At 40.1% G+C, this 72,089-nt stretch overlaps 1 long non-coding RNA gene across 1 annotated transcript; it reads right to left on the bottom strand.

Moving 5' to 3' along the window:
- Positions 1–28,134: 28,134 nt before the first annotated feature.
- On the bottom strand, positions 28,135–59,292 carry LOC103277970 (uncharacterized). Its single transcript, XR_505797.3, has 3 exons — positions 59,053–59,292; positions 38,510–38,594; positions 28,135–28,847 (listed from the first exon to the last, which is right to left on the bottom strand). It is a non-coding gene; the product is annotated as an uncharacterized LOC103277970 (long non-coding RNA).
- Between the last annotated feature and the right edge of the window lie 12,797 nt (positions 59,293–72,089).

Here is a 72,089-nt window from a genome sequence, read left to right as displayed (position 1 = left end):
TTGTCTTGCCTGGATTAAGTTGCAATTTGTTCACTCTCATCCTTACTAATGACAGGCTTTGGTGTAGACGAAGACAACCCCATTGGATTGAGGTGGAAAGGAATAATAGGGCTAGGTGTCATTTGTATAAATTGCACCCAGATTTCCAAACTCCAGACAACTTCTGGTACTGGTTTCATGTGTATGTTATACAGGACAGGTAACAAAACAGAAATCCGAGGGACCCACAGGCCAATGATCAAACGGAAGCTGCCTAGCACTACCTTCTAGGTCAGTGGTTCTCAACCTGTGGGTCCCCAGATGACTTGGCCTACCACTCCCAGAAATCCCAGTCATTTTACCAGCTGTTAGGATTTCTGGGAGTTGAAGGCCAAAACATCTGGGTTGAGAACTACTGTTTTAGGTGGAACAGGGAGAAGGGCTATAGGAAGAAATGGAACCAGTGTAAAGCACTGCCTCCAAGTTCCATCCCAGCCAGGCCCATAAAGGTATCATAGCTTCTGAGAGATCCAGTAGAACCAACAGGGACACATATCCCTGATTCAGTTACTGGCATCAAGGTAACCAAAGCTATCTCTGCCTCATAGAAGGCCTGTTGATCTCATCCAAAAACTCCTGGAACTGGATAATCAGCATGCTCTCTGGAACTTTGCTGAAAAATGGAATACTTTTTTTTTGGAAATAAATAAACAAATAAAAACCCCTGGGCAAAAATGATCGCAGACAGGTCCACGTTTCTACTGAAAGGGCACAACTCTGACAGAGGCCAGGCTTCAGGATATACTTTGTTTTTTAAAAACTAGAAACCCAGGATGTTCATATTACAGAATAATGCAAAATATATACACTTTAAATTAAAGAATTTTGAGCCAGGGATTTGTTTTTTATGCTGGAGACGAATGGGGCTCCCTGTCTTTCCAAACAATAATCAACAATTGACAACCACAAGTTTTTTTTAATTGCAGCAATGTCATTTTAGGCTGGCAGCAAGTATGGAAGGAGAGGAGTTTTGTTATTGCTATTTTTGAAAAACTGGAAAGTTAGAAATTCTTGCCAATCTGCAGTAAATAACTGAAAAATCTACAGTAGATCCAGATCTACTTTCTGCCCACCCACGAAACAGTCAAACATCACTGATCTAACCACAAAAATACTCTGAGATGATACAGGGCAGCTCTCAGCGCTTGGAAACATTAGTTTTTTGTATAACACCTCCCAGAATTTCCCAGCAAGAATGAGCAATAGCCATATTGGCTTGGGGATTGTAGGATGTATGGTCCAAAAATAACGTGTTTATGTTCCAGTAATTTCCAACTGTGGTGAAATTAATCATAGGATATGCCTGGATGCAGCTGATGTCCATCTGCATTGCCTGTGCCCTACTGCATTTGTAGTATCAGTACATAGTAAATGAAATTGTTTAATGCACTTTTTTCATCTGTGCTTATTTCCTCATTATTAATTCTAGCAAGCTACAATGTTGATGCCCACATATGATGGCGAATCAGTTCTCACTAATCTTGACTTGATGTTCCGGGTGACAAGATACTCTTTTGTGTGTATGTGTGTGTGTGTGTGTGTGTGTGTTTTTTAAACATGAAACTGATGAAATTAGATGAACTGTTTACAGTTATGTCATTGGCAGCAAAGGGAGGATAGCAATACCATGGGACTTCAATTAAAAGGAATCATCTTATTGAGGTGGAAAAATGTGAAAGATAATCAAAGAGAAGAGGACATGTTGACAAGCTCCAAATGAAGATAAAATACCTTCGAGGGAGTAAATTTAAACAGTGATCAGCGCTTCAAGGCAGAAGTCAATAGTGGAACTCTTAAGATAGATGGGGCAGGCCAACTTGGTGCGTACCCAAAGAGTTGGTCTGGCAAATCAAGATTTGGAGTATGAATGTTAGAATAATGAACAGCCTACATTTATTTTATTTCATTTTTGGAGCTTATTTAATTTATATTTTGCCTTTCTCCTGGTAAAGGACAAGGTTGTTTACAAAAAACTCAGCTAAACGCATGTATCCCATTGAAAGACCCTTCTGCTACAATGACAGCAGAACCAAATACCTCATGTGTGAGATATTCATAATGTTACCTAAGTACTTTTAAACTTAGATTCGACGTAAAGAAAAATCTTTAGTCAGTTTGAACTTATTTGCATGCAAAAACTCATAGGTTGACCCAGATGTGCAAATACCACTGAGACAATCACAATTTGGTTTTTGATACCCAAACGTGTCCTCTCATAGTTATCATTGCATATCCTGGCATGGACATGAGATGGACATAGGACTGTACCACCGATAAATAGCCAGTGAGATTGTCCTATTATCTGAGAACTGTAAAGAGAAAACAACGAACACAAGATTCCTGGGATTAGTTTTATTTAATTAGTGCTTCTTTGTAGAATTTTGTATCCCAGTAACTGGTTTTCAACAGCATTTGTCAATCTATACCAAGGAAAACAGAGGATGTTTTCTAAACACTGCGCCAAATTCTGCACTTAGAGATGCCTGAATGTTGACAAGGGGAAGAAAAAAGCATTAGCATAATCGAAAGCAGATAATTTTGCTGCTGAGCTTTGAGACAACAGTTTTGAAGTCTCCGTTTCCAGAAAAAAATATGTTTAAAGTTAACACTGAGTTCATGTTTAATTTGAACATGGCGTGCCCTGAGCACCCAATGGTGAATGCATTAGCTAGCTATAACCAGTCCTATCAATTGCAGAGGGGGGGGGGGGAAGAGAAGGAAAGCAGCACAGTGTGTTCTTGTCTGGTGGGAGATTTAGGTTGGCTACTGACACACTAGAAATGTTTATAAAGTAAACAGAATGTGGATGTTGGCCATTTTAATTAAATTTTGCAAGGTTTGTGCACCAAAAATCACATGCTCTCTGAACCCGTCTCCTTCAGTGAAGTGTGCACAACAATGGAAATGAGAAAGCATAAAATAAATGCTCTCTTCATTTGGTTGACCGGTTCCTAAAAGATATGTTGAAATACCCATGACATCTTTAGCTGTAGATGCCTCTTAATAACAGACCCTACCACTCTGAGGTGCTAAAGTTAAGAAAAAAAATTCCTAAATGAAGTGAGCAGCTACATGAAGCAGAGAAAGTGGCTCACCACTTTCTTGGAATATTTCTGCTACACCTAAAGTAACATTATTTTTGCATATAAGTATAATATTTAACCCTTTACTGAAACAAACAGCTAATATTACACAGGTTCACAGTCCACTTGTTGCAGCACGATGCACTGGAATCAAACTCAAGGGGGAAATAATCTTGCTTGAAGCACCCCTAAAAGGTACAGAGGCCTGGCTCCTGAACTGCCCTTATTCAAACATAAAGATACTTTTTATTCAGGAAGGGATTTTTCTCAAACAGAGGCTTTTGTTGCTGGCAGTAGAAGGGTCATTTTTAATAACTTGCCCCTATATCTGCAGTCTCATCCCACCATACTTTCCAACCCTTTTGACTTGACAGGGACATTCCCAGTTTATTTGTTTATTTATTTATTTGCCTTATTTATATCCCGCCGTTCTCACCCCAAAGGGGACTCAAAGCGGTGTTGCTCCACTTTTTCAGATGTTTTAAAAATGCCCCAGGTTCTCTCTGGCAGATGAAAATAGTGCTGTTCCACATGATTTTCAATATCTGAAATGGCACTGCTTTAAATCTGTATTTAAAGATTTTTTTTGACTGTTTTGAAAGTATTTTAATGTGTTTTAGAACGTTTTTATCTTTGCATTGTTTTAATTGTTTTTATTTGTTCATTGCCTTGGAATGCTGATAATAGAGAAATATTGCCAATGCATGAATGAATACAGATGATATTTATCCTGCTCTCCCTCTAGTTTCCCCCCCACCTCCAGATCATACAGGTAATGCAGTGGGGTGTTTCCACAACCACATATGCTGTTAATGTCTTTCCCCCCCATCTTTCAATTTTTTCACATTAGCACTGTCTTTTATAAGACAGTTTAATCCAAAATGTTGTTCATGGTCAAATGTTTAGAAACATCTAAGTGACTTGGGTTATGAGAGGTTTCACTTGATTTCTCAATAGTTTGGGACCATGTCTAAGGGGGTGTTGTCTCCCTATAATCTTTGAAGAAGAGAGCCTTCTTAAATTCTCTACACAACTGATACTATCTGGAAAGAATAAGATTGACCTATATCTTGCATCTCCCTGTCACCGTAATACCATCTTTTGAGCAAAAATGTGCTTTGTTTTAGGAGGCAAGGGTTAAGTCAGCAGAGCAACGAGTCTTCAGCATCTGTTTTGTTTTAATTTTTCAAGCCATGTTTTAACTGGATATATGTTCTGTTCATGTTGATGTCTCCCCACCCTTACCTTTATTGACCATAATGCTTTCTGGCACTCAGAATGGACTTTTAATTTGAACTTCTTCATGACTTGAAGCACCTGCTGTGACACCAAATGAAATCTTGATGTCAAGTGCCAAGAGAGAAGTCAACAAAAGAAGGGGAAAAAACTACTGGCAGTGGGCTAGGAAGTACAATGGGACGATGTGTACTCAACGTTTAACCATAAGTTTAATGGGGTGAGTCTTCCAATCATGAGTATATTGATGATGGCTTGCAAATTGTGCATATTTTAGCAAAACAGAACTGGCCTATTCCGCTCTCTGAAACTGAAGACTCTGTTTATCATACTACTGATATTTTTTGTAGAAAGTGATAGAAAAACAAAGGTGATAGAAAGTACTCAAGTCATTTGACTGTTTTTCTTTCCTAATGGCCAACATGTGTTTAGAATATTGTATTTCCATGTTTTAGTATTTTGAAATATTAGGACTTTGTTGCAACAGCTCCACTCACTGTCAGCCCATTTCCATGTACAATTCCAAATGGTGGTTATCAGCTATATAACTCAGGTTCAGGCTATTTCAAGCAGCCAGCTCACTCTGTCCAATGGTAGAACCAGAGCTGAAGGATGTCATAAAATGCTGTAAAGCGAATAAACTGGATATCCAATGAAGCCTACTTATAAGACCCTCCAAATGTTATGGTGGCTTGATATTTGCTTTTGGATGTGTGTATGTATTTCCTTTCCATCTAAATCCAAGGAAGCTGTCTTGCTCCAATGCCTGTCATCAGTAATTAATTGGATGGGGGCAAACAAACTGAAACTTAATACAGATCAGACAGAGGTACTTCTGGTCAGACAGAAGGCAGATCAGGAAATAGGGATCCAGCCTGAAGACACAAATCCACTGTTTGGGGGTATTCCTGGATTCAGCATTGCACCTGGAGACCCAGGTATCTGTGGTGGCCAGGAGGGCCTTTGCACATTTGAAACTTGTGCTTCAACTGCACCTGTTCATTGAGACGCTGCAGCTGGCCAAGGTGGTACATGCTTTAGCTACATCCCATTTCGGTTATTGTAATGCATTCTACATGGAGCTGCTTTTGAAGAGTATTTGGAAACTTCAGGTGGTCCAAAGAACTGTGTTCAAATTGCTAACTGAGGCTGTCTACAGGGACGGACAACCCCCTCACACAATTCATAGTGCTGATTATGTCCTTTAAAGCACTATATAGCTCAGGTCTAGACTGTCTGGATGACTGCATCTCCCTGTATGAACCTGCCTTGGCCCTGAGTTCCTCAGGATAGGCCCTTATCTCACCACCTCATCATACTTACCAAAACAAGTGCTCTACGACTCTTTGAGCCATCTTCAGGGGTGGAGCCCCACGCCAGCCATCACACAATGTTGTGTGACTTTTGGTGGAGGCCCCGCTCACAACTGGGGTGGAAGTATTCTTGGATGCTTTAACCCAAACATGAGAGCCTTTATGTGTTCTGCCCGTTTGGGGGACTCTCTCCCCATGTGTTGGGGGAAGCCTCGCTGCACCTACTATTTCACCACACTTGCTGGTGAGATGGCATGAAGGGGCTTCTTGTGTGATAAGGTCATATGTCCCACCTCCATTGCAAACTCGGTTGGTGGGAATAAGGGAGGGGGGGGGCTCTGTCTCAGTGGCTGTCCCTCAGCTCTGGATCTCCCTGCCCAGAAAAGCCAGAATGGCCCCCTCTCTGTTGTTCTTTTTGTGGCAGGCTAAAATCTTTTTATTCAGTTAGGCTTTTAAGGAAAGAGGTTTTTAAGATTGAGTCAGGGGGAGCTGTCGTTTTTGCTATGAATAGGGGTTTTAAGCATTTTAACTGCTTATTATTCATACTGTCCTTGTTTAATTCAGTATTAATGTTTGTATATTTTTAGGTTTTAATTGTATTGTTTTGAGTTTATTGTGAGCCATTTTGGGTCTCTTTTGTTTTAGAAAGAACAAGCAGAATACAAATAATTATAATAATAACAATAACCAAAAAAGTTTGAAACCATGTAATAGTTTGGAACGGTTCTCTCAATCAGACCAATAAAAATATTTCTTTGGCGGACCTACAGTTATTCATTTGCTTTCTCACAAATAATTCTTTCCAGGTCTTTATTTTAAAGGACATATTCTCAAATATCTACAATACAATTATTTGTTGATGCTCCCCACTGCATTCGCTTTCCTTTAGTAACGTGGGATATTTTTGCCTTAAAATAATATCCTTCAGTCTTAATCAAATAATAAACACTGGCAAGCTTCACTAAAAAAGGAGAAAAAGACTAATAAACAATGTGATAAAATACCTTAAAAGTATATTTATTCAAAGTAAGATGACAGGAATGTCAACATTTACTTATTTCATATCAAGAAATGGGCAGGAGGCCTATTTTTCAAACCATTTCTTCTAAGTAACTTGATGTTTGATAAGATTATCTATTACTGGTGGATTTTGGTTGACTCTGTCTAGTATGCCCGAGGAATTAGTCATCTTGTGATTTAAAGATAATAGACACAGAGAAAAGATTGTATCTTTGACTTAGAACAGCCTGTGTTGTTTTTCAAGAATGTGTCCAGCTTATTTTGATAAGCTCATGAAATTACCCATTGATAAATTCCTTTCTTAAACATACTATTTGTTGTTATTCTGATTTCAAAATATTCCATACATGTAAGAGAAATATAAGACAATTTAAGTGGAAACACCAAAGGTTATAAATTATAAACCTTATAAACATTATAAACTGGCTGCCCACATGGAGAAAGGTGGAATATAAAGTTAATAATAATAATAAATAATAATAAAAATATTATGAAAATATTCACAAATATTATGTGAGAATTCTATCAAATATTTGTACCAATATTTAATCCAACCCTGTTACATTGGCTTTTGCAGGAATCATGGCTTCTTAAGATCCTCAAGATACATAAATAGTAGGGCACTGAACAATGTTTCATTCAGCTAGATGTACTGCTGCTGTTACTATAACTATCACAAAAACTACTACTACCTGCAACAAGACCAATCTTCAGGTAAGTCTATAAGACTGAGATATCTTTAAAGGAGAAAAATTGTCTGGTGGGGAATTAATTTTAATTTCATATTACTTTAAATATTTAATGGACACAGCCTTGGGCTCTTTGTATAATTGGCCAGATATAAATGTGATAAACAAGTTAATTAAATGCAGCCGTGGAGTGTCTTGACAGGATATCTACCTGGGAGTCAGTCTTGCTATGACCAGCAAAAAAAGTGTTTCTGCAAAGTATATGCATATTAAATTAACAAAAATATCTCCGTTTAACACATTGTTTTATGGACTTTCCATATTCACTCGAACTTCAGAATGCAAAGAAATTTGCAGCATTCAAGGGTCATGCCCTTGACAGATTCATGTTTAGACAATATGGATTAGGAGGCTATGACCTTCCAGGACCATCTCTTGGTTCTCCCTGCTGGTCCCCATGCGACATCAGGGAAGCTGAATAAGGTCTAGGAGACTATAGTCTACCAGGATGATTTTCTAGACCCTACCTGTCCATCCTCTGTGTAACACTGAGAGGAGGCAAGCTAGAAGGGATCGAGAAGCTATAGTTTCCTATGTATTCTTCTGCCTTCCCCAGTCTCTCCCCAAGTGACATCAGCAGGGTGGAGGAAAGATGGATGAGGTTCATGGAGCATATCACTTTCATAGAATCATAGAATAGTAGAGTTGGAAGAGACCTCATGGGCCATCCAGTCCAACCCCCTGCCAAGAAGCAGGAAATCGCATTCAAAGCACCCCCGACAGATGGCCATCCAGCCTCTGCTTTTACTGTTGTATTCTGATAAATAGTTTATGATGATGCAGATATCGTTGTTGCATGCTGGCAATCAGAACATATCCCAAATTGAAGATTCTGGGCTGTGCCTCTGCCCTCCTAGTTTCAAGAGTTGACAGGTGAATAAGTGAATAAACAGGAAAGGGGCTTTAGGTGGATCCTCATCATTGTAGTTTTCAAACACTCCCAAAGTCTCCTTCTCAGCATTTAAATATTTCCATCCCTAACATATATTGTGGCAATAGGGAGCATTTACAGTTTCCCATCCTTGGGAAACAGCAATAGTAACACACCAGAGTTTTCTCCATAAACAGGTATGTACCTGTGGCATATGGAAAAATTAATGCAAACTCTTAAGCCTCATATTGTGTGATGTTAACATGTCACCTGTAGGCAGTTCTATGCTGTTAAAAGAGTCAGTTTTGTAAGTACTGTATTGTGGTTTTGACATTTTGTTCTATACTAACCTGACAGGTTGGATGCGATAAGTTAAGTTTAAGAATCAGTTTCAGATTTGTAAAAGAAGAAACAATATGAAACCAACTATTTCTCCCAACATAAGATGAACATAGTCCTTGTCCTACTTTCATTTCTCTACAATCATATCATGTAGCTTAAATTGGGAGTTGGTGATCTTTCCAGATCCACATACTGAACTTTGTGGCTGAATGGGGGTTTTAAACCAAGTTATCCCCCAGTCAAAATCCATGGCTCTTGCAATTATCCCACTTAGGCTGGCCTTGTTTTCCCGTTGGACTGAATGTAGCCAGGAGATAAATACATCCTCCATGAACATTGTGGTTCTGGTTCAAGGGAAACAGATTATCACATGTACTACTTTCCAGGAGGTACTATTTCTATGTAGTAAACTCTCCCCTGCCCCAAATTTACCTTCAATTAAATTGCCCCAAACAAGTTGTCTGATAGTGATCACCTTCCAATAGTAGCCAATTTATGTTCAAAACTTTTTTATAAGTTTCTAATTTAGTTTTGCTATCTCTTTTCAATATGGATTCTACTAATTGTATTTAATTTTGCTGCAGAGTAGAAAGGAAAATCAAATTAATTGTTTGATTGTGAATTGTATACTGAGATAATTATGATACTGTAGAGGGGACTAAACCCTCCTCCTTTGCCATACTGTACCCTCTTGGCCACTTCTTCCCAATGGTTGATGCTTTGTCTTTCAGAGAAGCACACACTGAATCTTTTATTAGGAATAGGAATACGGCACACACAAATACAATGCAGGCAACTGTTTTGACTCTATTCTGTGGCTTGCAACATAACACTCGCCTTTTATTATTTTATCTTGAATAGTCAAGGGGTGACTAAATGGTTGCAGGTGGTGATGAAAATAAAACCCATCCATCATTATTTATTAGGCATGAAAAAGATACACAATAATGTAATTTAATCTCAGAGCAGACAATTATTTCCACATATTGATAATACAATGTGAAAACTGTCATGAATCCTAATATGACGTTCGCTTTTATTGGTGGACCACTAGTAGCTATGCAAATAATGAAATTGTATCAAAAGGAGGGGAAAGGCAATTATTTGCATATACCAATATTATCAGTGTGAGGGGGGTTCCTCATTGTTACACACTTTTGGAAAAAAAATGTAATAATCAGAGTTTATGCATTACTTTTCTGATGCCAGAAAAATGTCACAGTAGATTTTTCACTTCCTAAAGATTTCATTAATTCCTCTGCCATTAAAATACTTTAAAAACTTTTGATAAAGGGGAAAGTTGTGTCTACTGAACTGTATGTCTGCATTGATAATTTTGTAATTGTTCTAAAACCATTAAACATGACGAAAAGATAGTGGCCCACTTTGCTAGTTGGCAAAGTCTGTCTAGTGTCAATGAATGTATTTAAATGGCACACACATATTCCTAGAGCCTAACATTCACCCACAACATTTTCAGCACATGGGGAGGTTTCAAAGGGGCATCAAGCCATGCAAAAATAGCTATTTACATTCATTAAAAATAAAGAGGATTTTTGGGGGTGGGGGTGGCCAGGGATGCTGCTTATTTAAATGTTTTGTATTCAACCCTTTCATCCATCCAGACTCTTCAGTCAGCATGGGGGGTTCTAGGAATTGTGGTCCAAAAATGCGGTGTCCATTAAGCTCATTATACATAAATCTTTATAACTGTGAACTTCTTTACCCCATTGTAGTGAACTGGAGAATCCTTACAGGCAAATGATTTTCCAATAGTATCTATTTTGACCATGATATAATCAGAGCACATTACATTTGCCCTATATACTCATGTAAAAGTCAAGCTGATTTGCCTTATTCATGAGTGAATGATAAAAGTACTGCAACTTTTATCAAAAAAGAAACCAACCCTTTCTCTGAGTAGATTGGTGAAAGACAAGATCTTAATCTGTTCTGGGATAATCTAAAAGAAGCAAATCGGTGAATTAGCGTGGCAGCATGGAAAATTGGCGGGGTATCAGGGCAATCCCAGTGCCCTGCACACCACCTCACTGACAGCAATGCTTCCCCATCACACCACATGTCTTCCACCTGCATTAGCCTTGTTGTTCCTAGTGGAACATGGGGAGGCTGCCATGTTGCTGGTGCAGAGTTGTAGGATGCTTTCACCCCAGTTGAGCTATGGAGCCTCGCTGGAAGTGAGCTTGTATCTTCAGATGGGCAGCATGGGGCTCTGTGGTTCAACTGGGGCGAAAGCATCATAGGAAGCAGACATTTCTTTATATGATTAGGTCCTTGGGGAAAAGGCCAGCTGAAGTGACTGGCTCCTCTCCTGTCCTGTTTTGTCTTTCAAGAACAGCCTTAAGACACTTGGTAGATAAATGAAAACTGCTTTACTTCAGCAAAACATAAAGTGCAGCACACTCAGTGGAATAATGCAAAAGGAAGCAAGGAAGTTTTAGGGCAAATGCAGTTCTTAGTCTCTGATACAGTCCCAAATCAAATAGCAGTCTTACTTCAGACAAAGAAACAGCAATAAATCCAGATGCAGACTCGGAGCAGGCACACGGGGAACAAAGGCATTAGAGTCAGTTTGTTACCAGCAAGAGCTGGCTGCACCTGCTTCTGCTTTATAGCTCTGAGTCCCCTCACAGCTGCTAGGGCAGTTCCTAATTACTCAGCTGCATTTCTGGCAGCTATTCTAGCTGAACGATGTCTCTGTTCTGTTTCCTTTTGCCTCTCCTAAAAAGTGGGAACTTGCAAAGTCTCCTCCTGAGATTCCAACTCACCCTCAGATTCATGAACACTTTCCTGCTCCCCTTCCTCTTCTGAAGAAGAGGAATCCCTAACATCTCCCTTCTCAGCAGAATGACCCTCGTCTTATCCATGGTTCATATCAAAATCTGTATTTGTGACCCCACAACATATCCTCAACTTATACATGAGGTCGACTTATACATAAGAATACAATCATTTTGAAAAGAGCAAGGCTTTTAACCCAAAGATTTTTCAATGGGACTGGTCCTGTGGGGTTTATGAGAAAGTCCTTGAGGATGTATTTTTTACTTACTGTATATACTTGAGCATAAGCCGAGTTTTTCAGCCCCTTTTAAAGGCTGAAACCCACCCCCTAGCTTATATTCGAGCTTTCCTTTCTCTTCCCCTCTCTTGCACAACTTACTTTCTCTACCCCCTTCTCTTGCGACTTCCTTTCTCTACCCCCCTTGCACAACTTCTTTTCTCTTGCCCCCCCCTCTCGTGTGTGCCTTCCTTTCTCTTCCCCCCTCTCGTTCCTGAGGGGAGAAGGAAGAAAGGAAAAGAGAGGGAGGGAAGGAATGAGAAAAGGGAGGAAGGGAAGAAGGAGGTGGTAGGGAAATTAGGAGAAAAGGAAATATGGGAAAGAAAGGGAATGGTAGAGAAGGAAAGAAAGGAAAAAAGAAGGAGGGAAAGAAAGAATAGTGGCTTGCTGTGCCTTCCTCTCCCCAGTCCTTCTCACTTCCTCCCTTCCCACCTGTTGTTGTTGTTGTTGTTGTTGTTACATTTATTATTTTACTCTATATATTATTATTATTACATTTATTATTTTACTCTGTAATTATTATTGTTATTACATTCATTATTTTTACATTATTATTATTATTATTATTATTATTATTATTATTATTACATTTATTATTTTATTCTATTTGTGATTATTGGAAGGATACATAACATTTACATTGAAGAAGGTTAGAATAATGATTTCATCAGAGCTGGACAGTCTCATCTTAAATTACAGTTTTATGTAAATATTCAAAAACATTTAACCTACTGATGCCTCAATTAATGTAATTTTATTGCATCTTTTTTAATATTTATTTTTGAAATTTACCCATAGCTGCTGCATTTCTCACCCTCAGCTTATACCCGAGTCAATAAGTTTTCCCAGATTTTTGTGGTAAAATAAGATGCCTTGGCTTATATTCGGGTCGTCTTATACTTGAGTATATATGGTAGACGAAAAAGAAACCTGGCTACCTTATTGAGTGTGCAGATTAAAATACATTGAGCGATAATAAGAGCAACTTGAGAAGCCAGGAGTAAACTTCTATTTTTAGCATCTCCTTAATAAAAATAAATCTGAGTGATGAGGTTTAAGATTTTCATGGTTGTTTGAAATAGAAGTAATCCCTGAGGAAAATATCATTTATTTGAGTTGCTCATTTGTTCATTCTACCCTTCTGCTATTTCCTGAAGTGAGTACAGCAGCTACTTTTATAGTCTGCAATCCTTTGCCATTTTAAACTTTATTTAGAAGGTACTATTTTTTGTCACCTTTACATCCTGCATCCCCCCAAAAAAACTCATGGTTGTATATGTGGTTCCTTTCACCTTTATATTAACAACATTCCTATATGATAGGTCATTATTCCAGACAGTGGCTGTCCTATGGCTTGGTGGGGACCTAATGAGAAGGACAGATGCTATCTTCTGATATAAAAAAATCTTAACAAGTACTAAAGAATATCATATAAAAATTTCTCTGCCTAAGTGTGCATTGCTGTTTGTGAGAAAAAACCTGATTAGAGAAAGCAAATCTATCCCTTGGGTTGCCATGAGTATTCGGGCTGTATGGCCATGTTCTGTCCTGATGTTTCACCTGCATTTGTGGCTGTCATCTTCAGAGATCTGTTGGAAATAAGGTCAGTGGAGTGTATATATATCTGAAATGTCCAGGGTGGGAGAAAGAAACCTGGTCTGTTTGAAGCAAGTGTGAATGTTGCCATTAGTAAGCTTGATTAGCATTGAGTAGCCTTGCAGCTGCAAGGTCAATCAGTGGGGGTATTTGCATAGAAGTAGCCTGGCTGTTATTTGCCTGGAGGCATCATTTGTTTAAATGGCTCTTGATTGTTTGCTGTCTGGAATCCCCCTGTTTCTGTGTGCTGTTCTTTATTTACTGTCTTGATTCTTGTGTTTTTTTTTTAATGCTGGTAATCAGATTTTGTTCATTTTCATGGTTTCCTCCTTTCTGTTGAAATTGTCCACATGCTTGTGGATTTCAGCGGCTTCTCTGTGTAGTCTGACGACATGGTGGTTGTTATCAAATATGCTGTGTCCAGGTTGGTTCATCAAGTGCTCTGCTATAGCTGACTTCTCTGGTTGTATTAGTCTGCAGTGCCTTTCATGTTCTTTGATTCATGTTTAGCTGCAGCGTTTGGTGGTCCCTATGTTAAGCTGCATGGTATATGGTAGACTCCTGCAGTGGATGGAGGATCCACCTTATCCTTTGCTGAATGTAGCATTTGTTGGATTTTCTTAGTGGGTCTGTAGAATTTTTGTAGGTTGTGCTTCTTCATTAGCTTCCCTGTGTGGTCAGTGATTCTCATGATGTATGGAAATAATACTTTTCCTATGGACGACATGGTTTTTAACAGTGAATGTGATGTTTTTAAATGTTTTAATATGCATTGAATTAAATGTTTTTAACTGTATATTGTTTTAAGGCATTGAATAGTTTCCTATATGTGAAGCCGCCTTGAGTCCCTTTCGGGGTAAGGCGGGATATAAATAGGGTAAATAAATAAATGAATTCCTCGAGATAGATCTTTGTTTCTGCTCTTGTGGCTTGTTCTTGGTCTTGCAGCTGTTTTGATATCTGTAGTGGAGTCTCCATTGGTTTGTGGATGACTAGAGGCCCTTCCACACAGCTGAATAAAATTGCACATTTTCTGCTTTGAACTGGAATATATGACAGTGTGGACTCAGATACCCCATTTCAAAGCAGATATTGTGGGATTTTCAGCCTTGATATTCTGGGCTATATGACTATCTGTAAGGGCCCTAGGACATCTAGAAATTGTCGTTTTCCTTTATTTTATTTTCCCATGGTAAATTGCATTTTTGGATGGATGTTGTTGATGTGGTCCAGGAACTTGTTTAGTTCTTCTCCATGGCTCCAAATGGTGAAGGTGCCATCTGCATATCTGAAGCATATGGTGGTCTTTTTTGTTGCAGTTTCCAGGGCTTGTTTCTCAACTTGTTCCATGTAGAAATTTGCTATGACCAGGTTAAGCCCCCCCCCCCCCCCCCGTGGCTACTTCATCTTTCTGTTCATAGAATTCATTCTCTCACTGGAAGTAGCTTTCACTGAGGCTATGATGTCTTCTGGGAAATTCTGGTTGATGAGTGCAATGGTGTCTGCTATAGGGTCCTTGATAAATAGAGACACCACATTGAAGCTGATTATTGAAGCTGATCAGTCATTGGTGCTGAGTTTGGGATTGCTGATTTTTTTCTATGACATGGGCTGAGTCCTTGATGAAGTGTATAGTGAGCCCAATATAGGTTTGTAACAACTATCCCTTGTTAAAATAGCTTCACTGTCTTCTGGTTGGTCTTTAGTGTTATACACCATTATTTTTCCTTGTTGAAAAATGGGTTCCCCGAGACTCAAGACACCTAGTTCAGAAGAATACTGGAGAGATAAGAATTGTACACAGATTTTGCCCAGTATTTGAACATTACTGTCTTCTATGCCTAAAGTCACAGCTAGGGCATATTCCTTGTTTGGATCACAAACCTCAGAATATCCCTGTACCCACCATGATTAGGGGCTATACTTGCTGGAAATACTGGTAGCTACAGTCCAAAAAATAATTACTTTACTGATTTTGGTCTCCACAGTTACTTAAAATTGGGAAATTATATTTTATCTGCTTTACCTATGAATACATTCTAATATCAAAATAAAGCACCCTTGCCCAATAGGGTATTTTCCAAAAGGCTTTAGATCACAACTCCTATCAGCTCCTGGATACAATGGTAATGTAGAATGTCTAGTTGGCACCACATTAGGAAAGTCTGATATGAAAAAATGTTTTACAACAAAATTCAGATTTTACCTCAAACTTCCTCCCTTATGTTCTAAGATGTTTAATCCTATTCCAGTAAAATGGCATCATTGTTATGAGAGTGACTAACCATCCTCAGTTCTTAAACCTACCCAAATTATTTTATAAACAATGTGCTTGTTCAACAAAATCATAGACTAAAATGCCCTTGTTCTTTCTTTGATGAGGGAAGCAGATCTCATTTCCAGTATTCGGTGACTAAAATAGAAATAGTTATAATAACCCAATAGTTCCCCCGCACTCTGACTGCATTCTGAAAGAATCTCAAAAGGCTTGAAATCTCAAAATGCCACCAATGGCACAATTTTTTTGTGTGTTTTTCATATAGGTGGCCCATTTTCATTAGTGGGAACCAAATACGAAAATGAGATGACATAAATGAAACTTCACAAAAGCAGAATACTAACTACTACTACTACTACTACTACTCTGGCACAAGCCAATAAAGGTGGCCCTAGTGATGATCGACACACTGAGTGCAGTGTCTAAAGACCTTGGCCTGCATTTGAAAACAATTCATGTTGACAAAATTACCATCTGTCAGCTGCAAAAGGCCACCCTACTTGGATCTGCACGCGTTATTAGACAATATATCACATAGTCCTAGACACTGGAAAGAGTGATGTTGTTTGCTGTGTACGAATATTGTTGTGCATATAATAATAATAATAATAATAATAATAATAATAATAATAATAATAATAGAGTCTCGCTTATCCAACCTTCTCTTATCCAACATTCTGGATTATCCAATGCGGATCTACAGCTGTTTCTCTAGCCAGCAAGGACTGAACTTTTTACAGATTTAACTTCTGACAATGTTGTTACTGTGAGTTCATTTTATGCAATTTTATCTTTATTTGTAGGCAATTTGTTGTTATCCAATGTTTTGTAGTCAATATTTTCAATACATTGCTATGTTTTGGTGCTGAATTCGTAAATACAGTAATTACTACATCACGTTACTGTGTATTGAACTACTTTTTCTGTTGATTTATTGTAAAACATGATGTTTTGGTGCTTAATTTGTAAAATCATAACGTAATTTGACGTTGAAAAGGCTTTTCCTTAATCCCTCCTTATTATCCAACATTTTTGCTTATCCAACATTCTGCTGTCCCGTTTATGTTGGATAAGTGAAACTCTACTGTAACAATAATAATGGTGTTGGAACTTTTTACTACTGAACAGTAGCAAAAGTGTAACCTTTTCAAGTTCAGGCAACCGCAGTTTTGTAGAGGCTTCATTGTCATGGAACCCAGTTACAGGGCTTTGGTAATTCAGCCCTGTAACTGGGAGTCATAACATAAACAATCCCAGGAGCACCTGGCAGAAGAAGATAGAATATGCCTGGGAACTTGGGGCCGAAAGTATAAACAATTATAATTGGTCTAGTGTGTGAAAATGGTAGTAATGTGATATTGGGGGTGGGACTTGATGATGATATTTACGTGTGGTGTTACGTAGCATCAAAAGTTATAAAAATAGTTGTATGTAAACATTGGGTCATTCCTGACTTTTCCAAAGTCATGTGTTCTTCAATAAAGATTGGATTTGAGAGCAGCCATCTCTGATCTGCGTTCAGACTGATCCTTTGAAGTGAGCAGGACAATTAAGTCAGGAATCCAGTTCTCACCCTCCTGCAAATTTGCAGTGAAGTGATAATGAGCAGGGAAGGAGATCAAAGCCATGACGGAGCAAAGGGGCCTCCGCTGGGAGCTCTGCCGTTGGCAGAAGAGACATTGCAAGCCATAGCTTCCTCTACGGGGTACCCCAAGCCGGACGGCGTGACCCAGAGGATTCCCAGAGGGGGAAGAGGCGTTCCGGCGGCGGCAGAAACCAGTTGGGGATCTGGAGGAAGCATGCCGGAGACCGTGGCCCTGCGGTTATCCATCCTGGAAACTCACTTATCCAGGCTGTCGGATACCGTGGGGAGAATAGTGCCAATATTGGAAGAGAATCTCCAAAAAGAGCACATCCGATATGGCGCCGAGAGAGAGCCAAGCAAAGGAGGCGATTGGAGCCAGAGGGGACAGCGAGCTTCAACGCAGAGTCCCGCGGCGGCAAGGGACGAGGGAGACGAGGAATACTGGCAGGAGCTGGAGTTCCGAGACAGAATGGCGCGCGAAGTGGAGCGCCAGCGAGCTCTGGGAACTCTGAGGCCGCCATCTCCAACAGAGCTCCCAACCCCCCGAATGGGCGTCGGGGTGGAAAGGCCACTGGGGCCAGGGATCGGGTCCAGTGGATTTGCAGACGAAGGCGGAGAGGAGCGGGGGATCCAGGAAGAGGAGGAGGATGTGCCGTACGACGAGGAAAGGCGAGATGAGGGGGCTACAGCGAGGCCAGTATGCGGATGGGCGGAAGGGCCGACAGCGGCGGCAGACTTTCGGGAGCCGCGCAGAATGACCACCGGAGTGGGGCGCGGCGTGTTCCAAGGAGCCGCCCGAGGAAACCTGATGCAACCCTTCCCCATGCCTCCCAGACAGCATCAACGGGCCGCAGAATGGATGCCAAGAAGAGAAGATCTCAAACTGGAATACGGAGGGGAATCAGATGAACTGAACTTTTTTCTAATTAGCATCAGAGGATACATGGAAGACAATGCACACACATTCCCCTCCGAAGCAAGCAGGGTTCGAGCCATCGGCAACACACTAAAGCGAGGAGCAGCCAGCTGGTACGTACAACTCCATGCCAGACACGACCCATGCCTGAGGTCAGTGCCCCGCTTCCTCGCCGCACTGGAAAACCGATTCAGAGACCGGCTAGAGCAATTGAGGGCTCGAGACCAGCTGAAAGGAATAAAGCAGAGGGACAAAACAGTGCCCGAGTACGCAGAGGAATTCCTACACCTCGCGGAAAGGGTACCAGAGTGGTCTGAAGTGACCAAAGTGGAGTTATTTAAAGAGGGACTACGCCCCGAGATTTTCAGCTGGGCAGCGCACAGAGATGACCCCGAAACGCTCCAGGGATGGATTCAACTAGCGGGGCGCGTTGAATCCACCCTGGCCCAAGTAAAGCGCTTCAGGAGCAGCGGCGGCCAGCAAAGACCGGTGGCGAGAGGTCGAGGAGAAACGAGGAAGCAGGAAAGACCTGGAGGGAGGCCGGGGATTCCCTCCAGAGGAGACGACAACAAACCTAAACCGGGATGCTTTGTATGTGGGAAGACGGGCCATCGAGCAGCAGAATGCTGGGCACGGAAGGGGGAGCCGCCAAAACCCTCAAAGCCCAAGCCAGCAACCGGGAGGCGTGCGGAGGAGGAGGTGCAAGCCCCAGAATCTTCAGAAAAATTGGTGAGTCGGGACAAACGCATGATAGTAGTGCCAATCTGCCTCTCGGGGCTAGAGAATCGGGCCACCTGCAAGGCATTTGTGGATTGTGGTTGTTCCAGGAATATTATAACTCCAGAGTTAGCAGGAGCGTTGAAATGCCAGCAGATGGCGCTTGACTCCCCAATTGCATTTTCGCAGCTAGACGGATCAGTTGCTACTGGGGAAGTATCTACAAAGGAAATACGGGAGGTCCCATGTAAAATAGGCAAATGGGAAGGAAGAATATCCTTTGTGATAGCCCCTATTGCCACATACCACGTAATATTAGGGATACCATGGCTCGAACAGGCAAATCCCGAAGTAGATTGGAGAGGAAAGAGCCTAGCATTTAAAGAACAGCAGACGCAATGGGAGATAAGCAAGATTGCAGAAGAGGAGGACGAGGGAGATGAAGAAGGTGAAATAGACCCACTGCTATTGCCACCTGAATACAGAGGCTTTGTGGATGTGTTCAATCAGAAAGAGGCAAGTAAATTACCTCCCAAAAGGAATATAGAAGTAGAAATTGAAATAACCCCCGGAGCAAACTTACCAAAACCAAAAGTGTATCCCATGTCTGTGCAGGAGAAGGAGGAATTGAGGAAATACATTGATAAAAACCTGGCGCGGGGCTTCATTAAGCCATCCAATTCTCCTCTCGGGGCCCCAGTGTTATTCAGGAGAAAGAAAGACAACTCCCTAAGATTGTGCATTGATTATCGAAATTTGAATGCAATTACTAAGGACAATAAATACCCTATGCCCTTAGTAAAGGATTTAATTACCGTATTGAAAAAAGGGAGCATATTTACTAAACTTGATTTAATTGAAGCATATCATAAATTAAGGATCAAACCGGAAGATACTTGGAAAACTGCATTTTCCTGCGCATTCGGCCATTTTGAATATAAAATTTTACCTTTCGGTTTAAAAAATGGAGGCGGGTGCTTTATGCAGCTTATAAATGAAATACTGCACCCATTGTTGTACAGAGGGGTATTCATATTTCTTGATGATATCTTGATTGTGACTGAAGATAAGGAAAAGCACGTGAAATTGGTCCGGGAAGTTTTGCAGAGACTAAGAGAAGCAAAGCTGTACGCAAAACTGTCCAAATGTGAATTTAATAAAACTCAAATTGACTTTCTGGGGTATCGGATATCTCCAGAAGGGTTAGCTATGGATCCAGCTAAAGTATCAGATGTAAAAGAATGGGGAGTGCCTCAAACGAGGAGGCAATTGCAATCGTTTCTGGGGTTTGCAAATTTTTATAGATCCTTCATAAAAGGCTTCGCGCAAATAACTGCACCCCTTACTGAACTTTTAAAAACAAAAGGGAAAGGAGAGACAGCAAAAGTAAAAGCTCCTGGCGCCAAACTAAGTTGGACGCCAGAATGCCAAAAGGCATTTGAAACCCTAAAAGAATGCTTCACAGAAGGACCCATTCTAAAACACCCCGATGTAAGGAGCCCTTTCATAATCCATTGCGATGCCTCAGACTGTGCGTATGGGGCAGTACTATTGCAAAAGGATCAAAATGGGAACTTAAAACCCTGTGGATATTTGTCCCGGAAGTTCAGCGAAACTGAAAAATGTTGGCCGATATGGGAAAAAGAGGCACTAGCCATATTAAAAGCCTTAGAATGCTGGCGACACTTTCTCGAAGGAAGCGGAATCCCATTTGAAATTTGGTCTGACCATAAGAACCTCCAGTATTTAAAGTCCCCTCGAAAATTGTCCCCCAAACAGATTAGATGGGCACAATACTTCAGCAGGTTCGATTTCCAATTAAAGTTTTTTCAGGGGAAGCAGAATGTCTTGGCAGATGCTCTTTCACGCATGCCTCAACACGAAGGAATACCCACAGCAAAAGAGGGAACAATATTCTCTGACAAACAATGGGGTTTAGCTGTCAGAACAAGAGCACAAACCCAAAAGGAGAACACTGCTATGGTTGAACTCGACGGAAAAGATAATTGGGGAAACGAGCTGAAACAGTCTTATGAAGGAGACCAGTGGATCGCATCCAATGCAGAACAGGGGGAGCAGAAGGGGGGATTTTGGTTTGTGAACAAGAAACTGTATATCCCAGCAACATTAAGGATCAAGATTTTGCATCGTTTTCACAACAACCAGAGCGCTGGTCATACAGGAATTACAAAAACAACAAAAGCAATAGCAAAACATTGCTGGTGGCCAGGGATGAGGAAGGACATAAAAAATTATGTTGTTCAATGTGATGATTGTGCCAGAAATAAATCGAGAGGAGGGAAGCCAATGGGATTATTACAAACAGTAGCAGAACCTACCAGACCTTGGGAATGTGTAGCTATGGACTTTGTGGGGGAACTACCGGTTAGCAAAGGACATCGTTATATTTGGACAGTATTGGACCTGTTTTCTAAACAGGCCCACTTCATAGCACTGACGAAACTACCATCAGCCGAGAAACTAGCTGAATTGTACATAAACCACATTTACAAACTGCATGGATGTCCCAGTAGAGTGGTCAGTGACAGAGGAGTACAATTCACAGCAAAATTTTGGGAAAAATTCCTGGAAATGCTAGGAGCAGAAAGGAGTTTAAGTTCTGCTTTTCACCCCATGACAAATGGGGCGGTAGAACGTACTCAGCAGACACTTGGGCAGTTCCTTCGAATGTACTCTAACATGAGACAAAATGACTGGTCTCGGTGGTTGGCTTTTGCAGAACTAGCTTTTAATTCGACTATACATTCAGCAACAAATAAAACCCCCTTTGAAGTAGTTTACGGGTATGAACTACAGCCTCTGCCCCAGCTGCCGAGATGGACAGAGAATGAGGGAACAGAGGCAGGGAAATGGAAAGCGCAAATGATGGAATGCTGGAGTCAAGTGACTGCATCCTTAAAAGAAGCACATAAAAAGTATAAAGTATTCGCAGACAGAAAGAGGGTGGAAGGTGATAAATTGGAGAAAGGAGATTTAGTGTGGCTAAGTACCCAAAACATCAAACTGGGGCTACCTTCGAAAAAATTGGGCCCTAAATATATTGGACCATTTAGAATACAGGGTGTTATCAACGAGGTGACTTTCCAGTTGGCATTGCCAAAAAGCTTAGGGAAAATACACCCTGTATTCCATCGTAGCTTACTGAAAAAATACATGGGTACTTTGGACAAAATGGACACATAGAATTATTGTTTTGTTTCAGGCTTGTGATGAAAGAAGAACCGAAGAGGAGGACGAAGAAAAGGAGGGCACCATGTCATGGAACCCAGTTACAGGGCTTTGGTAATTCAGCCCTGTAACTGGGAGTCATAACATAAACAATCCCAGGAGCACCTGGCAGAAGAAGATAGAATATGCCTGGGAACTTGGGGCCGAAAGTATAAACAATTATAATTGGTCTAGTGTGTGAAAATGGTAGTAATGTGATATTGGGGGTGGGACTTGATGATGATATTTACGTGTGGTGTTACGTAGCATCAAAAGTTATAAAAATAGTTGTATGTAAACATTGGGTCATTCCTGACTTTTCCAAAGTCATGTGTTCTTCAATAAAGATTGGATTTGAGAGCAGCCATCTCTGATCTGCGTTCAGACTGATCCTTTGAAGTGAGCAGGACACTTCATTATGGCATGGCAAACTCTGACCAATGGTCAGGAAGAAAAGTAATACTGGAAATGTGTTATTTTTTAAAGACAACTCTAGCGATATTGTCGAAGAATAGGCTAAGAACACATTTAGTAGTACTTAACAAAACCCACACATTCACACTTAAAGATGATCCAGTTTTTCAGGTAAAAGTGATCATAGAGGCTGGTCCTGGAAAAGTTCTTCATTTCTCTGGAAAACAAGAGGTTTCCAGAGGGAGTCCTTGCAAACAAAAGGGGAATTGGTGAGGGTTGCATAGAATGAAACAGTTCAGTTATGCTGAAACATAATGGCTTGGTTCTGCCTTTGGCCTTGCCTGTTTTTTGCAAGTTAAGTGGAACTCCATAAAAGGAAGCTATTATACATTTTTATTGCAATTTTCCCCTCTCTCCCATCCCACAGAATGAACGATCATTTTCCTCATGATGGGCAAAAAAGTCAGAAAAACACGGGTGATCACATTTTCACATGGAAGAAAGAGAGAAATAATCTCAAGCCCCATCTATACTGTCTTATTAAGCAGTTGGAAATGTATTGTATGGTCAGCATAGACTCATATAATGCAGATTGAACTGCAGTCAACTGGATTATGAGTCTGCACTGCCATATTATTCAATTCAATGCAGTGAATCTGCATTCTGAAACTGCATCATATGGCAGTGTAGATGGGGCCTGTGTCTACACTGCCATATAATCTAGTTGAATCTGCATTACAATGGCAGTGTAGATGGGGGTCTCAGACTTAAGGGTGTATTTGCACTGTAGAATTAATGCAGTTTGATACCACTTTAGCTGCTATGGCTCAATGCTATGGAATTATAGGAGTTATAGCTTGTTGAGGCACGAGGCACTCGTTAGCAGAGAAAGCCCAATGTGTTTTTATTGTTGCTTTTATTGTTGTTTTTATTGTTTTTATTGTTATTTTAAAGGCAAGTGTATTGTTTTAATCTATTTTTGTAAACCGCTCCGAGCTAAACTTGGATTAGCGGTATATAAATTAAACGAATGAATAAATAAATAAATAAAATAAGATCCTCTAAAACTACAACTGCCATGTTTCCATCACATTGAGCCATGGTAGTTAAAAGTGGTATTAACTGCATCAATTCCACAGTGTACATGCATTCTTTGTGACTTGAGACTTCAGTACAGCAGTGTACAGAAAAAGCGATTTGCAGAACTATTGTATAGAATGACTGAGCTGGCTTAATGTGGCTTGAAAGACAATATAAAGGAAGGCCTGCTTTTTCAATGGTGCTTAAACTAGCTTTGTGGAGCACATGCTCTTTCCTTTCCTGCCTTGTAACTTTTCCATCATTTAGCTGCATCATTTACACCACAGGTGGGAAAAACAGCCCTAAGACCACATGTGCTCTTCGAACTCATCTCTAGTGGCCTAATTTCAAAAACCCTCTCCAGGGATGATGGATTGTTAAGATTGCTGAGTTAGCCCAAATTGCTAAACTAATGGCAGTTTTAAAAGGACAAACTAACTGAAAGTTTTTTGAAAGGTTGGAAACCATTCGTTGACTTTTTGAGCAATAAGAACTCTAATGCTGTATTAATCTGAGGCTATGGTTACTGTAGTAGGAGTATTTCATCGGATCTGCATGGCTGGAATAAGATATTTTTCTTTTTGATCTTTTCCCTTTCTTACATAGAGGTGTGATGGCATGTCAGAGCCCTTTTGTGTCCTAGGCTCCATCTACACTGCCATATAATGCAGATCAATGTAGCTTAAGTGCATTATATGAGTGTACACTGATATTAAGTAGTTTAAAACTGCAATATATGACAGTGTAGATGGGACACTAAGCAGTTAGTGTTCAGTGTTTTGGTTTAGTACTTTAGTACATATCTGTGGGACCAGTACCAGTAGTTTCACTTACCTGCGTCAGACTAAAAAATGTCCTCTCTAGGAATTTTCTTGGTTTTTGTTGTGATTCTATGATATGCTTTTGTTAGAACTTTCCATAAAGTTACACTGAAAGATACCTCTCTAGCAATTTCCTAGGACTTCTAGGGCAACTCTGTGGTAATGTCTGGAATTAATTCACTTCAGTAGGCTTCACTTTTATCTATGGTTTCCAAGTTTCCAAGGTAAGTTCAAGAATGTAACTTCCCATGGATATGTGGGTCATATTGTGATTTAGATTAGTCTGATCCCATATTCTCTATATTTTCTTTTTTCTTCTTTCCTGAATGTTTATTACTCTGTGAACTAGATTGCTTGTGTTAAATAATTAAATAAGTGCTCTCCAAGTGATCCGTTCTGGTGGGATGTGCACAACTGATTTCTCCGTTTCCCAGTAAACTGCTAAGTGAATTGCAAAAGAGAGAAGGGGCTGGCAAAGAGAGGAAAATGGAAGGTGGGATGCCAGTGAGGAAAGGGGATGCTTTTTGACTTTGTCTTTTGCTGCCAGTGGTTTCAGCCCTGGTCACTGGAGATTACTCTGAAACATAACCCCTGTGGGAACATGTTCTTTGATAGCACGAGGGCACATCCCACCTGAAATGCAGAGTGTTTGTTTGTTTATTTCTGTAACACAAGTCATCTAGTTCACAATCAGTGATAAGCTACCCCAGCTCCAGTGGATTGCTATGTCCATTTGACATAGCTCTAGCAGTGTAAGAAGTGTTCCTTAGGGAGGTCCACCGATATGTATTCAAGTAAGTCAAGATGGCAGATAATAAAATAATTTGAAACAATCATTTAAAACAGGCTAAATTAAAGCATTTGACAAATTAAGATGAGACAGTTTAAAACTGGTTAAAATAATTTAAGGCAATTTAAAAGCATGTATCTATGATCATTTGATGAAATCTGTTAGGCTCTAAAACCTTCAGTAAAATGCTATGTTTGAGTAACACGTGTTACTTAAATGACATTCTTGCCATTGTGACAAAATGTGTGAGTGTTTAACAAATAAAAATAAAATCATGGCTCGTTTGTACAATGAGAATTTCTGATGAATTGTGGATGAAAGTGCTGTACCTTTAGTGGTTGGAAGATTGTGGTAGTTCCTTTTGAAATTGTACCCTACAGGCACTAATTAAATACATCTTTCAGATTTCACTTAATAGATCAGCTATCTTGGAAGAAAATTTTACTGCAGCATATCTTGAAGAAGATAATACCCTGATATGAACTGAATGTGATATTGGTGATTCCTGCTCAACTGGGAAGTTCATAGTCCAAACTGGGGAAGAAAGAAGCACCACATCCTGTAGTGTAGAGGTAAGGACACCAATCTCCAGTTCACAGGCCACTGGTGCCTCTTCATCACATGGGATTATGTAAAGTGTTTGGAATAGTTGGGTTTCCCTTAAGCTTTGCAAAGCCCTGTTAGGATATTTAATGGATGATTTCCCTACCCACATCACACCCTTCGCCTTCTCCACTTTCTTTAAGATTTATCTGTTTGATTTGCCATCATATGGTAAAGACTTGTTATCTCCTGCACTGTCCCTCCCTATTTTCTTCTTTTTAAAAACCTTTTGTCTTTGTAATATCGGGAGTTCAATTTACAGCCCAAAAAACTCACAACAACATATATAGAGAGGTTATTATTGCATTGCAGAATTGAGAACAGGAGAGAGGGAGGAAATGAAGCTTTAACTCTTATGTCTCTCTCTGCTAGCCTTTGGATAGACAAAATAAAAACCTGACAGCACAGGTTTTCAGAGAGACAATTGAGAAAATAGTAGGTAAGAATTCAAAAGTACTTTTATTAGAAGGGAGATAACACAGAAAGAGGGGGGAATATTGAAATAGGAAGTTTAGAGACAAGCACAGGATTTGCATGCTTTGCTATATTTTTTCCTGAATGTTTTGAATATCTTGAATGTTTGCTATACCTTCTCAGTCCCAAAACAGTAATGGTGGAAGAAATGAACCAGTACTGCCCATCTTGGATCCTCCCTCCGCAGTGATGTCATTGTTATGTTTACAAATGGGTGAGGTGTATTCCCATCAAATGTTAAATTGGGCATTTTTACATATCTCAATGCAGGGAATTGAAGAATAAGTCACTTGCCAACCGGTCTAGGAATCATTAAGAAAACCCACACTTTAGAAATGGCAAGATTCCTCTACCCCACATTTGATGCGTCATGTGAAGGACAACATTGGTTGCAGTTTAACTATGTAGAAACACTGATTTTATTGCATGTGATAAAGTCTCTAGCAAATGCTAGATATTTCAAGGGAGTATGAAATGAGCATCACTGGAGGAATGACTTTGTGGTGTAGGCTTGGGCAGAGCAGACTGTTCCCAGGCCATACCACTTTTGTATGTATCCTCTCCTGTTTCTCTATTAATATGTGAATTGTGTTTTTAAACACCTGCATGGAAACTAATGTACCAATCTGTTTTAGAAAAATAAACACTTTCCTTAAAAAAAGCCCATTTATCAGATCGGTTTGTAGATATCCCCCCCCCCCTAAAATGCTCACTGTAAAATACATTTTGGTATATGTGTGTGTATTTTCCAAATTATGCAAGTGCCTTTGCTGCCATTGGCAAAGGTGGCGAGTAATGGCTAGGAGTTCTCCAGAGTTCCATGGCTGCCACTATGTTGATCAAAAAATGGCCACCTAACAGGGATGAACTAGGTTTGACTCGACTGGCCAGCCTGGTCTGCCGCAGTGGGATGGAGACTGGCTGTGAAGCTGGCCCCTCATTAAGTACCCCATGTAGATAATTTCTGGGACCAGAAGACTAGTCATGGTTCCTCTTGGCAAGGAGGCAGTTGTGGTTTAGCAACCAAGATCCAGTACTGTATTATTTCTTTTCCTATAAAATTAAGGCCGAATTCTAAAGATACAAGAGGGTTTCCATTAACATTCCTGGTAGCACCAGTGATAGTATTAGTGGTACCTTTCCACTGATTGGCATGGTGGTGGTCTTGAAGAATTTAGCGGCATTAAGGGAATGCTATTAAAGTTGAATTAATTTTGCATGTAATTTAGTTTCAGGCCATTTCATAGGAGCTACACAGCAAATCCTCATCTGCCTTGACCTTTTGCACACCAAAAAGTCCATGATCACTTTTTAAAACACTAAACAGGACAAACAAACCAGCCCAGCTGGGATTACAGCCATGAAACTTTCATTGAGTATATAGCTTAGCCCTTAAAATCTAAATTTGTTAGAATGCATCCAGAATTGACTACATAATAAGCAGAAAACTCACTCCATTACTATTTCACTGGTTTCGAGACAAAATAACAACAATAATAATGGCAAACATTGGACTCGAGTTCTGTTATTATTAAAAGCATGTGCTGGGTGGCAACACTGCACTGCTTGAAGTATTTGATACTGTTGATCTCTTTAACCTTTTACAAAGCAGCTTTTCACCATTAATAGAAAAGTTTGTATTAGCTTTCATTTTTATGATGGCTTGTTTTGAAAATGCTGAGGCAAAACACAGGAATTGTGTAATTGTTTCCATAAAAGATGAGGAATTTTAAGCAACATCATAGGTAGAGATATTTTTTCCTTTTCTCTTATTCCTTTCTGGGGAGAAATTCTATTAAAATTAAATTCAGTTTAATTATAGCTCCTCAGCAGTGAGTATGTGATTTCTGATTACATCCCTGATGGATGTGCCAGCAGCCACTAAGGTAAAAGAAGATCTTCCCATTTTATTCTGGTTTTATTCTCATTTTCCTTGAAGAGAATACTCCCTCATTTTGAAGTAACTCTCTACTGTCTGCATAAACTTTCACTTGTGCTTAGCGTTGCCAGGTCTCAAGGCATTGACTGAATTCTATCTTTTTTTGTTAGCATCTTTATTAAATAATGTAACACATATAGAAGAGGAATAAACACTACATATTAGAATCTACATATAAAAGAGAAAGGAAAAACCTATAGATATAATAAAATAAGAAGGAACACTTACACAAAATACATAAAATCCCCTATAAACTATCTACTATGAACTATCAAATAATCCCCGCCCAAAAGAAAAGATATTAAAAGTATACTTCCCACATTCCAAGCCAATGACATAAAGTAATATCACTTGCTTCTTCTATTCTATTTTTAAAAAGTTAAACTTCCACCTAATAACTATGTAAGAAAAAAATTAATATTTTAAACCCACAAGTGTTCTTTTCTCCTTCTCTCATCTTCATAAATGTCAAAAAAGGTTCTCAGCCTTTTAAAAAAATTATCCAAAGACTTCTCTCTGATCAAAGCAGGCAATTTGTCCATTTCTGCCATTTCAAAGAACTTCAGTATCCAATCTTCCATTGATAGTATCTCCAGGCATCGGGTGAATTCTCAGGGAATGGCTGTGCTACTCTGGATCTCCCAGCAGGGAAACACATCTCACGACAAGTGGCACTGAAGAAGAAGAAATAAAAAAAGGTTTTGTATGTGGGGTGGATTGAAAGTCTGACAACTTTCACTACTCATTATCAACCAGAAAACCTTACTCTTTGGCTTAGCACAGAGTTGTCTCTGTGTGCTTTACAGTCTGCCTTGTACATTCGATGGGGGTAGGAGCACAGAACCCCTATGAAAGAGAAAGAAACTCAAAGGAAATTCTTATTTTTAACTTCAGATAATATCTCTCCAGGAATCTCTAGGGGACTCCATCATATTAGCCAGGTGAAGTGTCCCACTTTGCCGGGCTTCGCCGCTGAAATGAGGGGCAGTTGGGGCAAATATGTCCCGCACATCCCTCCCTCGTTAGGGGCCTCCACAGGAAGTCATTCTACATTGTGTGATGGGCAGCATGCCAATCCATCTTCCAGATGGAGTTGAAGTGTTGTTCAACGCTTCCAGAAGTAAGTATGATGAGGTCATAGGTTTTTCAGCCTGATTCTCTGTTCCCCTTGTGCTGGAAGCAAACCATAGAATTACATTGGAAGGATGCTCTCTCTAGAAATCTTGAGTTCCTTCAGCATGGCTGTAGAAAGCTGACTATAGAGTCACACTAGATGATTTACAGGTTCTTACAAATCTTAAACCAAATCTGAGAATAATCAAATCTGCAAAAATTAAAACTGCAAATGTGGAGGGATGACTGTACTTGCAAAATCAGTGCACCCAAAAGACAAAAGAATGGGACCTAGGAAATAGGTAGTAATGACTCATGAGGCTTCTTGTACGATCTCTAATGACAGCAGCACAGCATCGGTGGTGGATGTCCAAAGCACTAGAGGTGAGATTCTGCAGAAGCATGGGGTCTGAAAAAAACACTCCATGTGCCAGCTGTGCTGTAGGTAAGACCACATAGGCAGTAAGACTTGACAGGAATGATTGCAGGTAGCAACTGCAGGTGCCATACACATTTTGCCACATGCATTGAAAAATGGTTACTCTATTATTCAAATGGGTATATTTTACCCAGATTCTGGCCACATTTACCCAGATTGCCCTTGAGTCCCCGTGATACAGAAGCATTTCTAGTTACCTGCCAATCCTTGCCTTGTTTCACCCCATCTGCAACACCACAAGGCCCCATTGCTTCTTTCTGGTAATGAGATGCTACTGACCTGGCAACCCTACCAATGCCACATGATTATTTAAAGTGTTTTCCACTTTAAAGAAGCAGATTGCTCCTGAAATCCTGCAAGGCCAAATATATCATAAGAGTTCTGCATGTGGGATTCTGTTATGCTTCCTGGTAGCAATCTCAGGACTAACCATATTAACCTGTGTTAAAGAGAGGCTTCAGTAGGCTTCAGAAACCATTACCATTTTCTTCCTGCTGGTTGAGATGAATTGGAGGGATGGTGAACTGGAAACAGAGATGAAGAACATTCTCTGCCAGATCAGCTGGGGTCTACTGAAAGTCTCAGATCCCAGCAGACGATGTCATTGCTTACAGGGACAGAAAGAGATGCATTTCCAGTTTCTCCACCAACCATCAAATGGTTATTGGGGGAGGAGCTATTGCAGCACAACAGTAAGTCTGGGGGAAAATTTGTTCCAAAGGGTGGACAAGAACAGCAACTTCCACAGTGCCCCCCTGCCCCCCACCCCCACCCCTATGTTGCACACATCATTAACAGGATTCCATAGTCTATATTTGTTATCTGTTTAGATGGATTGTGTGGGACCATAATGTAGTGCTTCTTGGGACATCAGATTTGAGGGATTGGTAATTATTTCCCCCCAGTATTCCAGGAACCAGTGTTATATATGTGTTTATTGTACATAGATTTTTCTTTCTTTCCTGAAAACATGTCAGGGACTAGAAGTCAATGACTCAGGGACTGGTGCTGGTCAAGGGACCATGATTTGGTATAACACTGGTTTGGTATCTGTCTCTCTAATTTGAACAATCAACAAAAGAGGGTGGGGGAATGAATTTTTGCAACCCTTTATAAAGCTGTTATGAGTAGAGCCTAGTAAAGTATTGTGGTTATGGTGATTCTAACAGTGTTTGCCTGGTGGTAAGTATAACTTTTTTCCATGTAATGATATTGATTGGAAAATGTATTGCACAAGACAACAACTCTGTCGGATTGACCCACAAGCTTTTACAACAGAGGTACCCAACGTTTGGGCCTCCAGGTGTTTTGGACTTTAGCTCCCACACTTCCTAACAGCTGGTAAGCTGGCAGGGATTTCTGGGAGTTGAAGTCCAAAACACCTGGAGGCCCAAAGGTTGGACATCACTGTTTTACAGTAAAAAGTTTTGAAATGTAGCTTTCTCAGTGCTGTAGAAACAGTTCTTGTCAAGAGTCAGACGCCAGTTAACATACAAAACAAAGTTTATTCCGAAGATAAGCCAAAAAATAACATAAACACAGGAAATATCCTTGAAACACTTCACTTTTCAGTGTTTCGAGAGTAGATTGAACAATAATAACTCAAAAACGAGCCATGCTAATTTCCCATGCTGGCATTCAATAAAAAACTAAATAACGCTTCAATTCAGCTTTGGGAAACAAATAGTTAATTGCTGGAAAATAAACAAACTAGAAAAGCAGTAAAGCTGCTTCCACAGTGCAGATAAGCCGAGAGCCTCAAAGGGATGATGAATAGCCGTCGTCAGAAGAATCAAAGGTCAGGTCGGGAGGCAGCAGAAATTCCGAAAGACAAACCAATAGTCAGAAGCCAGGAGTAGCCGTCAGTCAGAGGGTGTAGACAGAAGCCAGGTCAAATTCAATCCAAAGTCCGAAGAGGGTGCAGTCATCCAAAACAGGTCCACGATAAGACACAGCAAGAGCCAAGCTAGATGATATCAGCAGATTCAAATCATAGTCCAAGTTCAGTCTTCATGGAAACACAGAGATCCCAATGGCGCCTCAGCAACACCTTGCCACACGCAAAGTGCAGTGGCCAAACATTCCCATTTTATTCCCCTTCCTCCTGGGTGACCAAACACTCACACCCAAACACCAGGTGTCCCAAATCTACTCAGAGTCTGAACTCCACACAGCTAGAGCTCGTGGATCTGGAGTACCTAGCAATTCGTTGGAGTCCCAATCATCCTGCCCACACTTAGCCCCATGAACACTTAAAGAACCATCCTCCCTCCTCCAAGCATCCCAATTGGGATCAGCTCCTGCAGAAACCCCAGGTTCAGAAGTATCCATAAGCCCCAAATCCCCAGACATCTCCGGTGGCTGTGCCCATTCAGTGCCTGCTTCCCCAGCCACCACCTGTTCCTCAGCATCCATCTCCCCATCTGAATCTTCCTCAGAAGATCCCCCATATAGCTCTCTAAGTCACTTCCTGCGCAACTCCTCCAGTGAACCCTTATCACGAGGGTTTTTTCTTCCTCTTCGAATTCCATCACCATCAACCATAATCCCCGAAGGCGCAGTCGCAACACTATCCCTCCCCGCAAAGGCCCCACCCACTGGAATTAATGTGGGATCCGAGACCTCTGTAATTACTGAGGGCCTGTTACATGATGTGTCCAGTTTCAGTAAAGACCGGTGAAACACCGGATGAACCTTCAGCGTGGAAAGCAATCGCAATCGAAACGCCACAGGAGAGACCTTAGTAACAATGGGGAACGGACCTAAGTACCGAGCCCCAAATTTCCCCGCATGCGTCCTGATATGCTTAGCAGACAACCACACCATGTCCCCTTCTTTCAATTCCACTCCAGACTGACGATGTTTGTCAGCTTGTGACTTTTGCGTTGCTTTAGCTTCCACCAGAAGCTTCCTCGCAACGTCTTGCAAGGCCTTGAGTTCACTGGAACGATACACTGGATCCGGCGACACAGTATTTTGCGCAGGCGCTACTACTCCACGTGGATGGCAACCATACATGATTTCAAAAGGCGAGTATTGGCTAGCGCTATGTGTCGCCGCGTTATACGCAAACTCTGCCACCGGTACCCATTGAACCCAATCCCCAGCTTGCTGCAAACAAAAACAGCGCAGATACTGTTCTAACAGACCGTTCACCCGTTCAGACTGCCCATCAGTCTGCGGATGGAATGCAGTAGAGACGTTCAGTTTAGTTCCAAGCTGCGCATGGAACTGTTTCCAAAATTGTGAAACAAACTGCGGCGCTCTGTCCGAAACAATAACCTCTGGAGCCCCGTGCAGACGGAAAATATGGCGCACAAATAATTTGGCCAACGTTGTAACCGCCGGTACTTTAGAGCATGGGATAAAATGAGCCATCTTGGAAAACAAATCAACCACCACCCAAATACAAGTGTAGCCACCCACCCTAGGCAAATCAGTAATGAAGTCCATGGAAATAATCTGCCAGGGCTTTTTAGGGACTGGCAGAGGCGATAATAGACCACAGGGCCTACCAACTGGATGTTTACACTGTAGACAAATAGCACAACTATCGCAGTATTTTAAAATATCCTGCCTCATCTTGGGCCACCAATAATGACGAGTAATGGCTTGCACAGTCTTAAACCTGCCAAAATGTCCCGCAGTTGGCTCATCATGATATGCTTGTATGATTTCCAAGCGTAGTTTACCAGGCGGCACGAAAATCTGCCCATTACATGATAACACCCCGTCCACATCCTGTAAATTAGGCAGTATAGTTCTCATATCCTGAGAGAGCAATATCAACTGCTCCTGTGTCCACCTATCCTCTTTTTGAGAAGACAACACCCGTTCATGAAGATCCTGCCTGTCCTGTACCACATTTAACACTGAAACAGGTAAAATGGTTTGTTCAAGAAGGATTTCAGCAGTTTTGAACTCAGGCTTCCTAGATAAAGCATCAGCCCTCAAGTTCTGCTTCCCCTCTACAAATTGTACCCTGAAGTCGAACCTGGAAAAGAACAATGCCCACCTAATTTGTCTCTGATTCAGTTTCCTTGCAGTTTGCAAATGTTCCAAGTTTTTATGGTCAGATAGGACCACTATCTGATGTTTTGCCCCCTCCAGCCAATGCCTCCAAACTTCGAAGGCCACCTTGATCGCTAGCAACTCTTTCTCCCAAATCGTATAATTTTGTTCAAACGCAGTGAGTTGTCTAGAATAGAAACCACAAGGTCTTAATCTACCAGACGGGTCCTTCTGCGAGAGTACAGCTCCCAGAGCATAATTAGAAGCATCTGCCTCAACAATGAATGGTTGGTTCACATTTGAATGTACTAAAATGTTCCCATTCTGAAAACTACATTTCAGTTGTTCAAAAGCCTTCTTGGCCTCCATAGTCCATTCGAACGGACGCTTCTTTTGCAAGAGTTGGGTTAACGGCACTGTCAATTGTGCAAAGTGCGGAATAAACTCCCTATAGTAGTTGGCAAAACCCAAAAACCTTTGTACATCCTTCTTGGATGTTAATTCTTGCCAGGTATTGACAGCGTCCACTTTTCTCGGGTCCATTTTCAGTTCCCTTCCAGATATAACATGTCCCAAAAACTCCACCTCAGACACATGGAAAACACACTTGGAGGCCTTAGCAAATAACGCATTTGCCCTGAGCCTGGACAACACTTGACGCACATGTTCCCCATGTTCGCAAGCGTCTTTCGAAAAAATCAATATATCATCCAAGTAAATCACCACAAATTTGTCTAAAAGGTCCCGGAACACATCATTAATAAATCTTTGAAATACCGCTGGGGCATTACAGAGCCCAAACGGCATTACTAAACTTTCGTAAGCGCCGAAACAGGTGTTAAACGCTGTCTTCCATTCGTCCCCTTCCTTTATACGCACCAAATTATAAGCCCCACGCAGATCTAACTTCGTAAAGATGGAAGCTCCCTGAACCCGAGACAACAACTCAGGGATTAGAGGCAAAGGGTACCTGTCCCGAACAGTGTACTTGTTTAGCACACGGTAGTCGCACACCAGTCTCAAGTCGCCTGTCTTTTTTGCCACAAAAAAGACTGGAGCGGCCATAGGCGAATTAGAAGGTCTAATGAAACCCTTCTGCAAGTTCTCATCTAAGTATTCTCTTAAAGCCTGTCTTTCAGGTACAGTAAGCGCATACAACCTGCCTGCAGGCAACTTAGCACCTTCCACCAATTTGATCGCACAATCATAAGGCCTATGTGGTGGTAATTTATCCGCTTCCTTTTGGCAGAACACATCCCAGAAGTCCTGATAACAAGATGGAACTCCCTCCATATCCCCACCATTTAGTGTTAAACACACCGGCGGGTCCAAACTGATAGTTCTGCGTACCCAATCCACCCGAGGATTGACCTGTGCCAACCAGTCCATGCCTAAAATGACATCATATCTAGGTAGTGCAGTGACATCAAAAGTTAACATCCCCTTCTGCCCTTGCACTTGCCAGGTTACACCCGCTGTTTCTTGATACACCATCCCGGAATGTAACAACCTTCCATCAACACCCTCCACCCAAGCTGTGACTTTCTTCTTCACAATTGGAATTTTATTCTTCTCCGCAAAGCTTTGGTCTACATACGAAACTGTAGCCCCTGAATCCAAAAATGCCTGGGTACTAACTGGTCTCTGACCCATTAGACACAATTGTATGGCCACAAACACATGCTTATTCCCCCTAGGCAATTGCATCATAGGCCCTAATGCGCTGGATTCATGGCGCATTAGGGCTGCCCTTTTCCCGGCAGCTGAGATGGTTTTAGAGTGCAACCATGAGCAAAATGCCCCCCATTTCCACAGTACAAACACAACCTTAATCGTCTGCGTCTGTCTTTCTCCTCTTGAGACAATTTGCGTTGCATCCCAAGCTGCATGGGTTCTTCCCCAGAGTTCACAGAGGCACTAGCATGATACTCCACTACTGGAGTCCCACGAGTCTTCTTTCTGAACTCCATTCGAGCCTCTATCCTACAAACTTTGGTTACCAGCTCATCCCAATTTTGAGCTGGTTCCACACGAGACAGCTCATCCTGTAAACATTCATTCAACCCAGCAGTAAAAATCAACATAAAAGCATGTTCTCCCCAGTCCAGTTGATGCTTAAGCAAATTAAACTTATTCAAATAATCAATTAAAGACCCTTTACCCTGCTTTAACCGATATAAAGCCCAACCTGCATTTTCCTTTTGTAAAGGATCTCCAAACGTCTCATTAAGAGCTGCCTTAAAGTCCACCAAATTATTCTTAATTGGGCTATTGCCCCTAATTACATTGACTGCCCAACGCCCCGCTGGCCCAGTTAATAAACTTAAAGTAACTGCAACTTTGTTAGTGTCTGTAGGAAACGAAAGATCAGATATTTGCAAAAAATATAAGTCCACTTGAGCCAAAAAGTTGGTAGTTTTTCTCTTGTCCCGTCAAAACGTTCAGGCACAATGACCTGTCCTTTAATCTGCTGTGCCCTCTTTAAGGCTACCAATTCCAATTCCAAAGCGGCCAGCCTGTCGTCCAGCCCAGCCATGTTGACTTGGCTCTCTCTGTTGTTGTTCTTTTGGCGTGTGGCAATCTGTCAAGAGTCAGACGCCAGTTAACATACAAAACAAAGTTTATTCCGAAGATAAGCCAAAAAATAACATAAACACAGGAAATATCCTTGAAACACTTCACTTTTCAGTGTTTCGAGAGTAGATTGAACAATAATAACTCAAAAACGAGCCACGCTAATTTTCCATGCTGGCATTCAATAAAAAACTAAATAACGCTTCAATTCAGCTTTGGGAAACAAATAGAGTTAATTGCTGGAAAATAAACAAACTAGAAAAGCAGTAAAGCTGCTTCCACAGTGCAGATAAGCCGAGAGCCTCAAAGGGATGATGAATAGCCATCGTCAGAAGAATCCAAGGTCAGGTCGGGAGGCAGCAGAAATTCCGAAAGACAAACCAATAGTCAGAAGCCGGGAGTAGCCGTCAGTCAGAGGGTGTAGACAGAAGCCAAGTCAAATTCAATCCAAAGTCCGAAGAGGGTGCAGTCATCCAAAACAGGTCCACGATAAGACACAGCGAGAGCCAAGCTAGATGATATCAGCAGATTCAAATCATAGTCCAAGTTCAGTCTTCATGGAAACACAGAGATCCCAATGGCGCCTCAGCAACACCTTGCCACACGCAAAGTGCAGTGGCCAAACATTCCCATTTTATTCCCCTTCCTCCTGGGTGACCAAACACTCACACCCAAACACCAGGTGTCCCAAATCTACTCAGAGTCTGAACTCCACACAGCTAGAGCTCGTGGATCTGGAGTACCTAGCAATTCGTCGGAGTCCCAATCATCCTGCCCACACTTAGCCCCATGAACACTTAAAGAACCATCCTCCCTCCTCCAAGCATCCCAATTGGGATCAGCTCCTGCAGAAACCCCAGGTTCAGAAGTATCCATAAGCCCCAAATCCCCAGACATCTCCGGTGGCTGTGCCCATTCAGTGCCTGCTTCCCCAGCCACCACCTGTTCCTCAGCATCCATCTCCCCATCTGAATCTTCCTCAGAAGATCCCCCATATAGCTCTCTAAGTCGCTTCCTGCGCAACTCCTCCAGTGAACCCTTATCACGAGGGTTTTTTCTTCCTCTTCGAATTCCATCACCATCAACCATAATCCCCGAAGGCGCAGTCACAACAGTTCTTAAGTGATGTTTTGTACAGTTCTGTTAGATATTGCATGTATTTTATGTTTTCTTTTTTAAATTTATTTTTATTTAAACAAATTAATACAAAACCTATATATAAACATACAAACAAGAAAACTAATTAACAAACAAATTAATGAAATACTTTTTCTAGAATCAAACAAAACACTACTACTACATTCTAAGCGTCAAAAAACATTAACTACATACAATCTACATAATCTAATCCAAGGGTTTTAAATTTTCTGTTTGATGGTTATAGTTTCTCAATATTTTACATCCATTAAATGAAAAGGAACTATTGATACAGCCTTTCTTCACATAATAACACTCTTCTAGTCCAAAAAACCAGTGATGGAGACCTGGCCCCATCTTTGCTGGAGGAACACAATAATGGGCCCCAGCCTTTCTTAAAGTTGGTTAGAGATCTCTCCTTGATTAACATAGTAAGTTTATCAATTTCTGTAAGTTCACTTGTTTTTAAAAGCAAATTGTCTTGTGTATTTGATGTTTTCTTGATTATACTTTAAAAAAAAAACTAATTTCATATAATAGGATACTCTTGGAGCTATTTGTAGAGATGAACAAATCCCCCCTTCCCCCAGTACAAATTATTTCAGATTTAAATATCCACAGCATAAGATCAGTTCACTAATGCTAAGATTTTAGCACAGCTGGTTTTGCAGTTTTCTGCAGATGGAAGAGTGGTTAGTTTGACTGTTAATCCTTTACTGATGCTAAGCAAACTTTATTTAATTTGTTTACCTTTAATACTATTCTGGTTTTCTTTTTTTATCTTTTAATCTTGACATATTTGTATCAACACATTTTTGTTTGTTTATCATTTCCTCATAAGGATGGATTGGAGAGTCTATGTTTTGGTTGGAATAAGTTTGTTTATTTTTAAGGGCAGGTCCCTTATCTGAATTAAAAGGTCAGAAACAAATGCATGAGCGGTGGATTTTATACAGGGTAGAAATTAGTTTCCCACAGCTAACAATCTTCTCCATAACTCTTAATAAAGGGATATTCTGTAGTAATGACAACATAAGAAATGTTCACAAATGGATTTCTTACTTTCAGAATGGAGAAAGAAGCTCTCATCTCTCTTCTTTCCATGCCAATTTCCCACTTTCTCAATTTCAAGAGCAGAAGAAGATCTCTGGAAGAAACGACATAGTGAAACAAAGAGTTATCTGCCAAGTGGTTAGGCAGGTATCTCTGGGAAGCCCACAAAAAGGACATAACACTACTCCTTGGCTAGAATTTGAGGGAGACCTACTGCCTCGCAATCTGGAGATAACATAATCAATAGTAGTCCTAAAAGATGTACTGACCTTCTACTCTCTCTACCATGGCACACTTCTAACTTTTTAAAAATGCCTAGGTGGGAAAATAGCGGTGGCAGCCAAGGGTAACTGGTACCCTGAGGCAAAGCTTTCCCGCCTGTAGAACAATCCTCAGTGCATCCAGGCATTATACCCATAAATGTGACCCCAAAACCTGCCCTCAACTTATACATGAGGTTGACTTGTACACAGATATATATGGAACATGAAAGCAATCCAAGGAGTGTACCTATGAGGTAACTCCTATTATATTTATGTATCACTAACGGTCTTCCGTGACCATCTATGGAATCAGAGTGGGTGTTAATGACGAGATTTGAGTACTTTCTGTGCCCCTGCAATGAATACTCATTTAAGCATATCATTCCAGCACAGAATATATCCTGGCAGGATATTTCCCCCCTTAATTAAAGTTACGTGAGTTATGAAATACTTTCCTTTATATAAAGCTCTTATTCCTGTGGAGAAATTTCTATTTGTTTTTATCTCATTTGAGCTTCAAGGTTAATCTTGGTTTAAGAATTTTGCTTGCTGTGATGGCAAATGCATTGTTCTCCAGTCTGATCTGTGTGTGTGAGTGTGTGTGTATGTGTGTATTCATATGTGTGTATCTCCCTGTGTCATGCTGTGCCCAAAGCTACTAGCTGAGGATATCCTCTCTATGATACTCAGCCCTACAGATATTATGAAAATTGTGACTCAATAAATCGACAGAGAAGAGGGCTTTCCTCCTCCTCTCTCCTCTCTCAAAGGAGGACATTAATTTCCCTTTTCAGAAGCAAGAGAGGACCATAGATTCACAAATGGAGGCTTCAGAATAATGGTTTATTTTACAGCAAATAAGAATTGGATGTTTGATTTTTGCCTTGTGATCTTTCACAAAGATAAGCCCTAGTATTTTAGCCATGTGTGGGATATGTATCAGTTATAACGTCTCTCACTCTTTACGAGATCTCTCTCAAACTGGGCCTCTAGTGCGTATGTCTTGCTTATGAGGTAGGAGAATATCATAAACCAAAAGTCCAGCATGACAAAAAGAACTAATTGGCTTATTTAACTTGAAAGGAACTAGAAATATAAGGTTCGCCCAACCTAGGTTGATATACAAATGTCACCGATTCATTAATGTCCACCTAAAAACTGATTTGAGTTGGACAAGTGCTCAAATTCTCCTTTGATCAAATCAAAATCCAAACTATAAAGAATTGGTGACTTTTCCATGGTTCTCATCATCCAGCAAAATTGTCTGCCACTCCAGCCTTTAAGCATAATCATTTTCCTTCCATTTGTGATGGTGAGTGCATATCAAGAGAAGATGAAAAAACATGGTAGGGAGAAGACTGTAGAGAAATATTTCTTTTCTTCCACAGTGGGTTGGTAAAATATTTTAATTATTCATTCTCATATGTGAGAACAAAGCCGTTGAGGTTTTACATCCTTAGTATGGAGGACCATGGAAGATATAATTCTCCAAGAGGCCTACGGCCATTGCAAAAACTCTTGAATGAGCCCCATCTATCATGCTGTTAGAGGAAAGAGAGAATAGTTAAACAAAATATGACTTCCACTTTCTTTCTTGTGCCTCTTTCTGCTCTTACTGTCCCTCTGTTTGCCTTTGCTCCTACTGGGTTTTTTTATCGTGTTAGAAGCAAATTGAGAATATACTACAAGTCGCTTCTGGTGTGAGAGAATCGTCCGTCGGCAAGGACATTGCCTAGGGGACGCCTGGATGTGTTACCATCCTGTGGGGGCCTTCTCTCATGTTCCCACATGGTAAGCTGGGGCTGACAGATGGGAGCTCACCCCGTCTTGTGGATTCGAACCACCGACTTTCAGGTCAGCAGTTCAGCTGGCACAAGGGTTTAACCCATTGTGCCACCACAGCTCTGGTAAGTCATGTGGAAGGAAAAACAAGTTTCTAATAGAATTGTAGGGACAGATATGCAGGTTGGTTACATCTTCTGATCCCATAGATATAGAGACATTACTATATTTGTGTGTGGGGAAGTTGGACTATTGCTTCATGTAGCTCAGTGAACCTCAAACATTGCTCTTCCAGATGTTTTGGACTTCAACTCCCAGGTGCACTAGCTGATTCGGCCAACAGTCAGGAATTCTGGGAGTTGAAGTATAAAGCATTTGGGAGATGAAAGTTTAGGAAGCACTGATCTAGCTCAATACAGTGTCTGCTCTGAGTAAAAAAAAATCTTCCTTAGGATATCAGGCAGCAGTGTTTCCTTTTACTATTTGGAGGCACTTGGGATTAAACCTGGGACCTGCTTGCAAACACATGCTTCCCCAATGTTAGAAAATTAATAGGAAGGTATTAACTTTTAGGTGTATTAAACTGTCAACAGGGTGGCACTATGCATGGTTGTTTTAGTAATAACAGAAACAATGGCTGACATGAGCAATGTTGTGTTCAGAGAAGCAAGAGCAGCATTTCACATTGAGTTTGATCAGAAGCTTTTAAACTCACTTCAATATGTAACACAGCAGGCTATCGCTGACCTCCAAGTTCTAATTGCACTACTTACCTTCCTTATAACTTTATATTTGGGAACAAAGTATTCTTAAAGAGGTGATGTTCTAATGAGGGTTATCCTAATGGGAAACAACATTGCGAAGGCCACCTTAGAGTAAGCCCTATATCAGAGAGAAAAAGAGAAGGATTCTTTTTTGCCTTTATAATGAGGGTGAAATTCAATTTATCCATTGTATAACCCCATTTAACCATAGAAAATGTTGTTGTGCACCAAAGAATAAAATAGAGATCCTATGTTTTTTCTTCCCCCACTTGATCTTTTGTGTTTGATCATAAATGCTTATTGTGAAAAGATGTCTTATACCTCCAAGCTACACACTGTTTGCTACTCATTAGCAATTTATAAATGATATTTTCTCCCTGGTGACATATCTTTTGATATGATTCTCTAATAATAATATCCACCAATATTAAAATAAGAGCATCCCCATGTATTGTGATCACCTTCAACCACATTTCCTCATGAAAATTAAATTTTAGCACACCAACTGATATTGTATGCATATATTTGTCTACTATCATTATAAATCTCCTAAGGGTTTCTATAAAATGATAGTTTTTGCCTCTTTGCGTAATTCTACCTAATGCTCCAAAGCAAGAAACTAATTACATGCTGACTTTTCAGTAACTTTGATCTTTCGTATACCATACTACAGAGTTTCTATAGGTAATCATATAATTATAATACACTAAGTAGGGTGAAATTAGCAGTTGACTTTTTTTAAAACTCAAATTGCATTAGCCAGCTTTATGGTGGTGGTGTAGGGTAAATGAAATGTATTCATTTTTTCTCCAGCAGTTTGCTGTTTAGAATCAGCAACTATATATGTTGAGCATATAAAGTTTCAGTCTAAAATCTAATTATATACACTAACGTTTATAACAAATGTCTCATTTTAACACAAGGAGCTTCACTGGAGAAAACTATGTGAGGAATCCTCCAAAAATATGCTTAAGGAAGGCCAGGGATAAACGATAGTGTTGTTAGGAAATGACCAAGTTTTCTCTAGGGAAGAATGGAGTCTATAGGAAAAAGAAAGAGAGAGCTACCTCATTTGTATTTTCTCAGTGAATTGGTCAGGTATTTCCTGCACGCACACAAAAACTGAAAACATTTGATGCTTTCAGCTGAAGTCTATTAAGGTATACCAAATATTTGTAGATTTCCCCTTTGAAAGCTGAGATTTCACTTTATCATATTCAAAAGCATTGAGAGAAAACAATAGTTATGTGTAGTTTTACATTATCTAAAAGTTATATGAGTTTTATGTTGTCTAGGTCTTATGTGTGCCTCCCACTGCCAGGGTGAATATGTTGAGCTCATACTTATATAAGTTAGCACAAACAACCCATCCATCAGAACAATAATAAGGCGAGGGGTCAGTGGGCTTCATGAAGTCTTCCAGATATGGTTGAACTTCTCCTCTAATCGCTCCTCACAATTGGCACTGCTGGCTAAAGCAGCTGGGACTTGGAAGCCAACCACATCTGCAGTTCAACTATGATTCTCACACCCTTTATTAGATGGATCATATATGTTTATGATGTTATACGTACTATGTCCTTCCACACCACTTTGACTGCATCCAAACCCCTCTGATTTCAAAATCTATGCATAGTCACACCTGATACTATTTGCATGGGTTGTGTGTATGCCTGCCCAGGGAATACCAGGGATCTCCACGGTGGGCTGGAAAAGAATCCTTGCATGAAATTGTGTGAAGTCCCTCATTGACATTATGAGACCACATGGATCAAACTTATTCCTTATTAGTTCTAGATATCAACTCATAGGTCGCACATCAAGTAGATGAGAGATAATGCCCTGCTCATGCAGTTCCATGCCATTTCCCCAGCAGGTTTCAAGCTACTTATTGGTGATAGTGGGGAAAAGAAGGGAAGGTGATTGAGAAGAACTGATTATAAGGCAGCTTCCTATGTTGCTGTGTAGCCCAACACTTAAGGAATTCACGGGCATAAGAATCTAGTCTTATCACAGGCCATTGGAAGGATTGGCAGGCTATTATTATGTGATTTGAATCTACGTGACCATAGGTTTTAAGTTTTTCAAATGCTGACCTGAGCTGAAATTCTTAGTCCCTGATTTTTGTGGGTGGTCTTTGATTTTCTGTGCAGTTAAGTTATTATTTCTTATTAGTTCTAGATATCGACTCATAGGTCGCACATCAAGCAGATGAGAGATAATGCTTTGCCCATGCAATTCCATGCCATTCCCCCAACAGGTTTCAAGTTATTTATTGGTGATAGTGGGGAACAGAAGGGAGGGTGTTTGAAAAGAAGACGTAGTGCTTCCCAACTTGGGGGTTGGAAGACAGGACGGTGCATTCGTGAATGGAGTGCAGCCTCCTTTTATTTCCCCTTGAAGCCTAGAGAAGCTGCATCTTTATCATCTGGATTATTTCCCCTTCTGTCCCCACCCTATCAGTAAGTAGGCATAATCTTCCCAAGCCTATTTGCTGATAGGGCACAAAGAGCTAGAAAATAGCTCCTTGTGCCCCAATCCAGAAAGTGGAAGACAATGCACATAAGGCAAATGTAAGAATCCTACCTATAAACTTCAAGGATCCGTTATCCTATTGGAAACAGGCAAACAAGTAAGGAAGCAAACAAATTCAGAGTCCTTATTTAGGAACTCTTCACTTGTTTTATGCTCACATTCATGAAGATGAATCCCTTATAATGGAAGCAAATTAGTGATCATAGAAATTTCCCTGGATAATTGATGTCCAAGTACTTTGTGGGATAATTAACTGACAGCTTGTCCTTATGGAGTAAAATTCTTACATGGTAATGGCAGCACCTTTCCGTTTATGGCTATGCCAAGAGTTGTTCTTCTCTAAGCAGAGAGATGGGGATTGACCCCAGAATTTCAGAATGCCCCCCCCCCCCGTTTGGATCACTGACTATTTATTAATAATACTGTGTTTTGTATAGAGTTGATGAAAATAATGTCCCAGATATTTTGTTTCTGCTTATGCATATTTCAGGGAAAAGACCATTTTAATGAGTAGACAATTGGAAGGCAGCTACCAATATTTTTGATCCTAGAGTGTCTTGTTTAAAAAAACCCTATTTGAATTCTACGAAATTTGAAATTTCTACTTCATTTGCTATTCACTGGGGGTGCCATTCCACAGGGCATTTTTGAGATCACTAAAACATAAACTCTGACAGAGAAAACAGATCATTCTTCCAACAGCTGCTTTTTCTTCACAGATCCACTGTTTAAATACCCTCCAAAGAAAGGGCAGTGATTGAATCAAGCTGGTCTAGGAGCTAATTTTGTCTGAGAGGTGGAGTGTTAATACCCTCCAAATACCTTCCAAGGAAAGGGCAGTGACTGAATCAGCTTTGTCAAAAGTATAAAGTTGTAGTCGATTGCGCTCTGCAACCTGTTTTTGAACTTGAACTATCAGGAAAAATATTTTTTAACATTTGAATTTCTGTCCTTTTTTTTAAAGTGAGAATGTCTTACAAAACCTCAATCCAAACAAAGATTCTTTATCTAAAAGCAGACCTAAAGACTAAAAAAGCATCCAAGACTTTTGTGGGGATGGATGGAGATGGGTTCCATAGTGTAATCCTATCTAGTCAGGCGAAGGAGGATTTCACAAGTGCACATTTCATGATATTTTGATTATTTGATGTTTCTCACCAGTCTAATTGATATGTCCTTTTTGGATTAATGTAATTCAGAGCTGGAACATTCATCATCTTTTGTCTTTAGGATGCTCTAGGGCAGTGGTTTTCAATTTGTGGGTCCCCAGGTGTTTTGGCCTACAATTCACAGAAATCCCAGCCAGTTCACTAGCTGTTAGGACAGTGGTTCTCAACCTGTGGGTCCCCAGATGTTTTGGCCTTCAACTCCCAGAAATTCTGACACAGTAGTTCTCAACCTGTGGGTCCCCTGGTTTTTGCCTACAACTCCCAGAAATCCCAGCCAGTTTACTAGCTGTTAGGATTTCTGGGAATTGTAGGCCAAAACTTCTGGGGCAGCATGGACTATCCCAACCCCTCCTCAAAGTTGAACAAGCCTAGGCTGAATGTGTACTACTAGTTATGAAAAAGTGATATTTTTCTCTTGTTAAACAGTGATGGTGAATCACCATTCCTAGAACTTCCAGAACAGACAATCCATCCTTTTTTTCACCTAGGAAAGAAAATCTGATCTATGGGAGTTTGGAGAAAGTAGGACCCACACAACCAGGGTGGTGTGTGTGTTGGCATGTAGACCCAGGACTGCACTTGCCCAACCTTAATAGGATGCTGGATTCATGCCCCACTCCATAGTAAATAGGAGGATTGTGTTGACAAGAGGAAAAGGGACCTCCATATTCCACAGCATGAGCCTCCAGCCTTTCACAGACTGGCTCTTTGTAAGTACTTTGCTAGTGCAATATAAAAACCATACTTTAGCTTGAGTGCCATGAATTTCCTTTTGAGTGACTCAGTGCTCTGGAAAGGAAACATCATGTTGTTTGTGAAATAGGGCTTTACCTTTACCACATCCCATATGTGTACCTTTGTTTGCCTAATAATATTCAAAGCCACAGAAAATCTGAGCCACACATTCACTTTAAAGCTGAACAAACAAAAATTGTTTTGACTTATCATCAATCATGTCATGTGATCACAAGGCATATTGTGTGCAAATAATGCTTGTTTTATCTGGAGTTTCAGCCTTTAAAAAATTCAAAACAGTAAAGTTGTTTATTTGACCTGGGGGTTGACCCTCCAACTTTAGCACTGCTTTCTGACAACGCAGTAGAAAGAAAACACATTTTGCTTTTTAACTCTTGTGGAATGAAGGAAACCTGGTTTCCCGGGAGACTTTTGACATATTCCTTACATTGGTAATTCAACAATAGGAACTTTTATTTCATATTTTGGTTTTAGACAGACGAAAGGAAGAAAAAGTGTTTACTTGGTGCAGTGTATGGCAGTAACTCTCTCATTATGAGAAACTGCAGACACAGTATGTGCATTTAGCTCTGGGAATTGCATCACTTAAGGGCCCTGTGGTTAGACAGATGAAGCCAGACAGACAATAAGAAATAACAGTTGGAAAGCCATACACATAAAATGTTTGCACAGATCCTATTAACAAATCATCTACTTTTGTGAATACACTTTTCATGTGCAGACTTGAACATTTCAGTGCAGTGTTTAGGTTTATCTGCTTTTCCAAAAGCCTAACTTTATTTTTAAAATTAATTGCTTGTAGCCTAAGTGCCAGATTTTGCTTGGTTTAAACCCCATCATCCCAGTGCCCCACCCCTATGCTATTTGTCTCTTTTTTTCTTCTCCCCCACCTTTTTTTGTTGCTGTTTGTCACTCATCCCAGTCTGTGTTTGATTCACATGAGTCAGGAGCCACTTATTCTTCTTCATGGCTTTTGCCTTTGCTTCAATTCTTTTATCTAGCTCTCATTTTTTAAATGTTTCCTATGTCCTTTCACTCTCTTCTCCCTAATGCTTGCTATGGCTTTCCCTTCCCTAACTCCCCACACTTTTAGCAGGCAGCTAGGGCAGCTATATATCTATGGTTGCCATGTTCTTGTCCCCCAAATCCATGCAGACATATTTGATATTGTTGTGTGCCTTCAAGGTGTTTCTGGCCCATGGTGACCCTAAGGCAAACCTTTCACGGGGTTTCCTTGGCATGATTTGTTCAGAAGAGGCTTGCCACTGCTTTCCTTTGAGGCTGAGGGGCTTGGGGGACACATGCAATCCATGGGGCATATTTCTTCAAGAGTTGAGAGAGATAATCCCCTGTAATAATCCCCAGGGATTCCACAAACCCTGAAATCAAGTTTAAGACACCTGTTTAACCACACCTAATTCAGAGTCCTAAACACTATATTATCATGGCCAATCATATTGTGACGCCCCTGGCTGCGAAAGCACTGGAAACCAATACACCGAGGCCAATAAACAATCTAATATCTTTATTAAGGAATTAAGGAATTAAAATGAAAACAAGTAGAAAATATAGTCCATCAATAGACCTTTCAGGAAAGGTCAAATATAGTCCAGTAATATATTGTCCAATATATAATATTAGAGTTCAAAGTTTGTAATCCCAAACCGAAACGCACTCAAACTTCCAAGCAGTTTGAGTGGGGAAAATGTCCAAGTCTTTCACTAGAGTTCAAAACAAGTCCAAAGTCAAGGAATTGAAGACAAGGCTGGATACACGGCACGACAAGACAAGACTGGATTCACGGCAAGACAAATCAAGGAACACGGCTTGGCAAAGCACGACAAGGCTGGAAGGCAGTGGACTTAACGCAGTCCACACTTGGCTGGAGACGAAGTTATTCCTCCAAACTCACACGTTGACTCTGCAAGGACTAGCCAGTGTGGGGAACTTTTAAAGAACTTCAAATCTTCCTGCAAAGCAGGTGTCCAATGCTCCTTTTCCCAAGGGAAAAGAACTGAAACAACATCTTCGGCCAGATGCGATCCTCCCGTAAGAACTCTCAGGGGAAATGAGCTAATTAGCGCTCTGTCTAGCCACTAATCAGGCGCTTTTTCGTGTTTGCGCTTTCTCTGAGCGGCTAGCCTCCCAAAATTCCCTTCTCGCAAAGGGGGGAGAGGTGTTGGGAATAGGCACCTGTTCAAGGTCCTTTTTAATGAGCTCCGGGCTAGAATTGTCAACAAAAGGCATCTGGAACGGAACAGCATCTTGCTGAAACAGCAGAAATCCCATTTCCTCATCACTTTGATCCATAATGGCGCCATGGTCACGACCCAGGGGCCCATGGGACATCACATATTGTCTCAATTCAGTCTTAAGGTCAGACTAGCTGATTTAATGTAGGTAAAATACTTTGAAATGCACAGTATTAATATTAGTGACAATGCTTTATAACAATATCAGTAACAGAGTTAAGTAATGTCCTTCTGGTGTACCTTTCTTTTGATAGAGGTACTGGCTTTTGTTTTCACATATGGAGCTGACGACTAGCTGTCTCTGATCTTTGCAGAAATCCTTTCATTTATGTTAAAAGACATACACTCTAAACATACATGTTATCTAGAGGGGCTGTTGGTGGACAGGCCACAGATCAGTGTAAATTGAGTTTTTTCTATGAAGGAACATTTTATAGAAGTGCAGATCATATTTCTAGAGAAGAAACTAACTTGGTTTCTTTCTTTTCTTTTAGAAACCAGCCACTTTGCTATTCATGTCATTGGGGTAGGTTAGATCAGAACTAGGATGACAAAGTCCCCTTCATTCTGTCTTCCCTGCAGTTTGGTATGCAGCTAATTGTATCTGGATGAATAATTCTAATAAAGCTGTGACCTTTAATGCCAACTGTTGGTTTTAATTTTAATTCATAGGCAGTTGCCTCAGTGTGAGCTCTTCTTGGACGTGAGCAGCAGAAAGGCCACTGTGAATATTTACATTTACGCACACACACACACAACTGGCACACACATCAGCTCAAAACAAATACCGGCACAAGGAGGTATCCCACGGGCTGAATTTCTTATATTGTAGATCTTTTAGAAAGGGAATGGCACATTACTGGCTTTGGAATAGAATTGTATCCATTCCGAAGAATCAAAGAGGAGTCAAAGGGATAAAAAAGGCATTCATAACTAGAAAGCAGCCCCCACAGCTCATGAATAGACTAATTATGTGACAACCCCACAGGCAAATGCAAAGTTAGCAACACAATTGCCTTTGGAACTCACAGAGGGGTCAGACTCTACCCTTGGAATATTATCTTCTGTAGAAGAACACCTGGGCCCTGTACTTAACAGAGCTATTCAAAAAACATAACAAGGGGCAAATAGGAGGTGGTAACAGCTGTTCAAAGCACATGGAAACTTGCCACAGAGATTATTTTGAAGGCTTATATCTCCAAGGTTCTCTTTTTAAATTCTGCTTTTTTTCTTTACCAGACTGTGTTTGCAAAAGATGCTTTTTTTTTTTTTTTTTTTAAAAACACACCCTGTAGTGTTTTCCTAGTTGTGTATTCCAGACCCAAAGAGATGACATGGTAAGACATTACCACAGAAAGATTAAAGCTGCTGGGGAGACCATTTCAAGCTTTTAAGAGCAGTAAAACAATTTGAAACAAATGCAACACAGCTGTTTAAGCATGTAGGAGGCACTGCTGCAACATGCCGGACTCCAGTAATGCTATAAAGATGGCTGCCATTTGGGAGGCTCGCTCGCTTAGTTATATCCTCCACCAGGCTCACCCTTCCTAGGAAATGAGACTCTGATGTGTTTCTTCTGTGAACCGGTGGGCACCAGATGTATGGGAGAAATTCCTCTCATACTATTATCGAAGGCTTTCATGGCCGGATTCACAGGGTTGTTGTGTGTTTCCTGGGCTGTATGGCCATGTTGCAGAAGTATTCCCTCCTGACGTTTCACTCACAACCTCTGAGGATGCCTGCCATAGATGTGGGCGAAACGTCAGGAAAGAATACTTCTGGAACATGGCCATACAGCCCAGAAAACACACAACAACCCTCCTCTCATACTATTGGCCATGCTGATTAAAGGGCACCAGTTGCTGGAGGCTATGATTATGTAGGAAGCCCTGAAACCTATTGATTCTTGATATTTTTGAATCAGAGGCAACAGGTTCACTTCACTCTTCATTAATACATTTCCAGTTAATAAGGGTGTGCCCAAGCATATGTTTATTTTGCATGGCTTTTTTTTCTATTCATAGATAATCACGTGTTTCTTTAATACTTATGGGCATTTGATACATTCTGGCATTTGATTCAACACCTACCCCATTGTAAACTGGCTTATCAGTACATTAAGGTCAATTGTGCCATTTCTACATTTCAGGAAAAGAGCAGAGATGTAGCTATATCCTTGGGACCATTGTGTAAGTGGAGTCAACAGCATGTCTACTGTACAGTGATCATGTAGTACTATTACTCTCATTACACAATGAGCATCATGGTGCTCTCTTTGGGCATCATGGTTTGATCATGGAGGCATCATTGGGCAATGGGATACTGCATGAGACACGCTGATTCATTTTATTGCAATTCAATATACGAAAGGTTGCCTACCATGCCAGGTACATAACTATATTATTGAAAAGTTATATGTTGTGCCCTCTGATGCACAATATCAGCCTATGAGTGAAAATATGCTTTCAAAAATGTATCTGAAATGAATATAATTTATATGGGGATATTAGATCACCATGATTATGTGAACCTTTTAATTCTGCTCCCTAAAATTTTGAGAGAGGAGTTTTTACATGATCAGGGACCAGAATGTATGGTAGCCTCCAGAATGAACCCAGGAGTCTTCTCAAAGCCCTTCCACACAGTCATATAACCCAGAATATCAAGGCAGATAATCCACAATATCTGCTTTGAACTAGGTTATCTGAGTCTACACTGCTATAAAACCCAGTTCAATGTAGATTTTATACAGCTATGTGGAAGGGGCCTCGGTCCCTTTCCACACAGCTCTATCAAATCCACATTGAACTGGCCCTATATCCCAGGTTTTCTGTTTATCCCAGATTATCTGGCAGCACAGACTCATATAATCCAGTTTAAAGCAGAAAACCTGGGATCATGTCCTGGGATATAGGGCCAGTCTGGAAGGGCCTTCCAATATTCCAGATAAGCAGATACGGTAGATTATTTGCCTTTATATTCTGGGTTATATAGCTGTGTGGAAGGGTCCTAAGTGTGAAGAAGCTTCATTGACTATGCTGTGAAGCAGTTGTGAAGACCCTTAGATCTTGGGCTGAATTGGATGCATTTCAAATCCTATTCCAGACTTCTGAAATTTCTTGGAAGCTATGCCCCTTTTCTCATTTTTCCAGTGGTTCTCAACCTGGGATCCCCAGATATTTTTGGCCTACAACTCCCAGAAATCCCAGTCAGTTTACCAGCTGTTAGGATTTCTGGGAGTTGAAGGCTAAAAACATCTGGGGACCCCAGGTTGAGAACCACTGCATTAGTCCACTGTGTGGTTGTTTCCTAGCTTTTGCATGGCCCTTTTCCCATTCGAAAAGACTGAAATGCACTCCTAAAGGGTTGTTGTATGTCTTTCGGGCTGTGTGGCCATGTTCCAGAAGTATTCTCTCCTGACGTTTCGCCCACATCTATGGCAGGCATCCTCAGAGGTTGTGAGGTATGGATAAATTAAGTAAGGAAAGGAAAGAATATATATCTGTGTATAGTCCAAGGTGTGGCAAGAGTTCTTTGTCACTGGGAGCCAGCATTAATGTTTCAGTTAATCACCCTAATTGGCATTGGAAATGTTTTGTCCCTTGCCTGGGGGCATCCTTTGTTCAGTCAAGTCCTTATTGTGTTGGTTCCCATCTACTGTTTTGATTTTGGAGTTTTGTAATACTGGTAGCCAGATTTTGTTCATTTTCATGGTTTCTTCCTTTCTGTTGAAGTTGTCCACATGCTTGTGGATTTCAATGGCTTCTCTGTGTAGTCTGACATGATAGTTGTTAGAATGGTCCAGCATTTTTGTGTTCTCAAATAGTATTCTGTGTCCAGGCTGGTTCATCAAAAGCTCTGCTATGGCTGATTTCTCTGGTTGAATTAGTCTGCAGTGCCTTTCATGTTCTTTGACTCTTGTTTGGGCGCTGTGTTTGGTGGTCCCTATGTATACTTGTCCATAGCTGCATGGTATCCGGTAGACTCCTGCAGAGGAGAGAGGATCCCTCTTGTCCTTCGCTGACCGTAGCATTTGTTGGATTTTCTTTGTGGGTCTGTAGATAGTTTGTAGGTTGTGCTTTTTCATCAATTTGCCTATGCGGTCAGTAGTTCCCTTGATGTATGGTAAGAACACCTTTCCTCTGGGTGGATCTTTGTCTTGACTCTCATGGCTTGTTCTTGGCCTTGCAGCTCTTCTGATGTCTGTGGTGGAGTATCCATTGGCCTGTAGACCCATGTTCAACTTGTTGTTTTGCTAAAAGTTCAAAACATTACGTGGATTTTTTTTTGGTTTTAATTGTCAAGCTACATTTTAAAACTGTTTATAGGTTGTAATACATTTTTAAAAGAGTATTTCAGCGTGGTTTTATAATATTCATCTTTTCTACTGTTCTAATTGTTTTTATTTGTCCATCACCTTGGCAGACCTTGTGGAATGGGAGGCAATATAGAAATATCTTAAATAAATAAATACCATGCAGCCTCCAATAAGGTCTTTGAAACTGAATTTGGCCTTCAGATTGAAAAGGATGGCCAACCTCTAAGGCGTTCAGAATTCTGTTGAGACAAATGCATCTATATTTCTGAGCACATCTGCGGCCTCAAAGCAGCTAATATGATGTCTAGCATTGTTTAAATGCAGAGGTTCTGAAAGAATTAAAGATTATGATATTTGGAAGCATGGGTAGAAGTCATATTTGTCTTTAAAACAATGGGAATTAAAACTACTTGATGCTGTCGAGTGTTTCTTACAATATTGATTGTGTGCTACCACATACTTCTGCACTATCATGTAATAAAATAATGGCCATTATGAATCCCAACTTCCTTCATTTGTTTACAGATAATAATAGTTATTCTGTTATATAAAGATTTGTATTTGGTCATTTTTATATTTGCATTTGTTGTATAAGATTCCATGAATATCACATGGTTATAGAATGTATATTCTAATTTAATTCATGATTAATTTCCAAGCAAATCTGAAGTGATTCAGTATGTGTGGTTTTAACTAAAATAATATTTTGTTAGCTACTAATGCCCCCTATGAGACAGGGTAATACCATTCCGTGTTCATCTTAATTAACCAACATTAACTATCATTAGACTTTTACATGGTACAATGCACATTACTTTATAACATCAACTCAGATCTCATCCAGTAGATTATAATGCATAATATCAATCATGGCTTTGTCTTAGCTTCCCTAACACCTAGCTTTGGTTTTAAAAGTTAAGGTCAATGTTAAGTGTTACACTTCAGCTGAAAAAGGTAAAATCTATGTTAATTAACAGTGTTAATTAAATGTTAATCAGTTAAATGAAAGCATTTTTCATCCATTTCCCCGCTAAATTGTGGTCAGGTAACCTTGCATACATTGTTGGAGATGTCAGAGGAGTGTGCCATCACCCATGGGAAGGAAGCTTGTGACAAGTGCTACTGCCAGATAGTAAAAATTGCTTATCTCACACGAAAAAGACTATGTTAGTTGAGGAACTCAATCTCCAGAATTGCACAAATGGCAAATAATATTTGGCCATAAGCTGGCGAGCATTGCATGAATTATCAAAGGTTTCCTTGGCAGATCACTGTCTGTGGTATACAGTATGGCATATGAGGGAAATAAATGGCCCCATAGCATCATACCTTTCTAATATTCCTTAGCCCATGGATTTGGGTGAAAATCACAAATTTAGGTTATCCAGTTTCAAATCATTGGGACTTTAATACAGATTTATATACACTGGCAACATGAATGTTTTAAAACTGATGAGCTGTGCAAATAATGGTTACAACGCCTCAAATCAATGCCTGTAACATATGCAGTAGGATCCCCATATCCTCAGGGGATATATTCCAAGATTACCCTTCCTGTGGATACTGGAAACCAGTCCCTACATTTTGACTATTCTTGGAATGGAACGTATCAATATAAATGTGCTGGAGGACCTAGAGTGGCCCATAAGCACTGCAAGGGATGAAACTTCAGGGCATGGATAAGTGAAACTGTGGATATCGAGTTTGCAGATAAGAGGGTTGTATTGTACTGCAGTGAGAGAAATTTTTATGTTTGGGTTCTTTGTGGGAAGTGTCTCAACCTTCGACAACCTATTGTTGTCGACCGCGTTTTAGGGGATCGGGCCCTTAAGGAGAGACCCGACCCGGTCCTGAGAGAACGGACCTTGGCGGAGCCAATTTGTATCGCCCGCCGTATTAATCTATGGCGGAGGAGCCTCAGCCAGAGTTAAAAGGACGGACGGGTTAGAGAGAGAGAGAGAGAGAGAGAGAGAGAGAGATTGCGTGCAAAGGAAGGAGTCAGGGAAAGACACAAAATAACCAGGTAGAGAGTGTTACTGTTAAAAATGAATGCTACTTTTATTGGGGGGATTTGTTACATAGTTCAGGGAAGGGGAAAGTGAAGAAAAAAAGATCTTTTAATAATAGTCTGCTGCGGTCCCGCTCCGTTCCTTTGGTGACGGATCTGCGGAACTCTCAGCTGCGGGTTTAAATCAACTTGAAAGCTGGCGCCTCGGTCATCACTATCTCAACCTTTTCTTCACCATGGACCCCCCTTTTGAATGTGTTTTGTGGCCGTTGACCCCCAAGACTTCACTCAAGATTTAATCAGGAAAATAAGATTTTGACAGTAAACAGAAGGTCAGCTGCTGTCCTCCCATCCTTTTTACCTTGTTTTTATTTATATTGCACTTTGAAATGGTCATATGACTGGTCAAACAAATAAATTATTATTATTATTATTATTATTATTATTATTATTATTATTCAAGATTTAAGGTTGGGTTGAGCTCCCTCTATCAGCTCCAGCTCCCTATGTGGGGACATGAGAGAAGCCTCACATCAAATATCCGGGCATCCCCTGGGCAACATCTGATAGCCAATTTTCTCACACCAGAAGCAACTTGCAGTTTCTCAAGTTGCTCCTGACACAAAAAAATATGTATTTTGATTATAATGATTGTATCCTAATTTAAAATAATAGTATCAACACTAATAATAGATAATAATAGATAATATAATAATTTAATATTTCATGGACCTCCTGTGAGGACTTCCCAAGCCATCAAGGGTCCCTGAACAGGTTGAGAAACCACTGTCCTATGCCATCTCCATGGATTTGAGGAATGAGACTTCCCACTATGTTTACAACTGTGGCCCCAGACTATCAAGTGAGGAAAGTAGCCCTTGCATATATATGTTTAGAATTACTACCTTTTATAGCCATGTGTCAAATAGCTTTAAACTTGTAAGAATATCTGCAGTGGTTTAATTAACCAGTTTTACATAAATAACTGGCTGAGCAGTACATTATTCAACAGAACTGAGTAAAAGCGCATTTCTGCACATTACTTTATTTAAGTTACAGATGGAGTAAAAATATGCCTGAACCTTAAATGTACAAAAAAGGAGAAAGGCAATAAAATGTTATGGCAAGCCAGATCCACAACATAGTTACACATGATGCTGGATTTAAGCCAGTTGAATTCCACTGACTTCATTACGTTGTCTAGTCTCACTGGCTGCCCATAAAGCCAGCTGTCTGATCCGTTCGTAACTGATGATGACCAAGGATCACCTGGATAGGCTGTTAAGCTTGCACAACAGAGCATGCATCATCGAGACCTAAGTCCTAGCAGCCTATGTATGCATAATAAAGATGTGATATTCTGTTGCTGAACAAAAAGTAGGGGATAGAATGACAGACTGCTTATTTCGGCCTGGCTTTTAAAAAACATGGTCAGCCGTACAAATTTGTGGATTCAATTTTTGCAGATTTGGTTATATGTGAATATATGTAAACTCTTTAGGAACCTCTAGTCCCTTGAGTGTGTCTCTATTCAATGTTGGAATGAATATCCTCTAGTACAATTCTATGGTTAATGTCCAACAGAAGTTGGGAATAGAATCATGTTGGGGGAACTAGAGAGCTATAGGTTAAAAAATAGCATTTTTTAAAAATATACAGATTTCTACTTTTTTGGGGGGGGGGTGCCCTGTGTCCCTAACCTTAGTGAATGCAGAGGCCTGACTGTATTTTATTGCTGGCTGGCTGTTCTTCATGCAACATGCAAACACAAAAGGGAAAAAGAAATTATTTTGTATTGGATGGAATGAGATATTTGCTCTCCACCATTAGTGGTAATCTGCATTATGCTGTGATTCTTTCTGCAGCCATATTGATTCCTTATTAACTTTTCTGCTTCGACTTCATGAGAGAGTACTTTTCCCCACAACACAGCCAAGTCCATTACATGGAGTACATATCTTTTCTTTCATCTAACTCAGCAGCCCTAGTTGTTCACAAGAGATTGCCTTTTCTAACAATAACAATATTTTTTTCAAGAAAGAGGCATAATAAAACACACAAACTACACATATTACCCATTACAACTGAACTGCAACCAGTCTGATTGATAACTGGCAAATAGAGGGAGTGAACATGGAGTCAGTGACAGGCTTTATATTTCTAGGCATGGAGATTACTGTAGACACAGACTGCAGCCAGGAAATCAGAAGATGTTTACTTCTTGGGAGGAGAGCAATGACCAATCTCGATAAAATAATGAAGAGTAGAGGCATCACACTGGCAACAAAGGTCCGCATAGTTAAAGCAATGGTATACCCTATAGTAACCTATGGATGTGAAAGCTGGACCATAAGGAAGACTGAGCAAAGAAATATAAACATTTTAAACTGTGGTGCTGGAGGAAAATTCTGAGAGTTCCTCGGACCACAAGAAGATCAAACCAGTACATACTGCAGAAAATAATTCCCGACTGCTCATTGGAGGGAAGGATATTAGAGGTAAAGATGAAGTTCTCTGGCCACATGATGAGAAGACAGGAAAGCTGGGAGAAGATAATGATGCTGGGGAAAAAGGAAGAGGGGCCAACCAAAGGCAAGATGGATGGATGGTATCCTTAAAGTGACCCACTTGAACTTGAAGGAGCTGGGGGTGGTGACAGCCAACAGGGAACTCTGGCGTGGACTGGTCCATGAGGTCATGAAGAGTCGGAAGTGACTGAATGAATAAACAACAACAACTCAGCAACCTATAAATTTCCCATTCTCTATCTGATTGAGATAGCTGTTATCTTTTTTTAGTCTTATTTAGAATCCTCAGAGAATGCTGGAATGTATGATTGCTGCTGCAAGAATTGTAATTTTAGAATTGAATAGCTAAGATGGACAAATTGCCTATGCAGATGAAGGAGAAAGCTTTGACCAACTTTAAGAAAGACTGGGATGCCGTGTCCAAGTTAGTTTGTGCATGTAAGCTTCACTGCATACATTAGCCAATGCATGTAATGCAAATCTGTGTAGTCAATTCTGCCGAAAATATTTAGGGCTCATTCATGTACTTTTAGTCTACTCAAATGGGGTTTTATATATGCATGTTTTGTTTTGTTATTTCAGTTCCATCTTTACAGAGTTTGGATGTAACAGATTAGAATATTTTGAAAATGAGGTGGTTTTGGCATTCCAAAAACACAGACAAATATTTCTTATGTCTACATTTTATTTAGGGTAAAGGTAAAATGTTTTCCTCTGACATTAAGTCTAGTCGTGTCCGACTCTTGGGTGTGATGTTCATCTCAATTTCTAAGCCGAAGAGCTGGCATTGTCTGTAGACAACTCCAAGATCATGTGGCTGGCATGACTGCATGGAGTGCTGTTACCTTCCCGCTGGAGCGGTACTTATTGATCTACTCACATTTGCATGTTTTCGAACTGTTAGGTTGGCAGAAGCTGAGGCCAACAGCGGGAGCTCACCCCACTCCCTGGATTTGAACCGTTGACCTTTCAGTCAGCAAGTTCAGCAGCTCAGCAGTTTAACCTGCTGTACCACAGGGGCTCCTGCATTTTATTTAACAATTTAATTATTTGTTATTAAATTAATATTCTGCCTCTTCCCAAAAGTGATGCTCAGAATGGCTAAGAATACTAAAACCACAATCCCAGTGGAAGCATAAGACTGTTGTCCTAAATCCAACATTCTGTGTGTTTAAACTTTCAGAGCTCTGCTGCTCTTAACCAACCTGCCCACTGAGTTACCCATCGTCCCTGGCTTTGGGGCTACATGAAGGCTGCAGTGGGAAGTGGCCGTAGTACTGCCCTGCTTCTTATGGAATCACATTAAGTAAGAGTGAAAATTGTGAGAGCTATCTAGGTCACCTCATTCTGTAAACACTGTATATCTCTGTACAACAGAATTATTTCAGCATCAGTTCATGATACTGTAGAATCCATGGTTCAGATTCCTGGGATTCATAGTTCAGTGAGGTTCTTTGGAGACAGGCATTATCTGTCTGAGGATTCTAAGTATCTCTTCACCAATCTACTAGTCTCAGAATTCTGTTATATAAATAAATAAATATGGAAACAAAATGTATATGTCAGGAAAACAGACACCCAAAAGTTTGCATTTTAATAAAAATGACATCAACGTGTACTTTATGAAAAATTGGACCAAAATATGCATATTAGACATGACCATTTTACAAAATTACATGTGCTAAGAAGAATGCATTAAAAAGATATATCGTTTTTCATTACATTTTATTTTAACATTCTCAAAAGTGGTGGGATGATTCACACTTCAGGACAAACCAAAGTTAAGTTTGGAATAATGGAAAACTGAGAGAAAAAGCATCTAAAGACATACTGTCTGGGGCACCTGGTCAGAAGCAGCTTCCCAATTAAATCGCAGCACGGGCAGCAATATGTCTGAAGCCTTTTAACAGAATGGTTAATCCAGCCCTGATACAAAGCACCCCACAATTTATTTCATGCCTTTCTTTATTTTGCCCTTTCCTATTTATTAGTGGAGTTATTTTGATAATGCTTTTATGTCTGGGAATAAACAAGTTAGGATGTTTTCCTTTCATGAAAAAAACACCTTTGTGCTGTAACTGTTAAAGACATCAAAGTTTGCTATGTTAATTACAGGACTTCCCATTACAACCTCTGGAACAGAAAGAGATGATGCATCGAGAAAAGAATCTAGTTACCTTATTTTTGTGTATTTTTCCTCTTCCTACTTCTTATGAGGATCTACTTTATCTTGAAACTACATCTGCTATTTTACATGGTCTCAGCAGCAGTTCCTATTTTGGACTTAAAGTGGTTGGAACTTTTGGCTCCTGAGACGATGCTTTTTAGTCTGCAAAAATGAACTTATGCAAATAAAAAGTTTAACCATATGTTAGGCCAGTAAGAATAGACCATGGAACAACGGACTGGTTCAAGATTGGGAAAGGAGTATGGCAGGGCTGTATACTTTCACCCTACCTATTCAACTTGTATGCAGAACACATCATGCAATGTGCGGGGCTTAATGAATCCAAGTCTGAAGTTAAAATTGCTGGAAGAAACATTGACAACCTTAGATATGCAGATGATACCACTCTGATGGCTGAAAGCGAGGAGGAGCTGAGGAGCCTTATAACCAAAGTGAAAGAAGAAAGTGCAAAAGCTGGGTTGCATCAAGAAAACCAAGATTATGGCAACCAGACTGATTGATAACTGGCAAATAGAGGGAGAAAATGTGGAGGCAGTGACAGACTTTATATTTCTAGGTGAAAATATTACTGCAGACACAGACTTTAGCCAGGAAATCAGAAGACGTTTACTTCTTGGGAGGAGAGCAATGACCAACGTCGATATAACAGTGAAGAGTAGAGACATCACACTGGCAACAAAGGTCCGCATAGTTAAAGCAATGGTATTCCCCATAGTAACCTATGGATGTGAGAGCTGGACCATGAGGAAGGCTGAGCGAAGGAAAATAGACACTTTTGAATTGTGATGTTGGAGGAAAATTCTGAGAGTGCCTTAGACCGCAAGAAGATCCAACCAGTCCATACTCCAGGAAATAATGCCCGGCTGCTCACTGGAGGGAAGTGTATTAGAGGCAAAGATGAAATAGTTTGGCCACATAATGAGAAGACAGGAAAGCTGGGAGAAGATAATGATGCTGGGGAAAACGGAAGGAAAAAGGAAGAGAGGCCGACCAAGGACAAGATGGATGGATGGTATCCTTGAAGTGACTGGCTTGACCTTGAAGGAGCTAGGGGTGGCGATGGCTGACAGAAAGCTTTGGCGTGGGCTGATCCATGAGGTCACAAAGAGTTGGAAGCGACTGAACAAAGAAACATGTTAGGCCAATGATATTGAGGTCCTCTTTTCTGGTGTTAAAAATCTTCTGGCTAAATTGATTAATAGTTTTTGGTTGCCCTGTTAAAGAGAGTGAGGTTATTCTAAGGACTTTATCACACAAATCTGCTGTTCTATTGCAGTTGCACTATCATTGATGGAAGATACATACTGGGTTAAGCACCTTCAATGTCATACTTCTTTTCAATTGCACAATTGTATCAATTTTCAATTCATGGTCTTGCAATTGGATCTTGTAATCCTGCTTTTCCACATTTCTGTTATTTCACTTTTAAAATTTTAGAGCAATTTCTTGATTTTAGCTTTGAATAACAAAAAGGTAAATATGACTAGAAAATGTATAAAAAGGAATATGGACAACTTTGAAATAGAAGGCAGGAGATGGTGAGAGGAGGACAGTTCCTGATATCACTTTATTGCCAGCATGCTGTCCAGTTACAAGTTACAAGTTCACTTTATTACGGTCAATGACCAGCTCATAAGAAGAGGACCCAGTCCTGCACAAAAACATCAGGTCTAAGGGTTGAGAAATTTAAAACTTTAAACCTTTAAAACTTGCTGTCACAGCATGCTGTCACAGAAGCAGAATGGACCCATTATATCTAGAAAAGTGACTATTGGAAGCTATTGACAGATTTTACCCATCAGTAGAGAGGAATGGGAAAACCATGGGGAGGAGTCAGACCAGCAGTGTGATGCACACAATATTGTGTGAGAGGAATCAGCTGTGATGCTGGTTTGCCTGCCTAGTGCAATAAAGTCCTTAAACACACTGGAGACAAAAGAAGAGCTCAATACAATCTTCCATTCTTTATTGATTATTGTTATTGGTGTCCCAGTAACTATTTTTTCACTCATATTTTTATAAAGCTTGGGAAATTCCTTTTCAAAAGACATTGGACTATCATCAGTTGAAACATCACCATTGGTTAGTTGTGAAGGATTTTATATTACAATTTGTAAAAATAATTTTGCAAACTCTTGTATTTAAATACTGCTCTATGGGTAGTTGCAAAAATTATGAATCAATACAATGCAAACATCAGAACATTTATTCTCCAAACACTACCAAATTTAACCACTAAAAACCTTTTTCAAAAACAGGACCAAATCAACATAAATTTATTAACTTCTTAGGTATTCTTTTGCTTTCTCCTATTTTTGCCAGCCCCCTTTATCTTTTCAAGATGGCTCTCATGTAGCCAGTAAATCTGCAGTTTCTTTCTGTGCAAAATATTTTCTGCAGAGCAGATGAAATTGTGCCCATAAGCCGACTAAAAAATGCACATACTTGGATCTTTCCCCTGTCAGCTTTAGGGTTAGGAGTAACCATTTTATTCAAGCCAACTGTTGAAGATGGAAAACAGAAAGATCAGTTTTCCATAGATGACATTTGCCCTCATGGCTTTGGGCCAAAAGGCTGCAGGTTAATTTCACATCTATGAAAAGGGCCAGTACCACAGGTTACCTGCTATGAGTTATTTGCTTTAATACATTGATTACTGGGTGAAGTTCTTTGTTTTTGCCAGATGTCAGATGCAATCAAGGAGGTTTATTCTGACCGTAGGGTCTATTAATATTGTTTGGGGAGGATTAAGTTGAGATAGAAATGTTCACAAAGAAAAGCTCTGTTCTTTAAAAACAATTCAGAGACAGGTACTTTGTTCATCAAGCTAGATATTTAAAATAAAACATTTTACATCTGGTATATTCAGCATTATAAAAGACATTGGAATTTTATAACAAACAATGCAATTTATTTTGTAGATTTTATGTACTAGTTTCTGCCTTCTCTCATCTAACTTATTGGTTTTATTCAAACCTGTAAAACTTTCAATTTTCGGCCTTGCCACCTCCAGCCATGGCTCCTTCTTATTGTAACCCAGTTGTTTAGAACTGCTTACCAAATGCTTAGTGGCTTTAGAAAAACATAATGACTAGCATTCCAAAGCAGAATCAATGCCGACATAAAGATAGCAGATCAGGGAGTGAGGGGTTCATTGGATTCACTGGATTTAACGATCATCACAAGGAAGGACAGTTGGCCCTCCATATTTGCAGATTTTACTTTTGTGAATTTATTTACAAATTTGATTAAAATGTTCACTGTAGGGATCTCTAGGTCCTCCAGCATGACTCTGTGGTCAAATTTCATTAGAGGACCTAAGTCATGTTGGAGGAACTAGAGATTCCACCTTTCAATGATCTCTAGGTTCTTCTGTGTGGTTCTATGCTAGAAGACCTAGAGATTCCTAGAGAGATGTTAGCTCAGATAAACAAATTAGTGGGTTTTTTATTGACATTTCTTTACTTTTGTGGGATGACCTCTGCCCCTAACCCTGGAAATGTGGAGGACTGACTGTATGTACTCAGTTCTTCTATCCTTGCATGGAAGGCTGAATAAGAACTAGTTTTCTCCTAGCTATGGGATAAAATGAATATTTTGCAGCCCCCCCCCTCCCGTGTTCAGATATTTCAATATTTCAATTTTTTTATGAGCAGAAAACCATAGGGGATTTTTACTCAACCCACCTACGGTTTCCACACAGAAAATATGTTTCCTGTGCAGGAAACATATGTTTTATGCAGAGAATGTGGTGTAGAAATCCTCATGGGTCTTTCTGATTAGAAGAATTCTTTGGGGCCACAAATTAGAAGAAGGAAACTGTGAGAAAGTCTCACTACTCGTATTCTTCCTATATTTCCACCAGGAAGTGAACAATGGAGAATATGCATTTCATCCCTACATCATTATTTGCCACCCTGGGATTTGAGTTTGATGAGGTACTTCAGTCTTCCTTCAGATAATTCTCTCTCTCTCTCTAATGCTGCAGTTTCTATGAGGGATGGGGTGCACACGAGATCTCTAATAATAATTCTACTGTGTCACTAGACCACAAAGCACAGGTTTCTGCGGGATAGAGCAGTTAAGCTGGTAAATAGTGATAACAATGTAGTTCAGTTAAACTCCCTATGGTTCCTCAAGAGGTCAAGGAGCAGGAATAAAACCTCCTGCATCCAAATATTTCGATTTGCAGCTAGACAGGATACAGCTGAGCTTTCACAGAAGTCACATTTGAATGTCAGACACATCACAATATAAAACAGAGAAAATCAAAACCTTGGCCAAGGGAAGCTAGAATGTGATTGGCAGTGCACAGAAAGTCAAAATTCCATGAGGAAGTGGTACAGAGTAGCAAACGGCTGGACAGGCATGATAAAAAGCCTTCAAAAAGTGCTATGCATTCTTCAAGCATTCTCCTTGTATGACAGCACAGCACAATATTTATTTCCTCTTGGATATTCCTCTACTTTCATCTTCCTTGCAAACAGCATTGGCTTGTGCCTGAACTGTTACAGGTGGAGTGAATGAAATTATGGCCATATGGGGAGAAAGCTCACAAAGATTGGGGTGGGTGAGGGGTTGAGTCTTTCAATAGTCCTTCAGAAGGATCCCTTGTAAAGTAGGTTATATTTGGGAAAGTGAGATGTTTGGAAGAAAGATCCATTGACTAAATCCCACTGATATGTTTACAGTTGGTTGGAAAGTGAAGTGAAACTGAAGAAAGGCAAGAAACGATGATATAAGCTTCGAGTCAATCAAGTGAAAAATATACCTATAAGTGTGTCCCATTCAAGTATTTGTTTTTGTCTCTATGATGTTTTAATAGCATTCAGCTTGCCCCAAATGAGTTCTCCAGAACACTTAATTTTCTAATAGCAGACGTGGACCATACGCGAGTAGTGAGAGTTAACATTACAACACGTGAGAGAGCGGACTGTTTGTTTTTGAAAGGTTTAAAATATTGTTTCTTTATTTTTTCCCTCTGACTCTTGAGAACTCTGGCATTTGACTAATTTACTGTGTGTTTAAGGCTGGTAGCAATATTGGAAAAGAAATACGATAATCGCATGCTGCCACAAAGCATTTCTGTACTTCGCTTTCTTTTTCCAGCTCTAGTTTCACATGTGTTGGTTCAATGGAATATTCAATAGACATTTATAGGAAATAAATTGAGAGATGGATGTAAACCATATGGCATCTGGAGGTTTATTTGTAAAGCTCTTGCATCAAAGCTTTCTCCAGATCACACCATATTAGCTATGTTTTTCCAGTCCAGCAGAATAAGGAAGGTAACCACAGACTTCCTTGATGGAAAACACATGAACACCAGGGCTGATTTTGAATAGCTACCTAGACTAACTCTTCCAGGATCATCATTTCAATAATTTTGTTCTTAAAGTGCAAGACAGATTGCTTGACCATGCATCTGACCCTGAAAACCAAGGGTCCTTCGGTAGATCTCCCACCAAGAGGCCCCTTTGAGGATTTTACCTTCTATCGTGCCGCACCCTGTGTTGTGGTTGGTATCTTGATACTTTTCTCCTATGGTGTGCCTGGCACATAAAAGTGGTACGATCCATCATAGAAGCTAAAAGTAGAAGGTAGCTGGTTTTCTTCCAGGAAAATTGAGTGTATATTTATGTCGAGGAAACTGACATTGTTGCATGGTATGTGTGCATTTTTTTTTGGTGTTTGTGATCTGGAAAGTTCCACTTTGTGTCACCAGAGAGCAGTGATCTGTAAAATCTGATACTCAAGGCGTTTTGGACTTCAACTTCTAACATCCTTGGCTACTTTGTCCAATGGTCAGAGATTTTGGGATCTGAAATCCACAACACCCAGAGGAACAGAATTTGGGAATCATTAGCATAGAGCTAACAGCAAACTGAATGTAGATCCATGTAGATAGGAAGATAGAAATATAGATGTTTTCTTTGGGTTTAGGGAATGAGTTTTATCATCTGAATCACGACTAAGGGTGGATCTACACTGAGTCATTATCCCAGAATCAGTCCAGTATGGCAAATGTTGGATTTAACCCCAGGGTAGGTTAGAGAGCCCCCCCCCCCCCCGGCCACTGCAGAGGCAAGAGAGTCCCAACTGCCCAGTGACAATGATTCCTCCTCTCCCTCCTTTCACATTCCTCATTGCCCCAGTCAACATCACTTAGATTACAGGCAGCTGAAAGGACCCATGTCACAGCTGGAGACTACTGCAAGATGGAGGATGGGAGGGGACAGTAAGAGTGGCTAAAATTTAGAAAGATCAAATTACACAAGTATTCATAGAAGAAAACTATGCTCTAGTCTTAAAGAGTAGAGAGGAAAAATGAAAAATTGCTATGAGAATGTACTTAGCTATGATTACAGTTCCAATATAAAAAAGTAGTTGGGAACCATTATGTTATAATGTAAAGTAACTCTTTAAGTTTGTATTTCTCAGAATTACTGAAAATGATTTGTAAAAACAGGATCTGACTGAGCTATGGTTTAATGTATACTTTCACCCCATGTTTTTTGTCACCACTCCCTTTTTCAAAACACAATATGAGGCAGAAGTATGAAGCACAAGGGGTATCAAACCCATTTTCACTGAGGGCCACATCAGCCTTATTGTTGCCTTCAGAGGGCCACTTGTAGTTGTAAGACTGTATAAATGTAAAAGATATATTGCCCTAACATTAAAAGCCTCACAGGCTACATAAAATAATGTGGCAGGCTACATTTGGACATGTTTGACACGTGTAATTTAATGAAATCAAACACTTGTAAAGATGTAGTAGCAGCAGCAGTAGCAGTAGCAGTAGTAATTTTACTGCAAAACGCATGAAGTTACCCCATACCAAGTTGCTACACTATTGCAATTTGATTATCACAAAAAGAAATAAGTTTTTCCGTGTCAGGAGAAACTTGAGAAACTGCAAGTCGCTTCTGGTGGGAGAGAATTGGCCGTCTGCAAGGATGTTGTTCAGGGGATGCCAGGATGTTTTACCATCCTGTGGGAGGCTTCTCACATGTCCCCACATAGGAAGCTGGGGCTGACAGATGGGAGCTCACCCCACTCCCTGGATTCGAACCACCAACCTTTTGGTCAGCAGTCTGCTGGCACAAAGGTTTAACCCATTGCACCACTGGAGGCTCCAAATAAATCAGCTACAAAGAGCTGTTCATTTCTATCTACCTCTCTTTAGTTTTTGGGCTAGACAAAGGGCACTCCCCCCCACCCAATGTACTTGTGTGGATCACTGGAATGCCCTTCCTTTAATTGGTTTCACCATGCAATATGGTTTACATCTACTTCCAGAAAACTGAAGGTGCTGATATGCATGACGGGGCTAATTTAGGAGGATCCTTTAATTCTGTGTATCCTGGGTTAAGACCTCTAAAGTATGTTTGTGTGTGCATTCATACCCTGCATCATTTATACACCATGCTTTTGAGATGCCTTCCATCCACATTAAGTGGTCAGTGTAAATGTGCCCAAGAATGGAAAGAATGAACTCATATTTTCCTACATGTTTTAAGGTGATGGAAATGACAGAAATCAACAGGAGACATAAGGCACATAGCACACATTAAGATTGTGCAGGTAAATAATAAGTGAGGAAGGGGGCTTTGCTACCTGGTTATTTAGTAACTTGTATGCTATCAGTCAACTGTTAAAATTAAAGCAAGTCATTTATAATTAGTGACTGTGTTTAAATGAAATGTGTAGAAGTAACTGAAATTCTTTGGTTCTGTACCAAGTGCATATATACAGCTGTTTCATTTAACAAATACATTATTAGAGAAGTGGCACATTCTTAAAGGTAGTAAAAGCTATTGATTCTGCTGAATGAGAAATTTGTTCTCTCAAGAGTATTTGTTTTAGCAGGAGAAAACAATTTCTTCCTGGAGTTTGCCAACAACAAGCCTTACATCTGAAATCAAATTAAATTGTATTCTCCTGCAGTATGCTTTATAAATCATAATGAAATGCCAAAAGTGTGTGTGTATTTATAAAAAATATTCATTTGCCTTCCAAAATAAATTTCATTTTTCATTGTCAACCGTTTTGTAGCTGGTTGGTTTATTTCTAATGATTTTATGTTACACTTGTTCCATGAATAGTTTCTTTTTTTAAAAAAAAGAAGTCACTTGTTTAATGCTCATTTGTAATTATAATAATTATTAAAATAATAAGTCACTGTTTCCTCACTGTGGCAAACCTACTGCAGAGTTGAAACTTAAGAGTTTGATTGTCTAAACCAATATCATGAGGTAAAAAATAGCTTCTGTGATACATTTTGCCATTAAGATCTATGTAGATATAGAAAGTGCACTTGTTAATACAACACTAAACACCAAATGTATTCTGGTTGCCACACTAATTCACACTTTTAAATCACAGGCCTGCAAAATGGAAGGCCATAAAACCTTTGTAAAAACTGCATGCTGGTTTTGTAGGAATTTGGTGTTGTAATTCCAGAAATGACATTAGATTTGCTCCATTCGGTGCATGTTTTTCACAACTTGCATCAACGTTTTCCATTTTGTAATATGAGATTGAATGAAATAAGTAATTACATTTGTGAAAGTATTGTGTGTGATATAACATCTTTACTTCAAAATTCTTTAAAATACATTAAAATAGTATTAGGATATTATCACACAAGACTTGTAGAATGCGTTTGAAGCTCTCTTCCGTGTTTCCCCGAAAATAAGACAGTGTCTTATATTAATTTTTGCTCCCAAAGATGTGCTAGGTCTTACTTTCAGGGGATGTCTCATTTTTCCATGAAGAAGAATTCACATTTATTGTTGAACAAAAAAATGAACATTATATATTTTACAGTAGTTGTCATCACAAACCAGCATAACCAGACTAACTGTGAATCCTATCAAGAATTTCTTGTTACTACCAATATTTCCATGTACAACACTCTATGGTACATACATTTACCGATCCTGCATGCTCTGGTGTTCTGTTCATTGGGCATGCTTCCAAACAAAAGCTTTGCTAGGTCTTACTTATATTTAGCAATTCAGCAAAACCTCTACTAGTTCTTATTTTCTGGGTATCTCTTATTTTAGGGGAAACAGGGTAACCATGAACAGAAGTGCTTACATCATTTTAAATTCACTGCAAACCAATTTGTACCTTGTGTTGAAGCAGTACCTTTCTACCAATGGGGAACCCCATTTCTAGGCTGTGTGTTGAATTGGTGTTCAAAGTGTTTTCTGTTGTGTGGTAATCTAAAAGCAATCCCGCAGTTACTTTGGGGACAGTGATATCGAATTTTGGGTGTTTTGTGTGTGTTCCCTTTGGCCTCTGCACTCCCTTATTCCCAAGCTGCTTCCATTTTTTTCCAGCTATAACTCAGTGTCTTGCTCTTGCACTTTTCCACTGTTTCCTGCCCTATAGTTATAGTGTTCTAATTGATATTGCCCTTCTGCCCCTACATCAGGCTATTGGCGGTTTGTTGAAGGTTGTTTTATATTGTTTTATGATGTCATTTTTATGCATTTTACTGTGCTATATTTTAACTATGTCTGATTGGGCTGGTCCCCATGTAAGCCGCCCTGAATCCCTTCAGGGAGATGCTAGTGGGATACAAAAATAAAGTTATTATTATTAAAGTTATTATTATTTTAATTTCCAGTAGGCAGATGGAGAAGACTTCCATTTGGCAAAGCCATAATTTCCCACTTTTGCCACATTCACTTTTTAATTTTTTTAAACATTCAAGTACCAGTGCAGCTTCACAGGTAATTCCAGACACTGATAGGGATTTCCCTTCTTAATTAAGCATTTCATTTCTGTTTGCAAGTCTGTTTTGTAAAACTTCCATTTCATGCATGAGGTTTGCCAATCAAAGATACACCTAAGAAAAGTATTGTAATTGCAAACTGCATCTTATTTTAAGTATCTGCAGGGACAGTGCTTGTGAAATTGGAAAATGCTGAAGTTATTAATTGTGAAGGCACAGTTTTGAAGGATTCTGAATTCTTGCAGATACACAATTCTAGAAAATACATTAAAGAGAGTGAAATGGAGTAACAGGGGCAATGTATGGGTTGGAAGGAGTTACATTATAGAAGCTACAGCAGTCTAAAACACTTCTAATGTTCTCAAACCACTTGTTGAATGGATTTGTGCAGTAAGAACAATGGCTAACCAGGCATGCAAGATACCTTTGCAAGATACCTTTACTCTTTTTTAGAACCATGTGTGATAATGTCCTCAACTTGTCTTATAATAATAACAATAATAACAATAACAACAATTTAAATTTTGTATCCCACCTCCATCTCCCCAAAGGGACTTGGGGCAGCTTACCTATGGCACAAAGTGCCTAAAACAACATACAAAATAAACAAAAGTACAATATAGAATAAAACCAGTAGTATATAGAACCACAATATGAACTCAGAACAGCACCCAGTCATCTATTGTGTCAGCTGTCATGAAAACATGGCCGACTGTAAACAACAAGAAGAGAAAGGGACAGTGCAAGTTGCAGCTAAGGAACAAGGGCATAGGATGAAAATACTGTGCTGTATCACAATTGTGGGCCATTGGGCTAGACATTCTCAAAGACTTGTCTAAATATCCAAGCCTTCAATTCCCTCCGGAAGGAGGACAGGGTGGGGGCCTGCCTAATCTCCTTGGGGAGGGAATTCCAAAGCTGGGGGCCACCGCCGAGAAAGCCCTCTCCCTCGTCCCCACCAACAGTGCCTGTGACGGTGGCAGGACTGCAAGAAGGGCCTCCCTGGCAGATACATTGGGGGGGGGGGGATGTGGCCATGAAGATAGGCAGGGACCGAACAGTTTAGGGCTTTATAGGCGATTACCTGCACTTTGAATTGGAACCATAAACCTATCAGCAGCCAGTGGAGCTGTTTTAATAGGGTCATCGTCCGCTCCCTATAATTAGCTTCAGTTAGCAACCTGACTGCCGACCTTTGCACCAGTTGTAGTTTCTGGGCCGTCTTCAAAGGCAGCCCCACCTAGAGTATGTTACAGTAATCCAACCTGAATGTAACCAAGGCATGAACCACCTTGGCCAAGTCAGATGTCTCAAGGTATGGATGCTGCTGGCGCAAAAGTTTTAAATGTGTAAAGGCCCTCCTGGCCACCGCCGATACCTGAGAATCAAGGGTCAGCGCTGAGTCCAGGAGGACCCTCAGCCTGCGGACCTGCGTTCTCGGTGGGGTGGGGGGTGTAACCCCATTGAGCACAGGTTGCCACCCTATACCCTGATCAACCTCACGACTAACCAGGAGGACCTCTATCTTGTTTGAATTAAGTTTTAGTTTGTTAGCCCTTACACTACACAATTATAGCGCTATTATTCTCCTTTAATTGCAATTTGTATAAGAAAATAAAACTGAGACACACGAGTTTTCATAATTGCTTAAAATCACTGGAATCAAAAGTGTTTATGGAGATATTGGAGAATGTTTCTTACATCCCTATTTGGATTCATGATGACTGGAGCTCTCAGAGATTTTCTCCAAACTAGGTAATAGTGAAAGAATATTTCATTTTCATTTTCTTTGTGAATAGAAATTTATTTATTTCTACTCTCAAAAGACTATCTCTAAGTTTGGAACTCTCCCAGCATGGCAAGTGCAATGAAAGTAAGGAATACAAAGAAGTAGAGTTTTTAGATTTGTTGTTTTTATTTCTTGTTACAGCATTCCACCCCTCCAGTCTAAAGTGGCACAGTTAACAATGTGCAAGTAGTTCTGTGCATATACAAGTACAGATGCCTACCTCACTGAGCTGGTATAAGGCCAGCTCATCACTGGATTTCATGAGGAAAGGTTGTATTGCATACATAAACTGCTATAAACATCTGCAAAAATTCTGACCTAGACACTTAAACAAAGTCTGCATTTGGACTTTGGGATAGGATTCTATCCTTATAATTCTTCTTCATTAATATCATCTTCTGTTTTGGAAGTGGGCAATTTTGGAGGAGGGTGAGAGAACAGTATGTAGACAGCTTTTATGGGACACAGCCAATACTTTTTTTGAAGGTTCAGGGGAAAAAACAGGTATGTTTAAAAAAATATGCAGTTAATGTCTGGAAACTATTAGAACCCAAATAAACAAAAGAGATTATACTTCAAAGAAATGTCAACAGTTTCACCTACTGCTAGAACAGAGCTGTTTTTCCTACTTCCGTCTGCAGCCACATCAGGAAGGTGCTTTATACATTTCTAAACAGTGAGATGTATTTCTTGTCTTTATAGAAAATAAACGATTAATAGAATTTGCGAACATTCCAGAAAAAGACTAACTTCACATCCTGATTTTGTGTTGAGTCTTCTAGTAACAACAAATAGGTTGAGAAGCTGTTTTTAATATCTGAATTGTTCAAGAGCCTAGCTCTTCAGCTAACATGGCTCCTTTGAATATATTTTATCTAGACCAGTGTAGGTACAGTATGGCATCTGCCATCTACTACAATACAGGAATAAAAGTAATTCCTCAGTGTGATAAAAGAGGATGATAAGATGAAGTTTATAAATGGAATTGTTTGCCTGCTCAGTTTGGTGCTTTATTGGTGAGTAACTTTAGCTGTTACATTTCTTTATCTCTAAACCAGACTTATCCCTAAACAGGATAGTGCTTCAAATAGAATAAGTCTTCAAACAGAGGATTATTCTCCAGCAGCTTTTCAAACAGAGGACTGTCCCTTTAAATGTTAAACACATGGGAATGTTCAGGGAAAAGATCACACAGGAAATACAATGCCGTATATTCATAATGGGGAGAGGTCTTCACATAGGACTTTATCACATGACACTAATCACAAAATCATGAATACCAGCAACTTTACAGAACACCTATCCCCTATATCGCACATTTTTGTGGTGGTGCAACAGGGATGATCAGCTGATCCATGGTTGCTCGGCCATACTATTTCGGATGTAATTTCTCTCTTCCACAGTTCCAGCAAATTGCAATTTCATTTTTTATCATATTTATTGAAAATTTTATTAAAAGAAAGGTAAAAAAGAGTGAATCCTCACTCCA

This window comes from Anolis carolinensis, chromosome 2 (genome assembly GCF_035594765.1).
Source record: "Anolis carolinensis isolate JA03-04 chromosome 2, rAnoCar3.1.pri, whole genome shotgun sequence".
Taxonomy (NCBI): domain Eukaryota; kingdom Metazoa; phylum Chordata; class Lepidosauria; order Squamata; family Dactyloidae; genus Anolis; species Anolis carolinensis.
The sequence above is the reverse complement of the archived record's forward strand: the minus strand, read 5'-3'. Positions and strand labels throughout refer to the sequence as shown.